Here is a 70,708-nt window from a genome sequence, read left to right as displayed (position 1 = left end):
TGTCCTTCAGTAGGTGAACACATTAGGGAACGGTGGTCCATCCAGACAAGGATATATTTTTCAGTGCTAAAAAGAAATGGGCTATCAAGCCATGAAAAGGCATGGAGGAAATTTAAACGCACATTCCTAAGTGAAAGAAGGCAATCTGAAAAGTCCACATATTGTATGATTCCAACTGCATGACATTCTGGAAAAGGCAAAACTATAGAGACAGTAAAAAGATTTGAGGTTGTCAGGGACTGGATGAGGAGGGGAGGATGAATAGGCAGAGCACAGAGGATATTTAGGGTCGTGAAAATATTGCTGAAATATTGTTCATTTTTGAACAATATGAATATAAGTTCATTTTTGCTTTTCTTTCCCTTGCTTTCAGAGACATGTCAAGTAAGAAGTTGTTGTGGCCACGGTCAAAGAGGCTGTTGCTTGTTTTCTCCTCTACGATTTTGATGGTTTCCTGTCTTACAATTTGGTCTTTCATCCATTTTGAGTTTGTTTTTGTGTATGGTGTAAGAAAGTGGTCCAGTTTAATTCTTCTGCATATTACTGTCCCAGCACCATTTGCTGTCTTTTTTCCATTGGATACTCGAAAATTAGTTGGCCATTCGTGGGTACATTTCTGGGTTTTCTATTCTATTCCATTGGTCTGTGTGTCTGTTTTTGTGCCAAAACCATACTGTCTTGATGATTGCAACTTTGTAATACAGCTTAAAGTTCGGAATTGTGATGCCTCCAGATTTGGTTTTCTTTCTTTCTTTTTTGTTTTTTTGTTTTTTTTTTAAGAAAGGCAGACTGCCACATGAAGTGCCTCATTTGGAGGTGTCTGGAGTCGTGGAAGCTTGACTACCCTACATTCTCCTACAAATGGACCTTGAGAGCTTCTTTGGAGGTTCTAGAAGGGGAGAACAGCTACTTGTATACCCTTGATGGAAGAATGGTCCTCCTCTATCAGGGAAGGTTGTCCTCTTCAACCGACATGTGCTTCGGGAGGGACGCACATGGGGCGGTGAGGGAGGAAGGAAACACCTGCCTAGCCAGCCAGATCAGCCGAATCAACCCTGGTGATCAATGACCAATGTTGCAGCCAGATCGCCCACACATCCTGGTTTTCTTCTTCAGTGTTACTTTGGCTATTTGGGGTCTTTTGTGCTTCCGTACATATTTTAGGATTGTTTATTCTAGCTCTGTGAAGAGTGCTGGCGCTATTTTGACTGGGATTGCTTTGAATGTGTAGATTTGACATTTTAACAATATCTGTCCTTCCAATCCATGAGCATGGAATGTGTTTCCATTTTTGTGTGTCTTCTTCAATTTCTTTCATAAGCTTTCTATAGATTTTTTACCTCTTTGGTTAGGTTTATTCCTAGGTCTTTTCTGGTTCTTGGTGCAAATGTAAATGGGATTGATTCCTTGCTATTTCTTTCTGTTGTTTCATTATTGGTGTATAGAAATGCTACTGATTTCTGTACATTGGTTTTATATCCTTCGATTTTACTGAATTCATGTATCAGTTCTAGCAGTTTTTTGGTGTCTTTTGGGTTTTCCATGTAGAGTATCATGTCATCTGTGAAAAGTGAAAGTTTGACTTCTTTGCCAATTTGGATGCCTTTTATTTCATTTTGTCGCCTGATTGCTGAGGCTAGGACTTCCAACACTATGTTAAACAACAGTGGCGAGAGTGGACATCCCTGTCGTGTTCCGGACCTTAAGGGGAAAGCTCTTAGAGTCTGTTTTTTAAAAACGAGATGCCATAGCTCATCTCTTGATAAATTGAAGAATGCCTTTCCCAGCTGTCCCTTCTCTGGTCACCAACCTGTCTCCTGTGAACAGTGGCCATTGAGTGGAATTACCCTGAGTGCCAGGTGTAGGGAAAGAGATGTTAAAATGAAAAGGAAGAAGAAGTGGGGGAGGCGATCGGGAGCTTATTAGCTTGAAAACACAAAGATGCTCTTCATGAATCTGGTTTGAGGGCGTCAGCAGGGGGCGCCCTCTGTAGCCCCAGCACCTACCACAGTATGCTTCCGCTGAAATAGGGGCACCAACTTATCTTTAGCAGATGGATTTGTCAATATCGCCCTGGAATGAAAGAGCCTGGATGGTGGCAGAACACCCTGCTCAGGTAAAAGGGTCAGTAATTCCAGGGCTGTGGGCTGGACAGCAAAGAGTGACACAGAGATGAGGAGGGGGCAGTGTCACAGTGGCCCCAAACAAATCCCTGTGTCTTGAAGGGGATGAAACCAGAGGGAGGGAAGGAGGCGCCTGTGACAGAGAAGGGGAGTGTCACCTCTGTCCCCCATCTTCGCTTCTGCCTTATCACTCATGGAGCTGTGTCAGGTGCTTCACATGCGTTTCTTTCTTTCTTTCTTTCTTTCTTTCTTTCTTTCTTTCTTTCTTTTCTTTCTTTCTTTCCTTTTCTTTCTTTCTTTCTTTCTTTCTTTCTTTCTTTCTTTTTTTCTTTCCTTTCTTTTCTTTTCTTTCTTTCTTTCTTTCTTTCTTTCTTTCTTTCTTTCTTTCATGTTTATTTATTTTTGAAGGAGAGAGAGACAGAGTGTGAGTGCAGAGGCGGGGGGGGGGGGGGGGGGCGGGCAGAGAGAGAGGGAGACACGGAATCTGAAGAAGGCTCCAGGCTATGAGCTGTCAGCACTGAGCTTGATGCAAGGCTGGAAACCACAAACCGGGAGATCATGACCTAAGCCGAAGTCGGACGCTCAACCGACTGAGCCACCCAGGCGCCCCTTCACATGCGTTTCTGAATCTTCGACTTAAAACCCACTCTTATGAGCTATGGGACTCTGAACCTCTCTGTTCCCATACATAAAATGGGATATTAGCACCTGCCCCGGACCACCTTCCTTCCTTTTTAATTTAATTTTATTATTTTATTTTATATTCCATAGAAAGCAGAAAAATAGTATATTCCAAAGAATGGCAGAGATAATAAATTCATCCTGAAAAAATTAGTTTGGTTTAGTTCTGTTGGGACAGACCATCGCTCTGAACATCCCCTCCTGTCAACTGCCCCCCTGGAGTCTTATTGTCTTGTGACAGTGTTTAAACTGGCTGATCCCCATGTTGGAAGTTGGCAGGAGCGACCTCAAATCCACAGATTTCAAGGCAAGAGTAATGTTATTTCTCAGAAGAATAGCACCTTCTATCTGGGAAGACTACATTTGCTTTTTATGGAGTTGGCAGAGCTTAGGTTACATAAGCACATAATTCATCAAAGTGTTAAAAAGGTGACTGGAAAAAAATGTCACACTGGGGAGTAAGGTATTCAAACGTGGCGCGAATGTTTAAGGCAGCTGCTGGCCAAAATTTAAGGCAAGTCAAGGAAGGATGTCCAAAGGCAGGCAGCCTGGCTCTGGTGGGGCAGCTGGGTATGACTCCTGACACTTGTACTTACCTGTTGCCTTTGTTCCCTCCAGGTAGCGCAGGGATGATCACAACTCTTGCCTGGGGTTTGGGGGAGAATTTAAAACACCTCAGGAGAACTTAAAGACCCACCATTTGAATGTCTGCTCTGTGCCATCCATTATACTAGAGCTCTAACACACCATCTCGTTTAACACCCAACACCTGAAGACTACATAGGAGAGATTCAATCCTCTCTTTTCACAGATGAGGAAACTGAGGATCAGAGAGGCTAGGTCCCAGAACTAGGACTCAAAAGTGGGTGCACTTTTAGGATAAGTGGTCATAGTATTACAGGCACTCAAGACTGTTGGTCCCCTGCCCCTCAGCTCACAGGGCTGCTGTAAGAACCAATGACTGGGCATTTCTAACCAAGATGAAAACTGTACTTTGTCAATGCTGGCAGCTTAAAAAGAAAAGTACCTCTATTTTTTAAGTTGGTGTTTAAAACTAAGAAAATGTCGCAAGTTTTATATTCTTGTGTACAGTCCTGTTCAGACTATGATTTCAAAAAAATGTTCACCTGCCAAAAATATTGTTACAGCTCTCCAAAATCATTCATTTACAAGCATGCTCAAATTTGTTTTTATGGTATTGATGTAGTTTCGAATGTTCAATGACAATCCACAGAAAGTCAAAATCGAGTTTTGTGGGGGAAAAAAACAACAGTAATAGGACATCATTTCACTTGTGTGAAAGGTATTCAATAGAAAATACAAAAAAACACGTTTCCCCCCCCCCGGTGGCTATCGCCTATAGCCTGTTTCTTCTGTCTCCTCAGCATTGCCTCCGCTGTGCACATCTGACCTGGTTTCTGGCTGCATTTCTTCAGTTCCTTCTTCAGTGGGCATTGGTGCTGTTAAGTTGTGCCTTCCAGAAGCTGGGGATGAAGGTCCTTTAGGATGGTGGAGAGGACTGCAGCAAGGTCCCCAGGCAGGGCCAGCTTCGTGCACATGTGACCAGTGCAGTCACATAGGATTCTGTGGCTTTTAAGGGGGCCCTTGCTCTGGGATTTATTGCTCTGCAGTTGCTGTCCTGAAATTCTTAATAATTTTGTCTTTCGCAAGTGAAGTCTCACAGGACATTGGAGTCCTTTCTCATTCCTGGTTACTCTCCTTGCCACCCTGGGGCACCTTCTTCTCTGAGCCCCAGGACTCTACTCCCTACATGGCCTGTCCCTCCCCACCCCCATCTTGCAACCATTGCTGTCCTCTGCCCAAGGTGGCTACTAGGTCACTTGAGGCCAGAATCAGGGTCCTGAGTACAGGCATGGAGAAGGTCAGGATGGGGCCCACATCTCATGACATCTTGGAATGGGTGTCAGCAGCTGTCCGCCTTCGGGGCCGGCCTAGGCAGCTTGGCCAGAACCTCCTGCCCACCCTTGCTGGAGGTGCAAGTGCTTTCTGGGGCACAGACCCAGACCCGGTCTCTGACTTGAGGTGGAAGCCAGCAGACTGTGGGAAGAGGAGCATGGTCTCCCTGACCCAACAGGGGCCTACAATTTTATTTTGCATGGAGCCCACAAATTATGTAGCAGGCCCTTCCCCTGGCTTCTCTTCTCTCTTCCTTCAGTGAGCAACGGGGTCCCAGGTTTCATGTCATTCTTTCCCTGCCTCCCGGATGCCTCCTCCCCACTATCTTCCTTCACCAGCTTGTGTCTCGTCAGAGCTCTATTTCGATGCCGCCTGCCCTCATTGGTTCTCCCTTTCTTTCTCTGCCTTCAGCACTTAATACAACTGGACTGCCACCTCTTGCTTTTGAGCTTATATTCCTTACCTCCTTGGGCCTCAGTTTCCTCTTTATAATGGGGGCAGAAAGGGTCAGTGAGCTCTTGGAGGCCCCTTCCGGCCCCGCCTTCCAGTCTGTGGTTGCACATGCGTGGGCCACCCCCTGAGGGTGTGAGCAACTTGAAGAACGGAGCCTGGACTTCTGCTCATCCGGGCGGCTGTTCCTACCCCGTGCTCAGCACATGGCAAGCATTTGATACATGTGTATGGAATTGGATCAGGGAAGTCTGCAAAACCCTCGCTTCCTTGGCCCTTTCAGACTCACCCGCAGAGGGATCTCTTCAGCTGCGTGGCCCATGCAACTTCAGGCTTTCACGTCCGTCACGTGTCTCCCAGTGCTTCCCACTGTTCCCAGTGGACTGCGCCCATCACAGTGGAAAGCCTGGCTCACCCCAGAGGTGGCCTTCCCTGGCTGTGTGTCTAGGGGAGGCCATTGCTGTCCCAGCGCAGGGGCTCTGTGTCATCTCTCCAGGCATTGCCAACGCAGGGCCCCCGTGGAGCACCAAGCAAGCGAAGCCTCCTTCCTGGCTGGAGAGACTGTAGGTAATGGGAGTCAAGCAGGTTTGCAAGATACTGGGAAAGATGCTCTTCAGTGTGGAGCTGACTCTCTGTAGATTCCATTTTCTTCAAAGAAAGCAGATTCCAGTCCTAGCTCTAACAATTCCAAGTGTGGTGACAGTGCCGGTCAGGAGATTCAGTTGCAAATGCAGCTGAGCCTTGAACAACACAGTTTGAACTGCACCGATCCACTTACACGCAGATTGTTCTCGATAAATGCAGTACTGGACTGTAAAATGTATTTTCTCTTCCTTGTGATTTTCTTAGTAACATTTTCTTTTCTCCAGCTTACTTTACTGTAAGAATACAGTATATCATACAAAACATGTGCAAATCGACTGTTATCGGTAAGGCTTCTGGTCAACAGTAGGCTATTAAGTTTTTAGGGAATCCAAAGTTATCTGTGAATTTTCAACTGTGTGAGAAGTTAACCCCCCCAACCTCATGTTGTTCAAGGGTCCACTGTAATTGAAAGGGTTCTTGGTTTTCTGAAACAGGATAAGAATTTATTGGAGGGCACAGCCAGCCAAATGATACTTGGAAGATGTCCAGATCCTAATTCCTGGACCCTGTGAATATGTCAACTCACATGGCAAAATATGCTTTGCAGATGTGTGTAAATGAAGGATCCCAAATTGGGAAGATTATTGTGGATTATCTGGGTGGGTTCTAATAGGAGGACACAAGAAGGTCAGAGTCAGAGAAAGAGATGTGACATTGGAAGGAGAGGTCAGAAACAGATTTGAAGGTGTTCTTCTTCTGGCTTTGAAGACAGGTAAAGGGGCCATGAGTCAAGGAATGCAGGAAAAGGCCTTGCCTAGGAACTGGAAAAGACAAGGGAATGGTTCTCCCCAGAGCCTCCAGGAAGATCCAGTCCTGCTGACATCTGGATTTTATTCCTGTTAGACCTGCTTCAGATTTCTGACCTCCAGAGTTGTAAGATTATGAGTTTGTGTTGTTTTAAGTCACTACACTTGTGGTAACTTGTTACAGCAGCAATAGGAACTAATACAGCAAGTAAGGGGCACCTGGGTGGCTCGGTTGGTTGAGCATCTGACTTCAGCTCAGGTCATGATCTCACAGTTTGTGGGCTTAAGTCCTGCATCAGGCTCTGTGCTGACAGTGCAGAGCCTACTTCGGATCCTCTGTCTCCCTCTCTCACTGCCCCTCTCCTGCTCTCTTTCTCTCTCTCAAAGATAAATAAAAACTAAAAAAAAAAATAAAAAGTAAAAAAATAAAATGAAAAGAAAAAGGAAACTAATATAGCAAGTGAGGAGGCAGCTCAGAGAACTGAGGGGCAGCCTGGAGAACCTGGCCCTGGTGGGCGAGGCACAGGTGAAACCTTGCCCCAGGAATGGCCTGCTTAGGACGCTGCCCCTACTGGACACTTGCCACTAGCTTTGTGGGCACCACTGCCGGGGACACGTGCTGCTGATGCCCCCTCCTGCCTCATCTCACACCTTCATCTTACCCCTTAGGATTTAGGCGGCAGCATTGACCTGGGAGGAGTGACCTCCCAGGGCTCATGAGCCCATCCCCCACCTGCCAGGACTGAGGTACAGAGCACCCAACCTCCCTCAGCTTCCAGTTTCCATGGTGCAGGGGTCCCTGCCCTGTAGCTATCTCAGGAATCTGCCCCCGCTCCAGGAAAGTATCCAGATTGCAGCTGGTCAAAACAAGAAATTCCCAATAGGTCAGCACACTTCTCTGGGCCTTAGTTTTTCACACCTTTAAGATGGAGAGTTATCATTTTTTCTAATTTCTCTTCCAGCCCTTGCATTCAATAAATATTTGTTAATCGATGAGGCAGGGCATGGCCAGGGGTGGAATGGAACCTTCCATTTACTGTCATGAGATGCTGTGGAAAGAGCCCCTCACAGTCCTGGCACAGGGCACCCACATCATTGCACTGGCCCTAACCACAGCAGGCATAGAATGCATAGGCTCTTGGTCTGCAGAAGACTGGGTCTTTACCCATGTAAACCCAAACAAAGTTGAATTTGTATGTCAAGACGTGGAGCAGCTGCTCTTGGGATGGAGGAAATAGAGGCTGCTGCTCTCTGTGGACCACAGAAAGTCCTGGACACTAGTTCCCTCCAGCTCAGCTGGGAGCAGCACATTCTATTTCCTCTTCATGGGGCCACACAGACTATAGAGGCCACAGGGCAAGGGACACACCATAACTGCACTTCTCTGACCCATGAGCTTTGGGAAACATTTGGGAAAAGGACATATGGAGCAACGACTGGGGGACCGCCAACCTGAGCATCAAGAGTTGAGCTTAGCTCCCCACTCTGTTCCCAGGCAAGGAATCAACTGGAGAGATTTAAAGACTTATGCCCAAACCCCACCGTGTGCCAGAGGGAACAGGGCTGACATAGACATATCCAAACAAAAGAGCGAATGGTAGAAAGAACCTCCATTATCCATCACCTGAGTTCAGCAACCATCTGAAATCTTCCACACTTGCTTCATTTATCCTTTTTTCCTTTTTTTTCTTTGCCAAAATATTTTAATACAAATCACCAGGACTGTGTCATTTCAGAACGTATTTCAAAAGGGAGAAATTTTCCTATGGAACTCCAATGTCACTGTCACACCTACCAAAATAAGCTATAATTCCTTGATATCCACCATCTAGCATCTAACCAGATTTAGATTTATCTAAAAACTATCTCTTTAAAAATTGTTTATTCTCATCAGGATCTAGCTACACTTTACATTAGATATCCTGTCTCTCAGTTCTCTTATTACCTAGCAGTCCATTCTCCTCCATTCTTCACTGCTATTTTTATTCCATGCTATTGACTTGCTGCAGAAATTGGGCCAATTGTCCCATAGAACAGATTGCCCTGGGTATCGGAGATTTAAAGAGGAGGGACATGCTGTTATAGAAGAAGTTTGTTCTTTGTAGTGTGTCTTGGGATCAAAGCCTGGCTCAGGGGTGTTTGTCTGGATGTCCCTGGGCTCCTCCCTATATCCATTGGGTTTGATCAGAGAGGCAGAACCTCTATGAGTGATAGAAAATAGACATTTGGGGGGATTAGACCTCATGCAATTGTGGATGTTGGTTGAGCGGTCTACGTAATGTGGCTGTTCCTGCATCCAGTGTGGGGCCCAAAGTCCCTAGGATGGACATTGGGAAGGGAGGATGGACACAGAGTGGGGAGGAAAAGGACAAACCAGATGCCACAAAGATGGATGGGGACGCTGGGAGAGAAACTGGAACTTGGATTTGTCTCGCTTTCTTTCAGTGATGCAGGTGACATGCAGGATTGGCCGGTGGCCCTCAGAGCCGCACACACAGCTGACTCGGATTTGAAGAAGCAGACGACTGCCTGGTGGGAGCAGAAGGGCAGTGGACTCAGCTGCCGCCCCACACAGAGTAGGTGAGCCAGGCCCCAGGCAGCCCACACGGTGGGGACTGATTGCACAGGGAATAAGGAGGGCCCTGATACAAATTTCCCACCCCTAGAATACATTTTTTAATTCCAACAAGAAAACATGAAAAGATCAGATAAGGAAACAAGTAAACAAATAAGACCATACTTAAATAATCCACAGATTCCATACTATTAATACTTAAGGTTTGGTGTTTTTTTCTATATTATATATACACACATATATATATGCATCTTTATTATATATAGTTTCACAACTATAATTAATGTTCATACAGTTCTGAATCCCACTTTTTTCTATTAACATGATTCTTGTATATTCCCAGTCATTAAAATTCTTGGAAAATATTACTTTTAATGGGTATCATTGTCCACCATAAAGCTATATTATAATTGATTTAGCCATTTCCTTGGTGTTGAACATTTATGATATTTTCATGGATCATTTAGGCTACTTTGTTGAACATTATGCTATCTTAAGTGGCAATGTCATGAACATCTGTGGAGCCCTTTGTTCATATGCTTGAATATGTCCTCAGGAAGATGGAATTATTGGTTAAGGAGTGCCAACATTTAAAGATTTATCCCCAAATAAACCATAACTTGAACATCTAGAAAAAAATATCGAAAGAAAGCAAGGAATTTTTTTTTCCCCACTCTTAACCCTCAAGCCAGGAATACACCTAGTTTTGCTTGTTTAGGGGTACTAGGTCAGAAATGAATAGTTGCTTAGTAATCCCCAACTCTGCTTCTTAATTAAGGCACAAACCCAGGCAGCAATGAGCTTCCAGCCCAGGGCCCCTAAGTGCTGAATTGCTCCCAGTCTCCTCTACCTTCTTGGAGAGGAGGTCCAGTGTAGAGAGGACACCTCATGGCATAGCACAGGGACTGTTCTAGATCTGGCTGCCCAACACCCTCCCTATAGGAGCTCTCCGGGAGGAATTGATGTCCCTGAGGCCAGTGCCTCTGAGGCTTCCCCTTGGCCAGAATCCAGAGCAAGAAAAGCAAAACTGCATGTGAGCCAAGGTGAGCCTGTTTGGAGGTCCTTGGCTATGGGAAGGTAGGCCTTGCAGAGGTGCAGGCCAAGTGTGCTGGTGAAGGAGAACAGGTATGCAGCATGTTGTCCTATAGAACAGATTAGCCTCACTGTCAAAGACGAAAAGACGGGCACACTGGAAGAGGGTGGGGGAGCCCTGATGGGGATGCCTGTCCAGGTATGGATCACAGGGACTTCTGGGAGACCAAGTCTCTGGAACTAAACCCCTTACTCCTCCCCCCACCATGTTTGTCCCCAGCCCACAATGCTGGCCGCTCAGTTATTCTGTAGCACTCTGGCTTTTCTTTCGGAGAAACAACTTGACAAGAACTCCAGAAAGAGAGAAAGAAGGCTTGAGACTCTACCTCATTTTTTAGGTAGACATGGTCCCCAGACAGAGGAAGGACAAGGTGCTGGCTCAGAGCTGGGGATGAGGAGAGGAGGTAAGTGGACTATTACCTGTACAGAGTGTCCTGTATCAGGGGACTTTTCATCCTACTCCTTCTTGGAAGTTCTCCAGTGAGCAGAAGAGCTGTCAGTGACCCACCTGGCTGGTGCCTGGGCCTTGGCAGATCTGCCCCAAGCTTCCCCAGGAGTTTGGCTAAGCACTCCTATTGCCCCACGATAGGCAGCCCCGGGGTTCCCTTTAAAGGCTCTGGATGGAGCCCAGTCACCTCAGATGGGACCACAGAGGACCAGCCAAACACCCGAGAGCTACTTCCCAGCCCGCCTGGGAAACATTTCATTTTCTATTTGCAGAATCACAGATGTTGACTTTTGATCTTCTCCTCTCTCCCTCTGGGCCTAAGATCAGTGATGACAGCTATTTCATTTATTTTTTCTTTTCCCTATGAAAAGAAAAAAAATCAGGAGGGCTCAGAAAGGTTGTTCAAATATTGGAAGAGTTACATACTGGCTACTGGGGCGAATAAGAAAAGATCAAGCCTCTCCATGTGAGGCCAGGGGCAAGCTTCAGAAGGAGTTGAATGGGGCATCCTTCAAGGCAGTGTTTCTTAACCTTTCACATGTTGTAAATCAATCACCCAGGAATCTTGTTAAGATTCAGATTCATATCAGTAGTTCTAGGGAACAAGCAGATGAGGTCCACGCCGCTGGTTCAGGACCACACTTAGAGAAACAGGTGCCAGGGTACTTCCTGTCCCTACCCTGCTCAAGTACTGAAGTGCTGAGATCAGTAGACCCTCTCTGCCATCTTCCTGCAGCTGGGTCTGTGCAGGGAAGGTGTTGGCCACACAAGCTTCTCTTAAAAGATCCTTGAATATAACTAAAATCCACACTTAGGTTTGTATCCCTTCTACCCCATTTAAACATAAGGACATTCAAATATACACAGATTTCAAAAGAAGGTGTCTGTGGGACAGCATCTGCCCCAATAGGTCACACAAAGACTCTTAATGAAGGGTGGAGTCTCCTTTCTCGCACTCTATTCCATCCCTTTGACTTATCTGTCTTCTTTTTTAAAAAAAGTGAAATTCAGGGGCACCTGGATGTCTCAGTCAGTTGAACGTCTGACTCTTGATTTCGGCTCAGATCATGATCCCAGAGTCATGGGATCCCTGCGTCGGGGTCCATGCTGAGTGTAGAGCTTGCTTAGGATTCTCTTGTGCATGCACACACAGGTGCGCTCTCTCTCTCTCTCAAATAAAAACAAAAACTTTTTTAAATGAAATTCAGTTCAAGCATTATGATATTATGCTGAATCTTTTGCCATGCTGTGAATGGGCAAGTCTCTGAAAGTCCAGTGAAAATTAGCTTTTCCCCTTATATGTTTCCTAGTTCCTTTTTAAAAAATTTCAAGTTCTATGTATTTTGTACACACAGGCTCAACTTTAAGAGAATGCATTACAAGATAACTCAAACATGATACAATGGATAATTATTGTGCATTAGAAAGTGATTTCTCAGTTTTATAAAAGGATTTACTGTATCATGCCTTCAGGTAGTGAGTGCTTTCTGGGTATTTAAACTATGAAAATCTTGCCCTCAAGATTCTGATTTAATTGGCCTGAGTAGAGACTAGGGCACTAATTTTTTTTTTTTTTTTAAGTTCGCAGGACAATTCTAATGCACATCCAGGTTTGAGAACTACTAGACTAAATGATGTCAACTTTCCAACTTTAAACTACTCAGATGACCTACTGGCCATTTAAATTCAACAGGCATTTTTGTGCATCTGCTTTATTCCAGGCACTCTGTGAGGCTCCAGAGACATGAGTAAATCAGTCCCAGTCCTACCTTGAAGGCATCCACCATCTAGGGGGAGATAAAACATGCAGAACTAATTTTATCTAGAGGCCCCGTAAGCAGTGAAACAGGGAAATGTTGCTGTAACATACAAATAAAAGAAGAGACAGAGATGGGGGAACCTGGTCCTCCATGGTCCTTCCTTTCTTTTCCCCTTCCTCCCAGAAGATACATAAGTAAGGTTCAATAAGAACCCAAGGAGTTATGTAGCCTTCCAGATTGGGTGATTTCTTTAAAGTTTATTTATTTATTTTGAGAGAGAGAGAGAGAGAGAGAGAGAGAGAGAGAGAGAGGCAGAGAGAGGGAGACAAAGAGAATCCCAAGCAGCCTCTGCACTGTCAGTGCAGAACCTGACGTGGGGCTCGAACTCACACACCGTGAGGTCATGGCCTGAGCCAAAACCCAGAGTCAGACGCTTAACTGACCAAGCCACCCAGCATCCCGGACTGGATGATTTCTTAATGGTTCCTGCAAGTGGCGAAGGCTGAGTATGAGATGATTTTCAGGAGCTCTGCTACCAAACTGTCAACTAACTGTAACCACCTTCTCCACTGCTCTCTTACTCCTTTTCTGAACACTTCTCCAACCTCCAGCTTTGGGAGCCCTTCTTCCCAGATGGTCTCAACTGGTCCCCCCATTGCTATACCTCCCTCACCCCATCCAGGTTTGCCTGTCCCCAGATTACCTCTCAGTGAAGGCAGTCCTGACTCCTTTGCTGTAGACACCAAGTTAGGGACTCTATACCGAGTTATGAATGGCCAAGAGACCCATGCAAGAACTTTGCTTTGTAAGATGGGAGTTTATTACTCCAAAAGCCACTCTACAGAGGGGAAATTCATGAGTGAGATATTTTACTAAAGGCAAAACCAGGTGGCCCCAAACTTAAATTAAGCCACCGAAGAGTAAAGCAAATGGACTTTGGAAGAAAATAGGTTCTAAGTCTGCCCTTTGACCTCACTTCTGGGCCTCAGCAAGTGTGGTCAAGTGAAGTTCTTACCCACAAAGGAGAGAGCACCTGCTCCCAGGCAGAGCTGGCCAGAGAAGGAATGGACTGCTTCTTGAGATGGTGACTTTCCCTGGTGGATATGAGGTAAGGTGTTGGGACAGGAGTATTTGAGCAGTGCTTGGGATGTTAACTACTTTTAAGGAGCCTTACAAAGAACTTCTGAAAGTCACTTTTTGACCTGCTTTCACTGCCTTCCAATTCTACAATTCTTTGAAATATTTGAATTGAGTTTAAGAGGTCTCCTGCAAATGCAGGACCTATGACAATCCTGCAAAACAATGAATATGAGCAAATAATAACCGGGACTTTCCTTGAGCCCTGCTCTGTGACACTGATATGTCCCATGGCTCAACCCTCCTGATGCCTCCAAGATGTAGATAGTATTCCCACTTTACAAATAATGAAACTGAGGCTCAAAGATTTGCCCAGTATCCCACAAAGACAAGTGGTTTGAGTCCAGGTTTCCTGACTTTTTATCTGTGGCTCATAGTATGATATCCTGATTTGTATTCTGTTCAGACACAGTAAAAACTGAAAAATTCCCCAGAGTATGTATCTTCAAGAAAGAAAATGATCTCAAAGAAAAAGAAAAGGTATTTGGTGAAATTCGACAATGGGTTAGCAATGCTCGTGAATCACCAGGAGGCGGCAGAAGCCTGCCATCTTCCATGCTTACATCCTTTAAAACCCAGGCGGGCCTGGGAGTCCATACAGTCAGACCTTTTCACTGAGAGCCCTAAAGAAAGAGCAGGAACGCACCAGTGTGGACTGCGGGAAAGGCCAATCTCAGGCAGTGTGCATTGGAGGGCCAGAGGCATGGAAAAAAGAGCCCTCCCATCTGGCAGGAGGATGCCCCCAGGAGACGTGCAGCAGCACAAGACTCTAGAACCCGCACAGGATTTGAAGACGAACAATCCAAACCTCGGGTCGTCAGCCTGCCGTTTTCTAGCTTGAGTCATCGTTCCCCTCTGTGCCTGCTTCCGCATCCACGAAAAGATCATAACAACTGCCTCATAGGATGAGGGGAATAATCAGGGCAACAGCACTTTGCAAACTCTAAAGGGTACTTGCAGGTTGCACACAGGTTGGTTCATGTGAGTTCACAGGCTGCTCCCCTGACATCGTCTCTCACTGGCACGTGAGCTACTGACAAGGTGGTCATGTGGACATGGGTGCTGGAGGGCTGGGGGAGAGGCGGTGGCTGGCCTTGAGGTGATAAATAGAGGGAGAAGGGGATGCCCCTTCCCACATTCTCTGGCAGGGCTTGCCCTGCCTTCAGGACACTCCATCCCAGTGTGGTGTGCTGCAAATGGGCTGTCGGTCCCCGGGGATCCTATGTCCCCAGAGGAAAGCCCTGAGCCTCCCCAGGTAGCAGCTAAGAAAAACTGAGGGTCAGCAATGTGACCCAGTTCCCTCCACCCCAGGGACTGTGGGCAAAGTCCCTCCAGGCCGGATAGCTCAGCACTGAAACACCAGAGAGAGACCACACACCCGGAAGCCCTCTGATGGCTCACAACTCTCTATGCTTCTGTCCAGGGGCACAACCTCAGGTCACATCCATGATTTTATTCATCAGGCCAACAATCCTGAGAGGCAGATAGGCCAGAATATACCTTTAACCCCATTTTTTAAGATGAAGAATCTGTCAAGCTTAACTGATTTGCCTAAAGTCATACAATGGTTAAAAAACAAACTCAGGACCTGGTCTTATGGCCCTAAAGACATCACCTTGCACTAATGTTACCACCAACAGAGACCTTCCATCCCTCTCCATCTGATCTTTCTCTCTTTTTAAATTTCTGGTATAGAGGGGCGCCTGGGTGGCTCAGTCGGTTAAGCGTCCGACTTCAGCTCAGGTCACGATCTCGCGGTCCGTGAGTTTGAGCCCCGTGTCGGGCTCTGGGCTGATGGCTTGGAGCCTGGAGCCTGCTTCCGATTCTGTGTCTCCCTCTCTCTCTGCCCCTCCTCCGTTCATGCTCTGTCTCTCTCTGTCCCAAAAATAAATAAACGTTAAAAAAATTAAAAAAAAATAAATTTCTGGTATAGAAATCTAAGCACACTATTCTCGACTTATTATCACCATTATCAAGCTGTGCAAAGACCCTTTCTTGTTTGGTTTAATTTCATTGTATTCCACTCCTCCACACCCCTTCTTAGCCCCCAAACTGGCACTCCCTCCAATTTGGTTGGTGGGATGGCAAGTCCATTTGTTCTTTCATTCATTCATTCATTCATTCATTCATTCATTCATTTGGATGCTTGAGCCAGATACATTTCTGACCACCACTGTGCTTGTGATGCTTTTAATAAGTGTTTCTTTTTTGGTATTATTGTTTCAGCCCTAACCTCTGGTCCTTCTTCTGCTTCATTCCCGGTGATTCTTCATTCCCCACTCCTGCCATCCTAAAATATATAACTTGCTACTTGTACCTATTTCATTTGTTTTATTCTTACTGGCTTCTGATTTGTTTTATATTACTCTGGACTGGAATTCTCGGCTTGGAGGTGTTTCCCTGCTCATTTTGTATTATTTGTTTATTTACTGTATATACATGCTTTTGACTCCTGCATCCAAGGCAGTGACGATGATGTTCAGAATCAGTCACTTTAGGTCAGTCCTCAACCGTCACCTAAAGGTCCAAGTTAACTCCTTGTAAGGCTGACAGTAAATCATTGATACTCTTGCCTTGATCTTGATCCTCTGTAACAGTTTTACGTATTTTAATAGTTGAATGACAGAGCAGTGGTGTCCAATGGAACATTCCATGCTAATGGAAATGTTCTATATTTTTGTGCTTTTCAATATGGTAGCCACTAGTGACATGAGGCTATCGAGCAGTTGCAATGTGGCTTATGTGGCGGAGGAGCTAAATTTTAGTTTTAATTAATTTCAGTGAAAACTTAAATAGCCTCATGGGACTAGTGGTTGCCTATTGGACAGTGTAGATCTACTGTATTGCTACCCAGGATGTGGTCCCCAGACCAACAGGATTGCCATCCCCTGGGAGCCTGTTAGAAGTGCAGAATATCAGATACATCTAGTTCTACTGAATTAGATCTACATTTTAATAAGATCTCCAGGTGATTTTTATGCACACTCAAGTTTTATCCCCCAGATGTATTGAGATATAACTGACATAATAACATTGTGTAAGTTTAAGGTATACAGGAGTGTTGATTTTTATACTTCTATGTTGTAAAATGATTACCACCGTAGAGTTAGCTAACAGCTCCATCACATCACATAATTACCATCTCTTTTTTGTGGCGAAAACAGTTAAGTTTTCCTCTCTTAGCAATTTTCAAGTATATAATACAGTATTATTAACTATAATCACTATGCTGTGCATTATATCCCCTAGAACTTACTCATCTTGTAACTGGAAGTTTATACTCTTTGACCAACATTTACCCATTTCCCCCACCCTCCATCCCCAGTAAACATTTTAGTCTATTTTCATGAGTTCACCTTTTTTAGATTTCACATGTAAGTTATACACAGTGTTTGCCCTCTAACTCATGTCACTTAGCATAATGTGCTCAAGGCCCATCTATGTTGTCACAAATGGCAGGATGTCCTTTCTCATGGCTGAATAATATTCCTGTGTGTGTGTGTACATGTTTACATATATATACCACATCTTTATCTGTTGATGGACACTTAGGTTGTTTCTAATTTTGGCTATAGTGAATAATGCTGCAGTGAACATGGAATGTATATTTCTTTTCAAGATCCTATTTTCATTTATTTTAAGTGTATAACCAGAAGTGGGATTTCAGGATCCTATGGTAGTTCTTTTTTTTTTTTTTTAAGTTTATTTATTTATTTTGAGAGTGAGAGAGAAAGAGAGTGTGCATGAGCAGGGGAGGGGCAGAGAGAGAGGGAGAAAGAATCTCAAGCAGGCTTCATGCCATCCACACCAAGCCTAACCTGGGACTCAAACTCACGAACTGTGAGATTACGACCTGAGCCAAAATCAACAGTCAGGACGCTTAATTGACTGAGTCACCCAGGTGCCCCTATGTTCAGTTTTCCGTGCAGCCGGTCATACTTCTCCCTCCTTCCTATAGCTCTTATGTGTTGTTCTGATTGTATCGTTTAGCCAAGCCTCTAGTACTCTGCTCATCCACGGGAGGGATAGAAAGTACCTGTGCTGGCAGGGATGCATCTAAACTTTCTCCATGTACTATATTTGCTGTAGGTAGTCAATAACTAGCCTTCATCAAGTTGAGAAAATATACGATTTAAAATTCCAAGGTGTTTATCAAATGCTTTAAATGCACAAAATGCATGACATTTTTCTTTAATGGTAAAAATGACCTTAATAGTTTCTCTTCTTCATATTACAGTTTCCTATAGTCTAGAATCAATTTTGCTTGGTCATAACTCTTTAAATACATTGTGGGGTACAGTTAGCTAATATTTTATTTATAACTTTCATATCTATAATCAAATATGGAATAGCCTGATAGTTTTTTGTTTGTTTTTACAATCCTTATCTGACTTTGTAATAAAGCTTACACCAGTCTTACAACAAAAGAGAAACCAGTTTTTAGTTTCTGGAACAATTTATGTATCTTATGTGATTATCTCCTTCTTATAGGTGGCTAGAACTTTTCTGTAAAACCATCTGAGCCTAGGGCTTTTCAGGAAGAGGGAGGTCTTTGATTGTATTGTAATTCTTAGTTGAATACTTATAACTCAGTGTGCTATTTATTCTTGTTCTAATTTTGGAATTTCACATTTTGCCAAAATTATATCAATTTTATTGTCTCCTAATTACAAGTCTTCATAATATTGTTAGTCTAAAACTTTCTGCTATGTTTGTGGTTTCTTTCAGTATTTATTACAGGTTTATGTCTTCTCTTTCTTTCCCCCATTAGTTTTGTCATGTATTTGTCATGTCAAATATTTGTATATTTTATAATCTTTTTCACAACACCAGCTTATTTAATGTCTTATTGTTGCTATGTTCTATTTCTCTGATTTTTGACCTTAGGTATATGTTTTGTTTCCTTCCTCCCTCTCTCCCTTTTTCCTTCCTTCCTTCCTCTCCTCCTCCTCCTCCTCCTCCCCCTTCATCTTCTTTTTCTTCAGGATTATTCTGGAAGTTTTTTTTTTTTTTTTTTCTAGCTTCCTTCCTACACTAAAAAATTAGCTCCAAGAATGTTTCAAAAAGGGGTTTGGGGACAGGCTATCTGGAGTCTTATATACCTGATACTATTTTTATTTTACTTATATATATATTTTTAAAATTTTTTAATGTTTATTTCTGAGACAGAGAGAGACAGAGCATGTGTGGGGGAGGGGCAGAGAGAGGGGGACACAGAATCTGAAGCAGGCTCCAGGCTCTGAGCTATCAGCACAGAGCCTGATGCAGGGCTTGAACTCACAGACTGCGAGATCATGACCCGAGCTGAAGCCAGATGCTCAACTGACTGAGCCACCCAGGCGCCCCTATTTTACTTATATTTAAATGGTATTTTAGCTGGATATAAAATTCTAGGTTTGAATTATTTTTCCATCAACACTTTAAAATATTACTTCATTGTCTTGTGTATAGTTCTGTTATTGAGGGTTTGTGTCATTCTTTTTCCTTTTTAGTTGATCTATTTTTTTCTTTATAGATGTTTTGAGAAATTTCCCTCCATCATTAATGTTCTTAAATTTCACTACAATGTATCTAAGTGTGAATTCCTTTTTTATCTATCTTGTTTAATACTGTATCCTTTCAATCTGAAGTTATCCACTTTCATTATTTCTAAGAAATTCTTGGTTATGATACCTTTAAATATATCCTCTCTCCATAGTTTATTTTCCCATCTGTCTCCAAAGTCTATGATCCTAATCACTACACGATCCTTCCTCTCTGAAAAGAGAGTTAACATTTTGTTGCCCTTGTCTGTTTAGGTACTGCCTTGCTCCATCACACTCTGAAAGGCAATGATAGGGTCTAATTTTCCATCTGTATTCCTAGTGCATCAATGCCCACTGTGTGTTGAATGAATGAATGAATGAATGAAGTTAAGAGAATGGAGGAGTATGAGAGTCCATAGGGCTGGAGCAGGAGGTACTATGGTGTCAGGGCAGCAACCAAGCTTCATGCACCTATAACCTCTAACAGGGTGGCAGCCCCTTTAGCAGATCCCTCCCTGTGTGAATAACCACCTGGGCCAGCCAGCCTAGCTCAGCCATGCTCTGAGACAATGACTGCCATATCTCAACCAATTCTGGCCTCAAGCTATACTCTGACAGTAGTGGGGATCCTGAAGTGAAGCTGATCTGACTTTTTCCTGTCCAGCTGTGGGACCTATGGCAAGTTGTCCTGCTTTTTGACCCTTAGTTTCCTTTTCTATAATGTGAGGATAATGACACTGCCTCATCCAGCTTGTAAGGGTATAAAGAGCAGCAAAAGAGATGTTTAAGTGCTTTGTAAGTGTGAAGAGCTGCACGTAACCAGGTGTTGCTATCATCAGGGACATATCACAATGCACATAAGAGCTTCTAGCCCTCAGGTCTGAGTTCTGAAGGGAGAATCTCCATGGTAATATGGAGTCCTGGATTTAATCCTGCTTCCTTGGAGGGGGTCAAGACTCCCTACAGGTCTGTGGCTTTCCACATCATTGGGAAGAAACTTCTGGGAGTAAGAGCCAGCTTCCATCCAGATGGAGCAGAAACTCCAGGCTCATCACTCTCCCCTCCTACATGCTTAGCCCCAAAGTTCTGCTGTATTTCTCCACCCCATCCCCCACCCCTCCTGCTCCCCTCCTCTGGTCTCATTGAGTTTCCAGTCTGGCATCCATTGTTTGTAAGAGGACCCCACATACCTTCCCCTCTGCCCAGCAGAACTTCCTTCGCTATATCTACATCTTATGACCCTGCTCACAGCTAGGCCTGTGCTGAGGAATTCAATCTAAGGGTCTCCTAGATGATCTAAGTTTACTCCTCATGGGTTACTTATATAGACAGCCAAAGTCCTAACCAAAGAGAGCACCAGTGGTGGAAATGTCAGGTCTCCTGGCAGCCTGGTGGTCAGGAGGGAGAAGGACATATTCCAAACCCCTCAAATAGCCCACATACGTAGTAATGTAGAATCTGGACAAATACTCCCTTGGTTTCCAACATACAGATATTTTTCTGGATAAGACTCTCTTTCCTGGACCTAGGCTACCAGCTCTTAGAAACACCCTCTCTTTTGGCTTCTCTTAATGGCCACTCCCAGCAACCTTTGAAATTTTATTGAGTCATGTGATTTCCTACCATCTCCTTTTTATTTTTAAAATAAGTTTGATGTCCTTTCAATATTCGTGCCTTTCTGATCTTCTTTCATAACAGTCTTCCTTTTGTATAGCTTTATTTTAAGAGGCTTTAAGCATGGGTGGGACATTGGATTGGGTTATCTTGGGTACCACCCAACTCTGAACTCATTGATTCTGTGAAATTTACAACATAGTTAACACTAAACTAGCAGCCACTGTGGATCACTAATGATTAAACCTTCAATTATGTGGATGGTGCCCTTCTGCTTACTAAGAGCAACTTCTTTGTTCAGTGTTAAGATTAGTGAGTTACTCTGACATTGTCTAATTTGAAAATTCAAACTAGCCATATTCCCGATGTGCTTTGGAAATCCTATCTTAGTAATGACAATAATAGATAAAACACAATATACCAGGCACTATCCCAAGTACTTTAAATATGTTAACTTGTTTATTTCTCATAATAATATTATGAGATAATTAATATTTTTACTCCTACATTACAGAAGGGAGAACTAAGGCATAGAGATACTAAGTAATTTGCCCAAGATCAGAGTCAGTAAATGATAGAGCTCGGATTCAAACTTAGCAGTCTGGCCTCTTAACTACTACCCATGCTACCTCATAAAGCTCAGAAAAGATTATTGTGTACCCCCTCATATGTAATTATGCTGTCATATCTCCTCCCAGGATACTATGAGAACCCTCTCCTTTACCCCCTTATCATTATAATGCATGTCTGGGGTTTACCTATTACACACTGAAAAAAGAATTAGGAAACCTTTGAAAGAGGTGAGTACTAGAAATAAAGATACTGAAGCTATAGTAAGAAACAGGAAGTAAGTGATGTTTGAGTCAAACTCAGAAGGGTTGGAGGGGGGAGTGGAGGAGGAAAGGAGGGTCTTATCAAGGGCTGTGAAATCGTAAGTGGGTACCATACAAAGGAAGATGAATAGGAACACTCAAAATCATAAAGGTGTCATATTCACCAGTAGAATTTTATTTGAAGTCTAACAGGTGTTTTGTGTTGTTTTGTTTGGAACTAGACAATCTGATTTGGAAGAAATTGATTTCTCAAAATGGATCTGGAAGAGCAAAAGGTCCAAGAATAACTGAGAAGCAATTCTGAAAAAGTAGAGCATGGAACAACTTGCCCTACCAGGTATCAAGATTTATTATCAAAATATTTCGTAATGAGGACAACAGAGTTTGGGCAAAAGGATAAACCAATGGAACAGAACAGAAAGCCTAGCCACTGGCCCACCCATGTTTGGAAACAATACCAGTTACAGATGGTGTTACAAATCCATGTGGAAAGGGTGGTCTATTTAATAAATGAATCCTAGGAACAACTTTTGTCCATATGGAAAATACAAAATTAGATTTCTCCCTTAAATCAACCCTATATAAAGAACTAAAAACAAAGGAAAAATTTTAAAGCATAAGATGAAAATGTAGAAAAATTCTTTATGACCTTAAGAATAAGGAGCAATTTCTCTTTAAAAAAAATAGAAAACATGAAAATTTGAAAATTTTGACTACATTAAAATTAACTTCTGCATAAGAAAAGGCCACTATAACAAAGTGAAAAACAAGCCATAGCTTGGGAGAAGGTACTTGCAGTGAGTGTAATGTATAAAGAAACCTCTCAAATTAATTGGAAAAAGATATATAGCATTGGAGAGAAATGGGAAAAGAATATAAACTATTGATTTGTAGAAGAGGAACCCCAGAAGGTCAATAGAAATACAAAAAGATTCTTGCTTCCACTATTAAGCAAAGAAATACAAATCAAAACATTGATAAAATACCATTTACACCTACCAGATCAGCAAAAATTTATGTCGGCCAACGCCAAGTGTTGGCAGAGCTGTTAAATCACGGAAACTCGGGGCACCTGGGTTGCGCAGTCGGTTAAGCGTCTGACTTCAGCCAGGTCACGATCTTGCGGTCCGTGAGTTCGAGCCCCGCGTCAGGCTCTGGGCTGATGGCTCAGAGCCTGGAGCCTGTTTCCGATTCTGTGTCTCCCTCTCTCTCTGCCCCTCCTCCGTTCATGCTCTGTCTCTCTCTGTCCCAAAAATAAATAAACGTTGAAAAAAAATTAAAAAAAAAAAATCACGGAAACTCATTCCCTGCTAGTGGGATTGTAAGTTGGTACAAGTACTTTGGAAAGTTGTAGGTGGTCATGTCCAGAAATTCTTCTCCTGGGCATCTAGTCCTGTATGTGAGCACAAAGAGACATGTATTAAGATGCTTGCTATAGCATGGAGATCAATAAGAGAATGGATAAGTAAATCATATTACAGTTATACAATGCAATATAGTCTAGCATGTGTCAACATAGATAAAAATCTCACAATTGGAATGCGAATCTCACATTTCTAAGGGAGAAATGAACGCTGCAGAAGATTATGATATTGTATATATACACATACATAGTTTAAAAGCTGGAAGCGAATAATAATACTTTATAATGTTTTTGGATACATAAAAATGCAATAAAAATAGTAAAAAACGTAAAAACACACATGAGGATGATTAACACTGAATTCAAAACAGTGCTTAGGGGCACCTGGGTGGCTCAGTCAGTTGAGCATCTTACTCTCAATTTCAGCTCAGGTCATGATTGTATGGCCTTGAGATGGAGCCCCGTGTCGGGATTGTCTCTCTCCCTCTCTGTCCCTCCCCCACTCTCACAAGCTCTCTCTCGCTCTCTCTCAAAATAAATAAGTAAACTTAAAAAATAAAACAGTGCTTAGCTCTGGGAAATGAGGGAGGAGACGGGCTGGGGACGAGTCCAGAGGGGAACTCCATTGTATCTCTAATATTTGCTGTCTTTGAAGTAGAAAGACAGGAAGCAAATAAGGCAATATGCTGATATTGGCTAAAGCTGATGTGGCCATCATTAGCTCTGCCCACCGAATATCTCCGGCTCTCTGCCTTCCTTGCAATGGTAGGATTGCATGTCCCGTCCCCTCTGAGGTTAGGCGTGGCCTGGAGACTTACTTTGGCCAATCAGCTGGAGTGGATGTGACTTATGTTTCTGGCCTCAGGGGCCAGTGCATGAAAGTTTTGGCCAACATAGCAGCACGGAGTCAAAGCTTCTCTCTTCCCCAGTCCTTGAGCGGACATGATATCCTCAGACAACCCATGGAGGACAGGTGGATGAGTAAGAAATGAACCTTTATTGCTCTCAGCTACTGAGATTTGGGGATGTTTGTTAGGACAGCATAACCATGTCTGTTCTGATACAGCTAGGAAGTTTATCCACAGGGGTTCACTGTATTGGTCTCTGATTTTATCTACATGTTGAAAAATTACGAATAAAAATTTTATAGTTCTTAAATTAGGCTGGATTAATCATAGTTCTCAGGCCATAGCTCACTATCTTTACAGGTCTGTGCAAGGCCCCTCTCTTATTGTCTTAATAAGTGCCTCAGACTCTGGCTGGAAGCAATGTGAACCTACAGGAGATGTTGATAAAGGGGACGAGTGATGCGCTCGCCCTCCCAGCCTGAGTCCAGGTTCCCTCCAGTGCTGTGTGCTAGCCTGCAGCATCTCTCAGCAGCTAGTAGGAACCAGAAACCCAGTTGGAAAATCTTAGCTCTTCTCCAGAGAAGTGTAAACAAGAATGGTGATGAATGCAGTGGCCCCCAACTGGTGCTCTTTGTGTGGCTTTTGGAAAAATTGTTTTGCTCTTGATTCCCAACTCTCTGATGTGTCTGAAGGGAGTAGCCTTGCCCCCAGGCAGTCCCCTTTCCTGCCCCTTGGAGCCAACACCTGGCCTGCATCCCCACCAACCAGCCACTGTGTCCTCAGATACAGGTCACCTCGGCAAGATATGCTAGGAAAATTTTCTCACCCACGTCTTGGCTTTCAGGTTCCTTTCAAGAGCTGCCTGCAAGACCCACAGGGAGTGAAAGCCCCGGAAAGAGGTAGGGAGGAGGGGGCACAGTGCCGTGGAGAAGGAAGAGAAACTCAGGCTCCCGGCCAGTTCTGTTCCATACTATGCAGCAAAACACAAGTGGCCTGAAAGTCACCGTGAAATGCAATGCCTTTGAGAAGTTCCGTGGAAAGAATGATATCATGGCCAACCACTCCCTGCACCCCCCCCCCAACCTTTTTTCCAGTGGGAGTGAGAAATAAATAGACTGACACATTTTCCAGTCAGGGAGCAATTCTGGAGAGCAAGTTTACCTTGGCACAGGCACTCAGGTGGGGCTGTGAGAAACCTTATCTGTGCTTGCCCAGTATATGAGGAGCTCTCATCTCCCCGGAGCCTTGGCCACCTCGCAGGTGACCGCAGAAGGCAGGTGAGCATGGTGAACAGCAGGCTGGCCAGAGCCACCGCAGAGTCAGACTGGCCCCAGGAGCGGGCTGTGTTAGGTAAATATTGCCTGCATTTGATTGATGGGCTCATTACTGACTTTGTTGGTTGCCAAGAGAAATGCCATCCAATCCACCGGATTCAATGGTAAAATTGACGTTCCTTAACTCGATGATTCTCAAACTGTAATGTGCATATGGTCACCTGGGGATCTCGTTAAGTTGCAGCTTCTGATTCAGCAGGTTGGGGCAGGGCTGAGGAATCACATTTCTAACAAGCTGCCGGGCCAGTCTACAGACCACACTGAGAGCTAACAAAGTCTTAGGGTGCAGATGACTGTGTGCATTTTACACAGTCGAAATAGTTACTATTTAAGGAGCTCCATCTTGACTCTGTGACAGGTGCTGGGCCAGGTGGTTTCTGGCCTCTAGCTCTTGTCCTCTTCGTGCCAGCTCCGTGAGGGAGGTGTTATTATCCCCACCCCTCCTTGACAGGCGAGGAAATAGAGGCTAAGAGAGGTTAATTCGTGCTATATACGTGTCATTTCCAAGAGATTTCATTACCTTCCCTCCCTTCCCAGTGATCTGAAATAACCCGAAGACAAAGGATAATAAACACCCTGTAGTCGGGCTGGGTGATTCTGCCCGTGGTGATTTGCCCTCTTGATACCCGAGAATGAGTAATTCCTTTTGTACAGAATTGTGAGAGCCAAGCACAGGAGTGCAGGAACCCTAGAATTAATATCTGGCCTAGCAAGTCCTGGCCTCCATAGAGACAGCAAGTCAGAAGGGTGGACAAGCCTTGTTTTAAATCCCTCTAGTGCTCATGTGTTCACCCCTACGACATGCCGTTTGAGACTCTTAATACCTGGAGCAGATGCTTTGATGTGTCAGCTTGGAAAGAATGCCTCTTTGCCTCTTAGGACCAGTCAGGATTGCGAGAGGAAAAAAAAAAAAAAAACTGCCCCAGCCTGTGGGAACACCAAAGTGATGGCAATTATAATTGGACTGACTAACTGACCTGGAGACATTAAATATCTCGAAGCACTGTGATGTGCGCTTACAAAAGCCAGACAGCCTCCAGGTATGAACTTGCATCCTGTCCAGATCTTAAGGAGCAAGGCAGCCCTCCTGGCTGGTCCTGGCCAGGCACTATGCATAGCAAAGCGGGGACAATGAGAGACTCCCCTGCAGACAGTCGGAAGACCTGATTTTTGGTGGCCACTCAACAGGTCAGACTCCCCCAGGACGCCACTAGCATTTGAACCTCACCCACGGCAGTTTGGAGATGTGACCATGATTTGCACTGTAGGGTAGGGAAGGCCAAGTTCAGGCCCTCCCAGAGACCGATCACCACTCCATCCTGGGGAGTTGTTACACAGAAGAAAACACTCAGAAAACGCATTGGAGGCCTCCAAAGAAGTCAGATATACTATTGTTGTTTACGTATTACATCATTCTAGAGAGCATTTGAGGGAGTTTACAGACACCACGTAAAATAGAACAAAGTTGAAAGCAAAATAAGAGAGATTATGGGGGGAAACAGAGGTAAAAGGGAAAAAGCCTGATGTGGTTAATACCTCCTCAAATACCGTGAGGTCCTGTGTCCTTGGACTAAGGCTTCCTCACATCAGGCTCCAACTCCCTAACCTATAGAGTGAAAGTGCAAAGAAAAGCACCCACGGAACTGATGACGTGCAAAAAAGCAGCAGGACCTTCAGAGAGGTGCATCCATTCCTGGCGCTGAGGGTCCCCAGGGGGAGAATCGGAAGACACAGTAGAACGTCATGAAGTGTGGCCTCGACGCCAGCTCTGTGTTGCTTCGTGGGGATGTTTCCTAGAACACCCCAGTGCAGGCTCATGGACACGACAGTGCGTGGTCCACAAAGAGCAATTATGGAAGAATTCAGAATTGCCCCTGCTGAGCTGGCTTACTTCCACAATAAGAACCTGAAGAGCTGACTTCTGAGGCCCCCTGGGCCCTTCCCCTCTGGAAATCTAAAGTCAGTCTTTTCACCAGGTCAGGTGTCGCCTTCACTCCATGCTTTGGGGAGTGAGCCCCTCGATGTCCCAGCAAACCTGCAGATGGTGGTGGGCAAGTTGAGGGGCACCACAGCCCCATCCCCAGGCTGGGAGCAGTGGTGTCCCCACCATGATCTGCTGGGCACAGAGCAGTCTCCTTTCTGAGAACGAGCACAGGCCAAGGAGCCAGAGGCCCAGACGAAGTGCTGGTCCTGAGCTCACCACTCACTGACTGTCACAGCTGAGGCAAGGCAACTCCTCTCTCTGGGCTTTAGTTCTGTCAACCGCAAATGGAGATGAACTAGCATTTCGTCTGTGCCCTCCCTGAGGACTCCCTGAGCCCGCAGGCCTCTGCGATGCATGCATGGCAAACTGAAGTGAGGCCATAAGTGGAGTTGCAAGCTTTGGGATCTGTGGTAGAAATAGAAATGTGCCACCTGGATCCCCAGCCAGAGGAGGGCCCAGGGCCCAGCTGTGGTGAGTGGGGTCAGCAGACGGCCTCCAGCTGTCAGCTCTTTAAGGTTGGCACCAGCCAAAGACAGCCATCTCTCTCAAGGTCATGCCCTTCCCCGGGACAGCCCACACTGTGGACCCAACAAGGCAGAGGAAAGAAGGCACTGGAATTTTGTCTCAATGCTGGGCATTCTGACAGGTAAGATTTGCTCCGAAGCTCCCCATAGGATTGGCCGAGATTTGTGGAGTCTGCATTTCTGTTAGACTTCCTTCTGGAAGCCTGCTTCTTCCCCTGCCTCTCCTGGGTGTTGGTCCCAAACCCTGTCTCCACATCTGCCTCTGAAGAACCCATCCACAACAGCATCCAAGCACCCACAGCGCCCAGACTGGCCAGGCACCAGGCCTTCAGAACAGAAGCTTGGGCTTCCATGGACCCAAGAGTGAAAGAGAGAACTGGTGTGGAATGTGTGTTAGCATGTAGCCATTGCTACAGCTCAGGGGAGGTCATCTCCTAGGAACCCCACCCACCTGAAAGGCCGGACCCCCTTCTCCCCAGACCAGCCCCTTCTGCACTTCTGCTTTTTCAGCAGGTGCTGCCAGCTTTGCAATGGCTCAGGCTCAAGAAACCCGTCTTCTCCAATTCTCTTTCTCTTCTGCTCCCGCATCCAAACAAGTACTGAAACCTCCACCTTTGCATTGCCTCTGCCATCACCTGCCCCTCCCGCGAGCGCCAGCTCCCCCTGGGCCCATTGCAGTAGCCTCCTGCAGAACCCCCTCTCGAACTCACCCCTCCTTTCTGTCCGATGGCTAGCACCCCGCCCCTTGTGGGCTCCTATCACTGAGAGGCCTCCCCTGCTCCCCAGCGTGGCTCTGTAGGAGGAAGAGAGTGTTGGGTGTGTTGAAATCACACCAGTCCCTCACACCTGTTTCCCCCGAAGTCACTGGGAAGTGTTTGTTGCTGTTTGTCACAAATACCCCCACACAAACAAAGGTGGTAAAACAATGTGAGGTGGATGAGACGTCTCTGTTTCTATCTGGATTCAGGTCAGTGTGATTTCCCTACCTCGGACCCAGAAGACGGCACTTGTCAGCTTCTGAGGTGTCGCTGGCACATAAGTGCGTGTGCTTGCGTGGACATGTGGAGCCCCGACGACAAAAGGAGAGCCGGGTGATTCATTGGCACTGGATACCAGGGTATTGAGAAATACCCTGTAATACAAATGGCTTTAAAATGGCCACATCGTCGTGTGTAGACCGGCAGGCTGTGCGTGTGGGAGACCGTATACCTGCCGGTGAGGGCTAGTATAACCTCCCTGGACTGCCACGGTGGCTCACGAGCCAGGATGCTTCTAGCCAGGGTGACGGCAAGTACGAGAGCCAGGGCAAATGCTCCAAGAAAGTGCTGGAAAGAGGGAGAGATGGGATATCAACCATCAGACTTAGCGTCCTTCTCTTCTAAGAGAACTGGCTTGGCCTCACTTTCCCAGAAACCCAGAGAGGGCTGCTGCCCTTGTTTTCCTGTTAACAAGCAATACAATGAAGTAATTAATGTGAGTTTCACTTTCCCTTCTCTATACTCTTCCTCTTCGAGCAGATCCAATGGAGGATGATTTAATATCTCACCTTTCTGCTGAGGAAGCCGAGAACTCGCCACTAGTACGTCCTTACTGTGCAGTGAGCCGAGGGCAGGAAACGTCAGGCCCATTTTACGGAGAGTAGACTGAGGCCAAGTGACGAGGCCTGTTCATTCTCTTGTTGAGAATGCCAGACAACATCATAATTTGTAGTGATTATGAGTCTTTGTAGTTTCTTCTTGTTATTTTTTTTTTATTAGTGAAAAACATTTTATTGTTGTTAGAAAACATTGTTTGGAGATGTTACCCAATATACAACTGGAAATCAAAGCCATGAATAAGAAATATGTGCGAAATAAAATGCAAGTCACTATTAATCTGCTTGCTATAGAGAACACTTAAATAAAACAAAATACATACACATTATGCCACATTAACTCTGATGTTGTAGGACCTATTTCTATCATTAAGATGAGCTTTTTGTAAATTTGAAAACATACTCTGAGGTATAGAGGGAGAACATTCTCCCCCTCTGCCAGGGATGTTGGTATCTATTTTTTTAAATTTTTAAAAATTTTATGTTTTTAATTTATATCCGTATAGTTTCTTCTTTTTAAATTGAGGAATTATTAAGCATTGTGGAAGGTTGGGGTCCTGCAGATGAAAGCAATGAAACGAGAATGACCCCTGTGTAGGGGACCCTCTAGGGGGAAACTGGAAGCAAGGTGAGTCAAGGCTCTCACTGGTGCCTCTCCAAGCACTCTGCAATTCAAAAGAGCAGGTGGCTGCGAGTGAGGAATGCCCCCCCCCCCCCCCCCCCCCCCCCGCCAAACTCCAGAGAGACTCAAGCACACATAATGCCCTCTTTAGCTGTTTTCAATAGTAACATCCGGGGCATTTAAGCACACATCTAGCTAGAAAACAGTCTTGGGTGAATCTCCTTGCATCTTTCCATTTGTTTCCCAAGAGAAGGCCTGGATGAAAAGGAATGAGGTAGGGCAGGTGGGGAGTGCAAGGCTGGGTTGCTGCAGCGGTGCAGTCTTCAGAAGTGGGGATGGAGGGTGCCCAGCTGCCCCACCGTCCCCAGTAGCTGACACGGCTCCTGCCTGAACCCATACTGTACCAATCCACATGCTCACGAGGCTAAGAAGCCCTGTGTGGGAGCCTCTGCTGCCCCGAGGGCCTCATTAAGCATGTGAAAAGGCATATGGCCTTTCTCACTGTCAAGGCTTGTCGTCGGCTTTGCTCAGGCTGCTGCAGGACTGCTCCGCTGGTGCACACCTGGGCTGCCTGGCCTGGTTTGGGCCTGGGCAGGTGCACTGGGTGCCTGGGGCCCACTCAGAGGAGTCCCCGTCAGTCCGAAGCTCTGTACCTTCTTGGCAAAAAGGGAGAGGGAGACCATTTCCCCCCTCGCATTGATCACTGGGTTTAATCCACTGGAGTGCTGTTGCCAGATGACAGCTGGGGGCAAGGATTCCAGTCAGATCCCTCCAGAAGGAAAGCCCCCTGGCTGCACCCACCCCCACCCTTTGAGTTGTTCGCTTCTTGCTCTGTCTTACCCTGGCATGGTTTCCCCGCAGACTTCTGCCATCAACCATCACCAGTCTCTGTGACCATGGAACTCCCTCCTCTCACCCATTTACCCTGCCCGAAATGCCATTGTTCCACGGAGGCCCTGGAAGCATTGTAGGTGTCTCTCTCTCACTATAGTGTGAATTTATGTGTCAGGTCAAGTGCGCTTACCTCGCAGCTGCCTGGATTAGGGATTGGAAAGACAGGTACTCGTGTAGGAAAGAAAAGCACGTTTTTGGAGCTTGCAAGGCTATTATGAAGGGAGCATGGGTGTCTGGGGATCAGTGGGCGCTTGGGACGGGTCAGAGAGAGGTGTGAAATGAGAGGGAGTGGAAAGGGGAAGTCTCAGAAGACACGGTTCACATAAACTCAATTTGACCTACTTAACACTTCTGCCTGGGCCGCCACCTAACTGGAAAAGAAATGCCGATGTTAACTCAGTGTAGAGGTGAGGGACATTTTCCTGCTAGAAATTCTGTGCACAGTCCATTCTGCAGAGTGCAAGGACCTTTACTAGCCAATAGGTTTTCCATTCAGCGTGCACATTTGGAGTGGTGGGGGGCTCCAGTGCTCCCTCCCAAGACAAAGATTCTTCTGCTCACTCCTAGCTCCCAGCACACCCCTGGCACTTTTTCACCCCCGGGCCTTTATTTTTGCTGTTCTTGTAGATAGGATTGCCCTTCTCTGGCTTCTACCCATCCTTTGAGGCTGGCTCAAGGGCATCCTTTCTCTTTAGCTTTTCCTGATACCATTCATTCATTCATTCATTCATTCAACAAACATGTCTTGAGTACCTACTATATGCAAGGCACTCTTCTAGGTGATGACGTCGAGCAGTTAACAAAACAGACTCAGTCCTTACCCTTTCAGAGCTCATATTCTGGTGGTCAGCACCCCTCTTCCCAAGAGGAAAGGAATCACAGCCCCCACCATGGTCACTTGTCTCTACTGCAGTGGTTATCTTATGGTCTCAGAGGGGGTGACGTCTGGTCCTCCTAGTCTCCCCAGTGATGGACCCCATGCCAAGCACCAGAGGCAGCCCTCGATTTCTTTATATTATATAAGGAGCTCAAGGGGAACAAATCTGGTGGGATAGGCAGAGGCGAGGGGGCTTATATGCAAACTCATATGCAAAACTTACATGCATGTGTGCCATTTTTCCTCAGCCTTATGATTGTGTAAGGTATAACTAAAGTAATTTAAGGAATTTGTCTTAAAGCTGTGTCGGCCTGGCAGATACACAGTTATCACGTAGAGCGTGTTTATTTGGGTGGCTTTGAGGGGTGATGGATTTAGGAGAACCCAAATTCCCCTAAGCGATTCCTTGGAGCCGCCAGCAGCTGGCACACGGTAGGTGCCTAAGGCCTGGTTGAATTGCTGCTGAAAAAGGGCAGGAAAGTGTAACATGGACTCAGCTATCTGATCCCGAGGCTGGGCACTCTGTGGGTGTGAAACACACCTAGGGCTCCAGCGAGCTGGTGTGAGCTCGGGTTACAGTTGGCACAGGAGGTCTGAAGGAGCTCTTCGCTGGTGCATAATTCACTGCTCCTCCACAGAGGGGCCACGGGTGTGAAGCCAGGAGGGACGCCGCTGCCCCTGGAGGAAGCAGGGTGACATCCTGTCTACTTGAAAAGAAAACCGAAAGTCCTGTCCTTCACGAGAAACTATTGTGTTTTCCTAACCCACAGGTATGCCAGAGTTTCTCTGGTCCAGAGTTGTGGGTGACATAGGGGGAGCTGGGGGGAGGGGCAGACAGGGGTGTGTGAAGGGAGTTTGGATGGTTCCATGGTCTGTGCTCTTTGTCTAATTCAGGGAAGGTAGCAGCCTGCTGGAGCCCACCCCAAGGATCCCTGTGCTATATGATACATGTCCTGGTGAGAGGTACCTCTTTTCTGGCTGTTAAAGTGCATTCCTGTGTAGATGTGGAAAGAGAGAAAGCACGCTAGAGCCAGAGCTAGGATCGGAATGTGAGCATTTCCTTAATTGGACACGAGTGCCTTGAACTAGCTCCAGTTTTAGTGTTTTCTTTCAAGAGCCTGGACCCTAAAGATTCCATAGAGTTTTCTTTCTCTAAAAATCCCCTTGGTTCAAAGGCCCCTTGATAGAAATAAAGAAAACACCAGGGCTGAATCTCTTTGATATGTGGGAAGGCAAAAGCTTGTAGGCTGGCAGATCCCAGCCTTCTTTTGGGGGGTGGAGGTGGGGTGAAGGGATTCTGGGTGGAAAGAAGGAGGCCCCCCCCCAAGATAGCACAGTGCAAGAGTACCCACACGCTTTACGTCGGGCCTCAGAGCCCTGATGATAGCATGCAAAGCCCTTTCCCCTGAGCATTTATAGAGCAATTTCTCTTTGCCTTATTAGTGTCCTGAGAGCTAAAAAGATTCCTGTTGCCTGCTTTATTGCTTTAGGAGTCCTGGACTCCTAACAGAGCAGTCATGCAATGTGCCTGAGAACGGACAGCAAAGTGAGTCAAAGGCTAGAGGATTTGGTCTGGTGGGCTTGGGTTGTTTGTGCATGGACTGATTCCCTGACGGCTGAGGTGGGAAGCATGCCCACACACAGGCCTTGCTCACTCGTCATGTGTCCAGAACAGAGCTGGACATGTGCTGCGGAGCACCGAAGACTGGAGGAACTCTTGGGGGGGTGAGGGGTGACGTGGGGACACTGGGGCCACCACAACACCCACCGGCCAGAGCTTCACTGCTTGCCTCCATTGTCTGTCCCACCCGGAGCTGGAAGCTTCAGTCAAGGGACTCCAGGGGAAAATGGGGCAGTCCGTGGTTGAACTGAGTGAAAAACCAAAGCAGATGCAATCAACTCTGCTGAACCCCATATTTCCCCCCAAGCACCTTAAAAACAAGCCCTGTATCTGCTCAGTGCTTTCCAGCTTACCAAGTGTTTTCGTAACTCTATCTCGTTTCATCCTTACATCAACCCACACACATTCTTGCCTTTCAGATTTCTTATGTACTCAAACGAGTTTCACTGAAAAAATTGGCTAGAAACTCCCCTTCTCCTACTCACTTTTTTTTTTTAACCCCACGCCTTTGACATATCTTTAAGAAGCTCCCAGATTCCCAGGGTGGGTGGGAAATGTTTTTATTCCACCAGCCCTACCTCACTGGATGGACTCCAGTAGTCCTGGTCTTTGCCATTGGAACTAACATTGTAATATTCAGTTTGTAGTTTCTCTGTTAAAACAAATCAATGAAGCCACAAGGGCCAGGATGAATGTGGGATTGTGGGGAAAACATAGGCTTTAGAACCAACAAGACCCAGAGTCAAATTCTGGTTCAGCCATTTGCGAGCTGTGTGGCCATGGCCCGCTTAATCTCTCAGAGCCTCTCGTCCTTCATCTGACAAATGGAATGGTGCCTATGTCTTAAAGTCATTGCGAGGCACAAATGTGCATCTGAGTGTACTTAGCTGCTTCATGAAGTCCCTTACGGCTAACCAGAGGCACCACTGCTAGGCAGATTACATACAATACTGTCTTTTTGCAAGGCAGGGGGAGGATAAAGCATGGAACCAGATTGCTAAATGAATTTAGATGGAGACTTTTTAACTTAATGACTAATTAGCTACGTGGCCTGCATACCTGGCACAGTGGTGCCAGAGGGAACTCTAACAATATATAAAGGAATTTTTATTTTAGGCATGAGAGAGAAAGAGCTGGGAAACTGGATGTATGCGATGTTGGAAAGCAAGGCAGGGCTGATCACACTTGGATTTCTATTGAAGCAGAATTGCACTGGGACCCATGAGTTCCCAGGGACAAAGGTGGAAGACGGAGGGAGTGCAGAAGGATGTTTAGTTCACTGGGCTGCACATAATAGAAGCTCAGTGAATGTCAGTTGTGGGCTGATGTGGTTTGGGGAGTCCAGGTCCTGTGTTTCACTTCTGCTGCTGACTTCTCGGCAGAGGCAGCGCAAGACATAGAGTGGTAGTGGAAAAAACATTGGCCCAGTGGTCTGCAGGCCTGCGTTCAGGTTCCATCTACACCATTCAATAGCCTGGTGACCTTGGACATGCCATTTAATCTCTTAGGTGTCTTCTCACCTGTAAAATGAGGAGACTGGACTCGGTGATTTGGAAGGTCTCTTAGCTCTAAGGTTCTGGGGCTCTATGCTAACGTCATTCACTGGTGTTTCTGTTTATTTATTCGAAGGCAGTAGGGACAGAAGGAAGATATCCTATCTCACAGGATATTGGGAAGCATGTTCAAATACCCTGTGTCTTTACAGAGCTGATCCAGAGCAAAGTAGCGGAGTAGCTGTGTGATCTTTGGCAAGTGCCGTAATTTATTCCAGTCTCCGTTTGCACACTGTAAGCTAGGGACTGTATGTAGTGCTGTGGTAATCTTCTTACATTCTTCCGAAAGCCGAGATCATGAAAATGCTTTGAAAAACTGCAAGGCGCTACAAAAAGTATTACGATCGAGAAATGCCATAGTTGTTATGCCGAAGTTTAGCCCCTGCCTCCCATATTTTCATGTGAATGAATGCACCGCTGTGGCTCCAGTGGGGAAACAGAAAGTGTAGATTTGGGGTTCTAACCCAAGGCTTGCTTTCCATTCCAACTTACTGACAAGAGGTAAAGTTAGTTAAAATGGCATAATACAAAGTTTCCTCAAGAGCAGGCATCAGGTAGTTAGTTACCTGAAGGTTCTCCAATGTAGGAAATTTGCAGGAGGCCAGACATCTGCTGGCAGAGGCCTTACTTCCCAACCTCTTCAAAATGACGCCATTTTGACACTTTAAGGGTGTGTGTGTGTGTGTGTGTGTGTGTGTTGCAGGGGTCGGGGGTAGCTTTCTGAGTAAAGAAAACCTCACAAGCAATAATCACAAACATGTAACGTGGCACTGTTGGTATGTAAAAGTGGTGAGTCAGTCTTTCATCCCAGGTCTTGCCAGGGATTGCTTCCGGGGAGAAATGGCAGAGGGCATTGGTTCTGCTCTCCCAGGGCTTACCTCAGGCCTTGTCAAGTTTCAACCTGGAAACCAGCTCTCCAAGCATTGGCTTCTCCTTTGGCTGCGGAGATGACAACATGTCATACCCAGCCTTCCAGAAACTTCTCCACCTTACGCAAAAGGCACAAACGCCCCCCCCCCCGCCCCCCCACCCAGCTGTTAGCAGTAACCCCATACTGGAGCATCTCCGCTTAGCACATGTCCATAGAAGCATCGACCTCCATCAGGACACTACCTGGAGAGGAGCAGCATGAAGGTGGTACTGGGCAGCATAAATCAATTTGTGATTTATCTTACCGGGTGGAGTTGGGGTGGGGAGAAGCTCCTGAATTTCTCTGGCTGAAAGGAACAGCTTGTGGGGAGGGGCTTGAAGCTGTGTTTTCATAGGAAGTACACTGTTTATAACTTAGGTTGTATATATATGACTGACTAAAAATAGCAAAGTTATTTTTATTTAATTCTTATCCTTATTTTTATTTGGGCTTCCTCATGGTCCTGCCACTGTTAAACCCTCACCATCAATCCTACCATCCTTTACCTGAGATAAGTGTATGTATTTCCACTTTTAAGCACATATCTATGGATTTAATACGTCCACTACCTTTCAAGGAGCTGACTTCAAAAGCACGTTCAATTTTGCCAAGTTTTTGATAGCTCCCCCTTCCTCTTCTTCATACACACACTTCCTCAAATTCCCTGTACACATATAGATCAGGGTTCTAAAGCCATTTTACAGGAGTTTTTGAAGCAGAGGTGTGAAGCAACGCGCTCCAGCCACAGAGGGGCAGACTCCCATCCTGGCTGTGGGGACAGCGAAGCCTGACCACCTGGACAGACCCCTGGAGTTGTAATTCTTGCGCAGCATGGGAGGGGTTTGGCTGAAGCTCTTTGTTTCTGCTCTTTGCAGCAGATCTGGCAGCCAAGGATGGTGGGGTGGGCTTGCGCAGTGCCCACCTGCACCCCATGCCCCGCGCCACGGTGTGTGTAGGTGTCCAGTGGAAAAACCCTACGACGACACCACATCCTTTCTCACACAAATAAAACCCTCCACGGATCTACAGGCTGCAAATCAGCCCCTCGCAAGCTAACTCTTCTCCCCAGCTTCTCGTCCCCTCCCACCTTCCCACCGCCTCTTTTTCAGCGGTGCTCTAATCTCCACGCAGCTTGCCAGAGATGGAAGGGACGCGCCTCCCGCGCAGGGATCGAGGTGTAGCGGGAGAGGCCTAGTTTGGGGGCTGAACGCCGGAAGAGGAGTCCCGAGTTCTGGGTTGGGGATGAGGAGAGGGTGCAAAGGAGGGCGCTGGAGCCAGGCATCCAGGGTCGAAGGATGGCGCCCTCCTACCGCGCAGCGCGGCCGCCGAGCGGTCACGTCCGGAACCCGCCCAGCGCCCTCCTCTAGCCCACAGTCCTCCTCCCGGAGCGCCCAGGGGACTGTGCAAGGAGGGGGGCGCGGAGAGGGGCGCGGACGCCGGCGGGTTCGTCGGCGGGAAGCGGCGTTGACATTGAACTCCCACCCTGGTGCGTGCGTGTGTGCGCGCGCGCGTGTACACGCGCGTGTGTGCGTGTGTGAGTCGTGGGGAGGCCGGCTAGAAGCAAACCACGGCCTTCGGGGGAAGCTGAGCCTGAGCGCGCCCCCGAGCCGCCGCCCGCGGGAGCTGCGAGAGCTGAAGCCATTCATGATTTTGGTGACGTTATTCCAGGAGTGGGTGAGAGGGGGCGGGGTCTCCCGGGGCCGAGCCACGCCCCCCGCCCCTATAAATACGGCTTCCCGGGCTCTTTGTGGGGCCGCGAGCTCGGTGGAGAACCGAGAGCTCCGTGTGCTCTGCGGACGCCGCTGGCAGCGGGGCTGTCTCCGGAAGGCGGACCCGCGAACGCCTAGTGCTTGCACTCGGCCGCCGGCCGCGCCTGTCTGCGCCCCTGACACCCTTACTCGGGACGCAGTGACCGTTTTTAAGTCACAAGGGCGTGGGTCAGCCTCCCCTAGGACTTCATGTCTGTATATTTCCCCATTCACTGGTGAGTATCCTGCGCCCTCGGCGGGCATCCGTCTCGCGGCCATGGCTGCGGGGCCCGGGCTCCTGCTCCTGCGGGCTCGGGTGCGAGGGCAGCAGGCGGCGCGGACGCCCGCACTCGCCCGCCTCCCAACCCGTGCAGGAGTCAACGTCAAGGTTGCAAAGGTGGGGGTGGGGGGAGGGGGTGCCGAGAGCATCCAGACAAAGGGAGTGAACTCGAAGCCGTCACTTAAGTGACGGCTGCGAGGGTGTGTATGTGCTGGCGGTGGGGTGGGGGTGGGGGACCAGGAATAAAGCTTGAACCCCGCTAATAAAACCCTAATGCAGAGGGCTGCAGGAGGCACGCGCCCGGGCCGGCGCAGGGGGCTCCAGCTGTCCCCGGGCCCCTCCCCTTTTTCTTTTTGTTTGCATGCAAGTCTCGGCGTCGAGGCCGGCGGCCGCGGGGCCGAGCTGGTGCAGCGCGGGCGGCTTTTGCAGAGCTTCGAGGGGTGGGGAAAATTGCTCTCCCCACACGGAACCCGGTTAAAGCCACAAGCAGCAGTACAAGTACACGCTGCACCCTCCCGGTCTCATTCCTCTCCATAACCCGTAAAAAGCGATGCGGCTTTGTGGGGGCCGGGACTGGGGCTGGGGAGCCGCCCTCGCCGGATGGGCTGGAAGAATCCGGGGCCGGGCAGGGGACGGAGGAGGTTCGCAAGGACCGGGGATCTGGGCCGGGAGGGATGCGCCGCGGGCGCCGTGCTGGTTGCGGAGCGAGGCCCCCAGCCGCGCCGGCTGCCGCTTCCTTCCTGCCTCGGGGAAGAGGAGGAGCGGCCAGGGGTCGAGCACTGGCGGCTTCGGAGCTCGCCTTCAGGTGCGGGCGCCGCTGACCGGCTCCGCGGGCTCCGGCTCGGCGCGGTCCTGCTCAGCCCAGAAACCGGAAAGTTCATGCTTCTCGCTTCAACTTTTCGGGCCCGCGCCACAGCCCGGAGCGAGGAGCGAGCGCCGCTACACCAGGCGAGGGGCTGGGTGGGCGCTCTTCGGGCCCGTTTCCTTGGGGGTCGGCGGCAGCCTTTCCACGACCCCGGATGAATCTGCCTTTGGAGTCCCCACTTTTGACCCTAACCCTTGCCCGAAGCCCAGCATCTTCTGTCTCTCCTCCCCCACGCTGGCTCTGTTTAGGGACATGAACTCTCCAAACAAAGTAAAAATTCCCCCACCCGTGAGGCTTGCGTACCCCCCTCCTGATGCGCGCCCCTTCCCTCCCACCTCCGTGCTGTGTGAGCAGCAGGTGCCATGTGGGTGAGACTTCCAAGGCAACTGGAGGCTTTGTGCCCCTGACCGCCCCAAACTTGCCAAGGTGGGTGTCAGGGCCCATCAGGGTTATTATCCCCTGAGAAATGAAGGGAAATAAAATAATTGGGAATTATTTCATAGTAGATTAGCACTTCATAGTTTGCAATGGTTTTTCTCCCCCCAGAGATTAGCCATTTAGCATAACTGTGGGTTATGCATTATTAGCATCATGGTAAGAAACAGAGCACCTGTGGCTCAGAGAGGTTAGATTACTTGTTCAAGATCACACAGCTTTTGAGTGACAGAGCTTGGACCAGACTTCCTGCTTCTGTTCACAAATCCAGCGCTATTTCTACTCTATGTAGTCATCATAAAATGAAGAAGAATCTAAGGAAACCCTGCTTCCTTAGATGCAGTCGGTCTTAAAGCCTTGCCTGCTTTCTTTTTTTCTAACAATGTGTAAAGACATGATGGTGAAAATATTGGGTGTTGTGTAGGGCGTACACTGACTTTGGTATGTACTATTTGGCACTGTGCACTCGGGACCCCGTAGGTGCCCGTGGCTTGTGTGGGGATAATGGAACATTTGTATCCTGCTTACAGAGTACAAAGCACTTTCACATGTCAGCCATTGGTGGGCCAGCTTGGCCCCTCTGGAAATTTCCTTTGCAATCAGAGTCTGGGCATCTTTAAGGCTTTTAATCCAGGGGATGTTTTTCAAGCTGTGAGCTTGCAGCTGCTGTCGTTGGGCTAGGGAAGGGGATTGGATGGCAGATGTGACGCTTGCAGGAAGCTGACCCCTTGGGGCTTTAAGTGGGATATTTTGCAAAAAGGAACACCAGAGAGAGAGAGAGAGAGAGAGAGAGAGAGAGTGTGAAATTTAGCAAGGCAGCATTATTGGACTTGGTTTCCCTGAGGTTGACCTGTTATCATTATGTAATAATAATATGCAGTTCTCCTAGACACGGGTTGAATTGGTTTTAATAGAGACAAATGGACTCAGATACCTACTGGTATGGTTTTTTCTGTTCTGTCACTTAAAAGAAAATCCAGAGTTGCTCTGTGCCAGTGGGGACTTGTACAGGAGAGGAGGGAAGAGAGGTTTGCCAGAGAGGTTTCCAGGCAGTTTCGGGGCTTTGTTGGTTGAGACTGAGAGCCGTGCTGCCCTGGGCTTGTACGGCACTTCCTCAGGGTGTGAGCTTGTTTTTCTGTGAGGTCTGTTTTGAACACCTCTCATCCTGCCTCCAGACAGTCCCCTGATCTGACAGCAGAACGCACCAAGGATAGGAACATGAAAGTGCGTGTGTTTGTTGACTTTTGGTCTGGGTTTCTTGGCAGCCCTGACTACCTGAGATCTGCCGAGATGACTGAGGTGATGATGAACACCCCATCCATGGAGGAGATTGGCCTCAACCCCCGAAAGGATGGCCTTTCCTATCAGGTGAGTTCAGTACTGGGTTCATTCTGGCTCTTCAGAGCCTGGCAACTTCTGCTGGGGCTGGAGCAGACGTGGTTCTGCATCCCAGTGCCACTTGGAACTGCTATGTGACCTTGGGAAAGTCCCCTAATGCCAGTAAGCCTCAGTTTCTTCACCTGTAAAAAGGGGCAACAATAGTCCTTACTGTGGAAAATGGTGGTAAAGATCCAACTTGATGAGGTGGTGTGGAGAAAGCATTCATAGTGCCTGGGACACACAGTAAGGGTTCAGCGAGCATGAACTGACGTCATTGGTTAGTCATGCTGGCTGCTGTGGACCCTCCCATTCACAGCAGCAAAGGGAAGACGTGATTTGTGCAGTCAGTTCAGACCAGAACTTCCCTTCCCAGCCAGGCCTTGGGCAATAGAAACATCACTGTTGAAGGGTAGCTTATGGGCAAAGGTGATCTGGTGGAAGAATATCTGTGTCACATGCTGCTTTCTTCCTCAGATTGATGGTTGACCCGCTGATGCTAACAGAGTTAATGTTCAAAGTACTTAGTATTGAGGAGAACTGTCCCCAAAGGCAAGCTATCTCAGGGATGTGACTGCTGGCATGTAGATTAGAGTTCATCCTGTGTGATGGATCCAGAATACACAAGGACTCAAAAAGTGGCCCAAGTAACACCTTCAGATTCTTAGCACAGTGCTCTTCCTCGCCTGCCATGCCCTTGTGCGCTGGCCTGGCCGGCTACACAGCATCTTCAGATACCTCTGGGACAGTAGACTGTTTCCATATTTCCAAGGGGAGTTCCTAGGTTATTGCACGTGGGAGAGGAAGGAGTCTGTTTTTAAGGGAAGACCTTGGTGCTGGGAGCATTGGCGCGGGGAAGATGAATAGGGTGTGATGGGCCGGCCCATTCAGCAAATACTAACAATGTCTGCTGTGAGCCGTGCACTTTGCAAATTTACTCGTTTACTCTTGACCGTAGCTCTGAGGTGGGAGTTCTTGCTCCGTTTAACAGGTAAAGAGACAGGCTCAGACTGAGTAGACCCGCACTCCAAAGCCTTGCTCTTCTGACATGTCGTGTGCCTGTGCCTGGAGCTGGTCTTGGTTAGAATCTGGACTTGCTCTGGCTAGTCATTCTGTAGAACCATTCCAGGGCATTTGTTTTGTAGAGGAAGAAACAAATAGAAAGCTGCGGGCGTGTGATAGTGATGGGGGGTGGGGTTGTTGATCGAAGAGCTGAGATGAAAGCTAAGTCTGGGTAAGGTAACTTGGTAGGCGACACACTGGGAGGTTCAAGAAGGCCCCTTTGTTTTGTGTCAGTCTGGCCAAGCCCCTTTCATTGGCTGGAAATAAGTATTCATGTGGCCTGAGGAGATGAGGGAAGGAGGGGGAATACCCTCTCCTGGTTGGTTTTATACCCTCCACCCCCAGAGAGGGTCTGAAAGAGACAAAGGCCCCACAGCCTGTGGGAGGGTAGAAGTTTCCTGGCCCACCAGCCAGGGTGTTTTTGGATACCAGTTTCCAAGCCACTGAATCAGACCGAATCTCTCTGTGGTTACAGGTGAGACCTTCTTTCAGTTTTGGGTTTTAGATTTCCATCACAGAACGTTTCCAAACACAGTCAGGATGTCTTGTGTGTGCCTTTTATATTCTCCTTCTGAACATGTCCCAGGGTGAAGGGCCACTTCCCAGAGGGCTGTTGTCTCCACCTTCAGGCCATTCTGCTGGATCTAAGGGACAGGTAAAGATGGCAGAAGGGGCTGAGCTCTGGGTGAGGAAGGCCAAGCTGAGATTGCAATGGCAGGGGGAAAATAACAAAATTGCCTCTGGGCTCCCAAAATGTCATGATGCGGCCTGAGAAAAGGGCCCGAGGTCTTGTCTTGTGGTGCTGGCCTGAGGGCCCAGTTCTCACGACCACTCAGGAAATCTGTTCCTGCTACCTGGGTGGGGGCGACTGTCCAGTTCCAAGATCTCTTACCTGGAACTTCAAAGCACTCTTGTCACAAGATTTCAGAAAGGTCCTCTTGTTGCCTGATGAAGAGAAGTGGGGGGGAGGGTGTAATCTTTAACCAGGCCACATTTACTGGGCATTGGCTGTGTGCAGTGCGCTGTGGGCGGGCGCTGCGCCGAGGGAAACCAGCATGTGCACCATAACTGGAACATAGGCAGTCTGGTAAAGCAATGCAAAGCCATGGTCAGTCCAGGTGTGGATGGCAACGAGAAGGCTTGGAACGTCCGACTTGGGGCTGGGCCTTGAAAGAAAATTAGGACTGCAAGAGAGCACCTCCACCTCTAACCTAACTTTGTTGTGTGTCCCAATACCCCTTTGGTTTGTCCCTGTTTATGCCACGTGCGGGGCTCTACAGCGAGCTGATCTGACAATTGTCATATGACCGATATCCTCTGGGTCCCCTCAAAGCCAATGTCACCCAATGAAACGCATTCCCACCAGAGCTCTGGGGATTGGCTGGGACTGCGCTGGCTGGATAGCTCATCCTCTGGGCTCAGATCTGGGGCGGGACATCTCAGAACTCTGTTCTTGGCATTCTTCCCGAGGGTAATAATAGTACATGGCTTTTACCAAGACCTGCTTTTCCAAGGAACTGAAAGTGGGAAGGAGACATCAATCCCGACTTGGCAGATGAAATAGAATCTCAGGCTTGTGATTCGACCTTGAAACAAGGTCAGAAAATAAATAGGCACACTGGACTTTGTCAGTCATTCCCCCACCTTCCAGACCTACCCAGAATGAAGCTTTCCTAATCTCTGCCCCAGATGGGACCTCTTTCTTCTTTCAACACCTCTGGCTGGTGTGCTTTGAAACGATGCTTCCCTAGGCTTTGAGGATGCAGGTCCTGCCTGACCTTCTCCCTGCCCCGGTCTCTGAGGGCAGGGGATGCCTTGTTTCCCTCTCTGTGCCCATCAGCCATCACCTCCCCAACCCAAGGTGCCTGTTGGCTCCATGCTTTCACAGAGCAGGTGCAAAGTGGCTGGTGGTTGTTCTGGTGAAGTTGAGTCTTCTGATCCTAAAGCTGGCCGTCTTCACCTCTACTTTAAGGTTTTTAAAAGGGCTGCCTCAGCTCATGCCTGTCAAGGCTTCAGATAAATGCCTTTTTATCCTCTGAAAAGTTCAGGTAAAGCCCTACCTCTCGTGCCTAGGATGACAGTGTCATTTTGTGAGCCTGTATACAAATCTGCGGAGCCAGTGCCTTGGTGCATCTTAACTTTATTTAGAGAGTCCGTTCCGTATGTGAAGTCCATGTCTGTGCACCCACTTGGCATGAACCAGGACACCTGGCTGGGTGGGTGAGTAAATGGTTACCCGAAAGTCTGAGTACCTGTTGGGCAGGCTGCGGGTAGCAGTCCGTTCACTGGGGCTGAGCGGGAGGGTCCCCGGGAGGACATTTAGGTCCGAAATTGCTGCAGCTGCCTCCCTGTACTGTGGCTGCGGACCCCCTGTTCTCTGACCCACCCGTGGGACAGGAATGTCTGCTGCCTATACCTTCTTACTTTCCCCAGTTCAAGGAAGCAGGTCAGCGGCTGCCTGGCGGGGCCCTCCCTGGGCTCTGGGGGCTCTAAGGATGTAGCATTTTGGAATGCCTCTCTGGCTGGGCCTCCTTTCATGCTGCACCTGAATCGGCCCAGGTCCTGTGTGGGGAAGGGTCCTGAGAGTTTGCCTATAGACACTGCCACTGCCACGACCCAAGGGCTGTGGGCATTCTGGCCTTGCTGCCTGACTTGCCCCCCAGCACAGTGCTGAGACTTCTGCGATTGCATTGCCCTCACTAAGTTCTAGACAGAGGTATGGCTCCTTGGTTTTCTCCGAAAACTGCCCCTTCTAAAGCATCCGGACTGAGATCTGATAACTCTGTCCTTCCCTAAGCTTTTTAAATTCCTCTGTGATCGGCATGCGTGTCTCTCACTGGCTGTCCTTCGTATCCCTGTTGCTGTTCTTGGTCACGTACTCCTACCATTTGACATCCATCCGCCAGTCCGCTAGGCAGCGGGCTCTCCTCGGGGAAGCCGGGAGGATGTGCCGTAAATCAGAAGGAGCTAGCTCTTCACACACCACAGCGTTCTGCGTCCTGTGCTTTCCCTTTGATCCCCTGAGCTCAGGGCTTCCCTGCATCTTCCCCGTTGCTTCCTAAGACAGGAGGGAGGGATATCCTGGGTTTGGCACCATAGCGAGGAGGGAGAGTGGGGGGCTGACCTCTCGCCACGGTTCTGTCCTTTGCTTCTTGCAGTCTGAGAGCCTGAGAGCCTGAGTGTTAGCTCTCTTCTATCTGCAAGGCCCAATGACAGCCGACTCCCCCTGCCCGCCCCCCTACCCACACCCTGCACCTACCACTTCCCTTTATCAGAAGCAGCAGCTCCTGTCTCAGCCAACAGGCTTGGGTTAATCTCTGAAGTCAAGCAGCAGTTCAGAAACACCTTCTATGCAGAGCCTTTCTTTATGAAGACCCCTGAGCCTGGCTCTCCCTGGGTGTCCCCCGCTGTGCAAACGCACCCGGTGCAGCAAGTGACTGGTTGAGCTTCCTCCCCAGGCTCAGCCCTCAGAGAGGCTGGAGCTGTGAGTCCCTGTCTCTGCTTCCCACAAGCCTCTGCTCAGGAGGCCATGCCTGGTGACTCCTTCACAAGCTCGGTCTCTTCCTCCTCATGCCCCTGTATCCCTTCCCAGTTGTGGTCCCCCACCATGTTCTCAAGGGTTTTGGAAGCCCTGCTGAGTGGCCTCACGGAAGTCCCATGGTCACTAGGAAATCATCATCTTAAAAAGCCCTCGATTGTCCCTGGAGAGAAATAAAGCTAAAATTGCAAAGCATTTGGCCGGAGATATCCAGCCATGGACACGACATGTTGCCGGAATCACAGCAAGTTTTCCTTTTTCTATCCCCACCCCCTCCACTCCGCTCCCTCTTAGTACAAATCTTAATAATGTGATGCCAAACAGCCAGTTAGGGCCACAGGGTGTAGCAGGAAGGCTTTGTTTCCGAGTGGGTTTGTGTCTGCACACGCCATCTCTCTTGGAGTCAGTGCCCACCCTGTTCATATCAACTCTAGGTTGTATGAGGGATCCAGCACCTTCCTTTTTATGCCCAAAGCCTTGACACACACGTCATGTTTACAGTCTGGAATGCCCCCCTTCCCCCCCCCCCCCCGGGGTTGAGGCCTGCAGAAGGCTGGAATTGGTCCCCTGGGGGATTCCCCCGCCCTCGCCTCCCCCAACACACGCGATGTGGTCACAACGGTGAGTCTGTAGCACGGCCAGGGAGAGAACGGGCTTTCTTTGCTTTCCTGGCCAACGTGTTACATGCTAGAACCAAGCAACCAGCCTTCTGTCAAAGGGCCTGTGTCAGGCCTGACGCCTCTCAGGTGGTGACATGTTCATCGCTGTGCAGCGTGGGGGGCTGTGTCTTAGACTGCTCTGTTCCTATGGCGCGGGCCACAGTGTCCTGCGAACAGCTGCACAGTGAGTGCTGAAGGATCGATCGGACCTTCCTCTCTCCCTTTCCCTTTACCTCGGCTGTCCCACGGCATAGATTTTTATAGGATCAGCACCTTCCTGACATGGGCACAGTCTTCCAAGTTGAATAGAAAGGAGGATTGTACCCTTAGGGAAAGGGGTGAGTTTGGGTGGCGAATCTTGCCTCTGGAGCCAAGAGCTATTCCTGGGTGTCTAGTGAATGTCCTGAAATGATCTTTCAGGCCCGAGTCCTGAAATAATCCTCAGAGGATATGAAAACAGGCCCTCATTCACATTCAGAGTTGTCAGGGTCTTACTTCTTTCCAGTCTCTTAGATGCTGGACCCTTCTGCTACCTCTCACCGCCCCGCTTGCCCTTCCCCTGTCCCTGAGCCCACCCCGGGAGGGTTCTTTATCGGCAAATCAAATCCTGCTTCTGCTGCTTCCCCCCTTGGCTGGGGGAGGGCTCTTTCCTGCGCAGACCTGGGGTGGAAAAAATTAAAAGTTGCCAGAAGTTTCTCCAGACTGTTGTTCAGCTAGCATTTTGAATTTAAGGGAAGTTTGGGCTCCTTTGCCCACCCCCCACCCCAACTAGAATCCATTGCCTTGCTGGCACTGTCGGAAGGTCCTTTCTTAGGTAAACTGTAGAGAAGAGGCACCCAAGCATTTAGCCAGGGCAGCACTGACTGCTTGCTGCTCAGCCATGAATTTTATTGGAGCCAATAGGAAGGAAGGTTCTGGATCTCTCACCCAGAGTAGAAATGGCCTGAGCCAGGGGGGCCTTCACAAATCTCAGTTCAGAGGTGTTAGATTTCTAGGTCTGACTTTATCCTAACTTGAATCTGAAGGTGGTTCCCAGACAGAATTAATAGTATACCTTGAATTCACCTTCTGCCTTTGCTTTGTAGAACACTCATCCACCCTGCATTTGAGAGGCATCCCTGCTTTTCCAAATTCCTAAATGTTTTCTCCGGACATGGCCCTGTGTACAAGCTCTAATTTAATAGATCACCATTATTAGCCCAAGGGGTGTGGGCAGCACCGAGCTCAGCCACTGATCTCTGTGGACTGACCCCGAGGTGCCTGCTGAGACTCATATACTCATACATGTGTGCACGTGCACACACACACACACACACACACTCGCAGACACTCACATGAACACGTGCGCACGCGCGCACACAAACACACACTCACACGCACTCCCTCATGACCAAAAGGGCAGACGGTGGAATGTTAATAGTGGTTGTTTTAGATTGGAGTGTTGAGATTATAGGAAAATTTTCTCTTCCTTTTCCCTCTTCCCAGTTAGTTTATATTTTCACCGATAAAGTACGTATTTTATTGTTCTTTCGCTTACTCCTCAAATTTTGAAAGTAACCTCTGCCCGTGATGGAATTTTAACTTTCTTTAACCTTTTTGTTTTCTAAATCATCATAACCCCACCATGCCTGAGTCACAGCTGTTTACATTGTAGCACCTTTTCCCTTCTTTTCCAGTGCACTTGTATTTTCACGTAGCCAAAATCACAGTTGTGTTGTGCCTTTTTTACTTCACAGTGTGTAAGTCATCAGCATCACATCATTACAACTTGTCTTAAAAAGGCTTTAAAGCCAGCAGTTTTAATAACTGAACGATGTCATGTCCCACAGTTACAACATGATTCTTTTTACCATTCTGCAGTTGTTGAAAACTTTTAGATTGTATAAGTTTTTCCTCCTATCAATAATGTGACAATTTATATATAACTTTATATATAAATCTTTGTCCATAGTTAATACTATTTTCCTCAGAGTAGAGTCTTAGGACAGAGTTTTAAAGTCAAAAGATGCTCTGTGTGTGTGTGTGTGTGTGTGTGTGTGTTGTAATTAAAAAGGTTTTATTCCTTTTAGAAATTTAGAAAAATTTAAAATACAGAAAAATCCACCATATTTCTATCACTGAAATATTTTGGTATGTTTGCTTCTAGTATTTTTGTATGTCTTTATGTTAAAAAGACAAAATTGGGGCGCCTGGGTGGCGCAGTCGGTTAAGCGTCCGACTTCAGCCAGGTCACGATCTCGCGGTCCGTGAGTTCGAGCCCCGCGTCGGGCTCTGGGCTGATGGCTCAGAGCCTGGAGCCTGTTTCCGATTCTGTGTCTCCCTCTCTCTCTGCCCCTCCCCCGTTCATGCTCTGTCTCTCTCTGTCCCAAAAATAAATAAATGTTGAAAAAAAATTTAAAAAAAAAAGACAAAATTGAGACAAATATGTATATTTATTATATACATATAATACAGAGAGAGCGTATACATACGCTCTAGTGAGTCTTTTTTTCACTTACTATAATTTGTGACTGTGTCCATTTGTTTTTCTTTGTAAAACGGTGTTTCATTTCGTGATGTGCCACTTCTTACTGCTGAATCTTTGGTTGTGGCGTATTTTGTTCCTACAGAGAATGCTGCTCTGAACATTATTTTACATAAATCTCTGCACAGGCCTGATTTCTTTCCTTGGAATAATTCTTGGAAGTACAGCTACTGATTCAAAGAGATTCATTGAGAATTCAAAGAGATTCAACATCATTAAGCCTCTTGATTATATATGACCTTAAAAAACAAAACAAATAGAAGTTGTTTATCAAAATATAAGCTTCTTGTCTGGAAAGCTCTAGCACACAGAATTTCAGGGGTGTAAAATCTGTAGAGTTGGGATCATGGAGGAACTTTGTGGGTAGAGTCAGAAAGGTGTTTGGTTATTTCAGAGTGTTTAGATGTTGTACATCTTCCTTTAGTTCGTTAATTGCTTATTTTGAGCAGAGATGATAACAATTAATGATGCTTAGGCTGTATTTAGCCTGGTGATTATATTTTTGTCCCATTGTGGGTAGATTGACACACTCTGGATTATAGATGTAAATGGGTCAGTGATTGTTCTCCTTGTCTCCTTTATTCTATTAATGACATTGGAGCACCACGTGACCTTGAGGAAGACTAGTGAAGTCGCCTCTGCCTGGAGACCCATGAGATTTGGATGGACATTCAGGTAGTCCCTTAGGCCATCTTGGTTTTCTGGGGCTCCAGGTCTGGCTCATGGAATGGTCATGGTTTAGAAATATTGCTTCGGAATTCAGGAGGGACTGTGCTCTTAGGAGTAGATCTGAATATAATGGAAGTTTTGGGCGCAGTGCTCAGGGACTTTTTACCCAACAACTGTGCAAGCCTCAGCTTCTTGGCAACAAGTAAACAGCCTAAGCCGATGTTCCAGTAAGATTCACAGACTAGTCAATTTAGGTGTTACTTGGACAAACTTCACAAATGTTAGTGTATTTTCATGGTTACCGCCTATGACAAGCAGTACTAGTTTTCCATCTGTGTGGTGATACTGTTTCATTTTTTTAAAATATTTTTTAAACAAGCGAGTAAGGAAAAAATATAATTGAGCCATAATGTGTAAGTGGACATGGAGGGATAAATAATTTCAGTGGTGTCCAACTTCCCAAGGCTGGCATCACTATTGTTATCATGAAGGAATTTCTTTTCTTCAACCGTTGTATCCTCTTAGATGAAAGCATTCTTAAAGATCAGCTAACACTCCATTATGATTTCCGTATTTCTTTGGTCATTTGCCCCCTCAGATGTGACAGTTGGAGCATTAGGATCCTTCCTGGCTATTTTCCTTGGCACCCTAATATTAGAGGTTTTCATGCCAAATGACTTCTTAATGATGTTCTATGTATGTACTACTTGATGTTTTAACAAAGTGTTAACACCAGAGGACAGCTGCCCTGGGGTTCACAGGAACTTTACAAGGGATGTGACAGCGGAGAGCATTTTCGGGAAACCTATTTCCACATCTTCAGCTTCCTTCTGTTGCTTTTCTAACATTGCATTTCCTGAAGACGGGCTTCTCCGGTTTTCTTTCCCTACCTTTCCTGTCAAGATTGCCTTCCACCCGTTTTATTTTTTAATTATATTTTTAATGTTTGTTTTTGAGAGAGAGAGAGAGAGCACAAAAAGGGGTGGGGCAGAGAGAGAGGGAGACACAGAATCTGAAGCAGGCTCCAGGCTCTGAGCTGTCAACACAGAGCCTGATGTGGGGCTTGAACTCACAAACCGCGAGATCATGACTCAAGCCGAAGTCTGACTAACCAACTGAGCCACCCAGGTGCTCTTTTCCTCCTCTTTTATAAGAGAAGGACTTGTGTCTTGCCCTCCTGAATCTTTTAAGGTACTTTCCCCAGGGTGTTGAAGCCCTGAGGGAACCAAACAAATGGGCCATTCAAAATGTTACTGACTGGGAAGCTCCATAAATCCCACCTATCTATCACATTAAGAAACCAATAAAAAAAGATTACTTTTTGTATGTAACAATTATTTGTGGTATTTTATTGATCAGTTACATACTAATAGCTGCAATGAGCCAATCCAGATTTTTTTTTTTCCCCTAACAGGCCTTAGGGTCATTTGATATACAAATATTAACTATCAATTTATATCCATAAATATATTTCTTTACTGCAGAGAAGTATGAGAAAACCTCATGACTAAAAGCTTCTATTAAGTTAAAATTCTATAGAACAGCAGAATGGAGAAACATTTTCAAGCAGAGAAAAGGATAAAATTTAAGAGCTTGTTTATGAGTTTTTTAATGGGTGAGGGTTGACACCAAGTTGCTTTGGTGTTTATAAGGCATTGTGTACAGGGGTGCCTGAATGGCTCAGTCGGTTGAGCGTCTGACTTTGGCTCAGGTCATGATCTCTCAGTTCGTGAGTTCAAGCCCCTCGTCTGGCTTTGTTCTGTGCTGACAGCTCAGAGCCTGGAGCCTGCTTCAGATTCTATGTCTCCCTCTCTCTCTGCCCCTCCCACTCACACTCTATCTCTCTCTCTCTCAAAAATAAAGATTAAAAAAAATTTTTTTAAATGCTTATACAAGGCATTGGGTACATTTAAAAGAATGGTATAAACATTTTATTTTAAAACGTTGATGTTTATGATATATCAGAAGTTTTAGGTGTCGATTTAAAAATGAGTGAAATGACAGAATTTTTCAAAATTCTTTTAGAGAGTATACAAACAAAAAGTGGAATCCAACTGTGACACTCTAGCATCTCAGACGTGGGAGCGCATGCAACAGTGGCATGACGTTGGGTCACTTGGGTGCTCTTTGGACACAGCTGGTGACGTGGATTTCAGAACCTCTCAGAGCTGTAAGATTATGGACTACAAATCTGGATAACTGGTTTCTAATCTTGGCTTGGCTTCTGTCTGTGTCGCCTAAGGAAACTCACATCACCTCTTTTGGCCTTGATTTCCCCATCTCTAGGGGAGAGGGCCGATGCTATTACTTCTGTTAGACTGTTGTATGATGAGGTGAGATCCTCCACCCTGATCCTAGATCGATCCACCCTCTGGAATTAAAAAATCTGCTCTCTTTTCTTCATGTCTGCCTTCTGGCTGTTTGAAGGCAGCTTTATGCTCCTCTCAAATCTTTTCAGTCTGAAAACATACTGTCCTTCAACCTTGACTTATGTGGTCATCTTCCCGAGGGTGCTTTTTCTTTCTCTAGGTCAGCAGTTCTCGAATGTTTTGATCTCAGTCCCTTTTCCATTCTTAACAATTATTTAGGACCCCCGGAGGTATTTGTTTATGTGGATCATATCTTTTGATATTAAAACAGAATGTGTAAAAATTTTCTGTATTAACTCCTTTATAATAACAGTAAAACCAAGGTGCCTGGGTGCTCAGTTGGTTGGGTGTCAGACTCTTGATTTTGGTTCAAGTCATGATCTCATGGTTCATGAGTTCAAGCCCTGTGTCAGGCTCTGTGCTGGCAGTGCAGATCTTACTTGGGATTCTCTCTGTCTCTCTCTCTCTCTGCCCCTCCCCCACTTGCTTTCATACACACGCTCTGTCTCTAAATAAATAAATAAGTAAATGAAATTCTTTAAAAAAAACAGTAAAACCAAGTGCCTAGTTGGTTGGGCTTCCAACTTCAGTTCAGATCATGATCTCACAGTTCATGAGTTTGAGACCAGCGTCGGGCTCTGTGCTGACAGCTCAGAGCCTGGAACCTGCTTCAGATTCTGTGTCTCTCTCTGCCCCTACCCCACTCAAGCACTGTCTCCCTCTCTCTCTCTCTCTTTCAAATATAATTAGAAAATATTTAAAAAACCCTATTTTAAAATAACTGTAAAACCATTGCATGTTAATATAAATAACAGTTCTTAATAAAGACAAATATGTTTTCAAAACCAAACTAACATAAAAAAAAGTTTAGTGAGAAGAAAGGCATTGTTTTACATTTTGGCAAACCTGTTTAATATTTGGCTTAACAGAAAATGGCTAGCCTCTCATGTCTGCTTCTGCATTCAATTTGTTACAATAAGTGTTGGTTGGAGTAAATAAAGAAAATCGGGCCTATGCAGATATATTAGAAAAGCTAAGAAAAGGAAGAAATATCTTAATAGCCTTATTCAGATATTTTTCTTTGGTATTTCACCAAAACTCAGCAAGTGGTAGTTTCTTAAAGGTTAGTAGCAACATGGAATCTGAAATCTCATCAACAAAGTAGTTGTACTCTTACATTAAAACCCAGTAGTCTGTCTTACACTTTGAATGAGTCTTTTACCCACGTTTGGTTTTGTGATGTGGTGCATCGGTCATTTGGAAGACACGTTCACTGAACAAGACAGGTCTTCCAAATGTTGACACGTGTCATTATAAAATGTCAAAAAGTCACATTTGTTCATGTCTTTACTGGTCTCATCAGAAAGTCTTCAAGTAATTAAGAAGCTGACAAGGTTATGGTGGCTGATATGATTTATGCTTGAAAGTTTGATTTTTATCATTGGTAACAAATATTAGTCATTTTCCATGAAGTGACATGCTTGTTTTGTTCACTTTTGAGGACATGTCCCCCAGATACCCAAGTCAAAATAACCATGGTTTGTTGGGCGGTCATTTTTTTCAAGTAACCATGGGGTTCCGTGGAAATAGTGGCTAGTTCAGCTGGCAACTCCTTTGCACGCGTGCTCTTCCTTGAGATGTGCTCTGAAGTACAGCAGCAGCGAGCTGTCTGCGGCTTTCTATTTCATCACATAGAATACTAAACCAACATGTACCTAAGAGTCAATATTTAGGAGCACCTGGGTGGCTCAGTCAGCTGAGCGACTGACTTCGGCTCAGGTCATGATCTCAAGGTTCATGAGTTCAAGCCCCGCGTCAGGGTTTGCGCTGTCAGTGCGGAGCCTGCTTTGGACCCTCCATCTCCGTCTCTCTCTCTGTCCCTCCCCCACTCTCTCTCTCTCTCTCTCTCTCTCTCTCTCTCTCTCTCAAAAATAAATAAACATTAAAAAAATTAAGAGTCAATGTTTAATAAAAGTTAAGTTTTACAGCTTTGTCAAGGATACTAAGTCTTTTTTTTTATTGTGTGTTGTGGTAAAGAAAATAATACCTGTAAGTACAGTTTGCTGCTACACCATTCATTCTTGCCAGGGTGCCATCAGTTTCACCCACCAGTGTTCCTTATGCCATTAGTGCAGGTGTCAACACAGAGAGAAAGGCAAATAACATCTTTGTATTAAGAAAATATTTTAACCCCATGTACACTCCTTCCATGAAAAGACCTTGGGATATGAGCTTTGAGAATGGCTGCTCTTGATTAAACAGAAAGACTATGTCTGATCAGAGGACAGCAGGGCCATCGCCTCCCTGTTAGTGTAGACAGCCTCTAGGAATACAGTCCTGTTTGTATCCATGTTGTGGCATCAATACTGCAGCTCTGACCAACTAAAATCTCCAGCAGGTCTTTTATAGGACCTGCTATCAAGCAAAACTTCCTATTTGGGAAGAAAAAATAATGTTTTTAACTCAAAGAAAGATAGGTATATTAGCTGATGACCCCACTTTGTGACAAGGTGAGTTGGAGATGATGGGTGTCATCCAAATGGAGATGTTTCACAGAAGTTGGGAAAGTGGAAGTGCAGCTGTAGGTTGGGGAATCCTCCTTCTCTGATGGACAGGAGAAGCCAGGAAGCTGAGTCTGAAGAAAAGCCTAGGATGATGTCTAGAGCAGGGGCGTAAGAATCAGGAGACACTGTGAAGCCGAAAGCCAAATGACCTGGTAGTGTGACACAGAGGTGGTGGTTTTGCATGACGGCCGAGCTAAAGCATGGGGCAGGGCTGTAAGGGAATCCTCAGAGACTTGAGAGACTTGTTTCCATGCAGGGATGTCTTTGGGAGCCATGTGGTAGGGGTTCGGAAGGGGACTCCACACAAGGGTGGGATGGCTGTGGGACTAGGCCAAATATTCAAGACTTTTGTCTCCAAAATGGAAAATGAGGGAATGGTTGGCCGCCTCAGTCTAGGCTTTTTGAGAGAGAGTAGGTGTGGCTCTGGGACATTTGGCTGTACCAATGGAGAGGGATGAAAAAAAGCTATCTGTCATCCCTAGAGGCCCAGAGATGACCAGGAGGCAAGTCTTCTTTCTAAAGGGCAATACTAATATAGTCCTTAGGATGGTAGGATGTGGGGATTTGAAATCATCTATGCCAGATAACTGCAGTCTCTTTCTCACTGCCCTGAAGAACTTTGAGAGAAGTGTTCTTTAACATTCCAAAAGCCCTGTCAACTCACTGGGCCCAGAGTTATCAGCAGCAATTAGTGCTAATTAATTGGAATTTGGAACTCTTGACCTGCAGGATGGGTGTGTGTTTGAGAGATGTTTATGAAGGATGGTGTTTATCTAGAGGATTTCCTTTTCTTTTAAGTTTCGGGGCTGGAGGCTTAAGCATCTTTAATCCAAAGGAAGGAGATCCAACAGTTGTTACAAAGCCTTAAATCTCTCAAGTCTCCCATAGGATTAGAGACACCGGAGAAGGGTAGGAGAGGGTGAGGTGGATATTCTGTAGTCCCAGGCCATGGGGATTTGAGCATAGTGAAAGTGTCACGGATGGAGAGAAGGAGGTGACTAGCATCCCAATGGAGATAAGACTTTTCTTCCTCCCTGAATCCAGTTAGGAACCACTCTGTCCCTTTGCTATAATTCTTTCTGTTCTTACCAGCCACGTTTCACTTTGAAAAGTCATTAAAATGCAAATAACGATGATGATGATGATGATGATGATGATGATGGCGGCAGCTGTGGTGGTGGTGGTACAATAGCAGGAGGCAAATGCTTCAAAGAACATACATATTTCTTGCCTTTGCATATTGTTAGGGGTCAAAAAGCAGGGTGACTTTTCATTTGGATTAGCTGCTGCTCATTCGTTCAGCCCTTGGCAGAGCAGGATGCTGGTAGAGATCTGCCCATTGTTATAAACCAGCCCCTCCTAGGAAGGAATAAACACACAAGGCCAATCCATTGTTTTTCTCCAAGAAAAAGAAGAAACCCGGACTTAGGGAAGCTGAGAGGCAGCAGGCCCCTAGAAAGGTCTGTGGGGGTGGGGTGGTGCACGATGGGAAGATCACTAGCTACAGGGAATCCACTGAAGACTAGACTAGGTCCTGGACCAAGGCAGTGGCTTTCGTTCCAGCTGGCCCAACCCAAACCCTGGGAAAACAGAAGCATTGGGAGGGAAGTGATAAAGTCAAAATCCTTTCTCCGTAGAACCTGGCCTAGAATTGTGAGTGCACACTCAGGAGTTCTGCTCACTTGTGCCCGTCCCAAGCAATTGGGACTATTGACTTTTCAGTCCCTCACTCTAAGCGCTCCTTGGGGACCGCAGTTTTACCTGATAAGAACCATTATTAGGAATTCCAAGTTTACAGAACATGTTCACACATACCGGTATTTGATTCTCTCCAAAGCACTATAAGATGGGAATGAACATTAATCCCAATCTATAGATGAAGAGTTCGGGAATCAGCCACCACAGCTTTGAGCCCCTTGGGTACCATGCTGGTTCTCAACATGGAGCTGCATGTAATCATGCCAACGATACTATAAAGCAGAAATTCCTTCCTCCTTTTACTCTGGCAACTGAAGCTCAGAGAAGTTAAAATGACTTGAGCAAGGTCACAGAACTAATAAGATATGGGGGACAAAGTAAAAGCCAAGTCTTAACAGACTCCTGGCCTACCACCTGTGGGAATGGCGATTTTCCATTGCAGGTTTGAGGTTGATTATCCCTGCTCTGGAACCCGAGAGGGGAGAGGCTCACTGGTTTTGTGTTCGGAGGCAGATCCCTCCCAGCGCCTTGGGGACTGCCAGGTTATTCACCTCAGGGCCTCTGCCCTCCCTCCCCTCTCTGCCCCACCCCATCCCTCTGTGACAGCCCAGCACAGAGAAGCAGGATGCCCAGGCCCCTGAGGTCTCAGCTTGCAGAGCTGGTAATTAGCCCTTTGTATCCATTTAGCCACCTTTCATCTCCTGCATTGGCTGGTGTCCGCTTTCCCTGTTAGCATCTCTCAGCTCTTTGCCGAGCCCTCCGCCCTCTTTGTGGCCAGCTCTTGTGAGTCGTTTGTCAGGAATGATGGCTGAGGGACGCGTGCACTCAGGGGAGGGGCTGTTCCCACCAGAATTGCTCACATTTTCCATCCCAGGTGCCAGACATCTCTCTTCTCTCCCCACTGCAGAGGCAGCCAGGTTTAGGTCACCTGGCTTAGAGGCAGACAGTTGATAGCTAGGCCCCCAAATTTCAGGCCTTTGGAGATTTGATATTACCTCTCAGTTCCCCTCCATGGGTGAAATGGGAGCCGACTGACCAGCAGTTCTTACATTCAAGTGAAAAGCCTTCTAATTCCTCACCCCCAACCCCAGACTACTCTGCTGTGAGGCTGCCCATGTTGGTCCATCAACCAAACATCCTGACAGTTTTCCTGGACCAGCCTGTTTTCCTGGTCCTCGTATTTATTTATGTTTGCGTTGCCCAGTGCAGTAGCCACTAGCCACTAGCCACATGCAGCTATTTAAATTTAAATTTATATTTACATAGATAAGTCTATATTGATAAAAGTTAAAGAAAATTTAACAATTTAGCCTCATCTCAAGTGCTCAATAGCCAATGTGGCTACTGGCTACTGTTAGTACAGAGACAGAACATTTCCATTATCACAGAAAGTCCTAATGGACAGCTCTCATCCATACAGCCAGAAATTCCAGTATATTGGCACCCAAACTACATCTCACAGACCATTTCTTCCTCCTGGAGGGTTCTAAAGCTCCCTTGACCTTTCAAGTGAACCCATTTGAGTTCCCAAAATGTCAGGGCTTGTTGGGATTAGAGGCCACCTGGAGAAGTATCCTCTATAAAATTCACTCGTGCCAAGTTTGAACGCCTGCTGTTTCCCACACCGTGGGACACACAGGATCCGGCTGGGATGCTGTGTGTGCACTTCAACACTTCACTCCATTTGCAAAGGAAGGAACTTAGTGTCTGTTAGTTTCATCCAAGTCATCAGCTCCGGCAGCCAAGCGTGACAGTGGGATAGCTGGATGTGGAATCCAATGTCGGCAGAGGGAGGGAGGGACAGGGCTGAGAGACTCACAGCTGGGGATGGATACTTCTAGATCTGCCCTGCCCTATGCAGGGGGGTTATGGTGGCAAAGGCTTCTCAGAGCCTCCCATCTTCCTTTCTGGACCTCTTGAAGATGAGTCTTTGCTGCAGAGAGAAGAGAAAAGGATTTTTTTTTTTTCCCCTTCCCTAGTCCAGAGACAAGGGGCACATTGGGGTAAGAGGTTGAACCAGAAGCAGTTTCTTTTTGGAACAGGGGCCGTTCTTTTTTCCCTGCCAGTTCCTGCAGGCAAACAGCATGCCAGGCTGGCCTGCCGCCCCGGCCTTACCTGTCATGTGCTTGGCAAGTCTGACTTTAGTCCTTTTTTCCACTGCCTTCCCTACCCCGTCAAATTGCAGTTGCAACCTCTCATTTTTCTGCTGCCTAGATGATTAAAAAGCATGACTTAGTGGAAAAATCTCGACCTCCTTAGGGTCAGCCTCTTAAGCAGCTGTCGGAGATAAGATTGTGCTGGCAAAATGCTCAGCAACACTTTGCAAGGCTTTCTGTCTGCATGCGAGGAAATGAGAAACTGGTCTGGGCTCATGTTTGTCTTTGGAGACAGCTACAATTTTCAGAGGCATAAATTGGCATTATTTGATAATAAAATAAAACCTTTGATGGAAAGGTATGATTATTATAGTGATTTTTTTTTTAATGCAATTAACAGGCTTTGTAAAGGAAAAAAAAAATTTTAATGGCGCCTCCTTTGAGCCATTCAGGGAGCAAAGTTCTCTGGCATCTGAACAGTATCAGAAGTTCAGTGCTCAGACTTCCCCCAAGGACTTAAAAGACTTAATTGTGCAGCTCCTGGTATGAAAGGCATTGTTTGGAGTTATTTTAATTACCATGTGAGTATTGCCGCCTCTTGCTTGGAGATTGAATACTTACTGTAGTCTTGTTGAAACGACTCCAAAGAGGACATTCCAGTTTGAATTCAGCATATGTCCTCAAAGCATTTTATTATCTGTGTGTTTGCCAAGAAGTTGTACACATCTAGTGAGATGTGAAGGTCGCTTCGCTTCTCAAAAGGAGAAACTGAGTCACTGGCAGTCGAGAGGACCCGATTGGGGTTATAGAAGTAATGTCATGGACGTAGAGAGAATTTGCGGTCTGTGGCTCTACACAATGTGTTATCAAATTTGAGGTTCTACAGGTCTGAGTTCAGGTCCCCATTCAGCCACTTCCTAGCTGTGTGGCCTTAAGTAAGTCCCTTGCCTTCTCTGGGCTTCAGTTTCCTCATCTATAAAATAGGGATCACTACTTCATAGGATTGTAAAGGATGAGATTCTGCCCACCAAATGTGCCTGGCTTATCTTCTATTACCATCATCATCATTTTAACAATCCCCCCCACCCTAATTTTAAAGACCTATTCCCATCCTGAAACGAAATGACATGCTCTCCATTCTCACTGTCCTCCTCCTCCTTCAGCTGGCCTTGCTACGTCTTGTCCCTTTCGCTCTTACTTGGCTCGGGTGATCATAATTAGAATCCAGTTGCTGGGATGTCACAGGTAGGCCCAGCCCTGGGCTTGAGGTCAGAGGGAAGAGGCCCAGGTCCGTGCTGAGCCAGGCGGCCATCTCCTTTTGATATGTCATAGCTCTGTCTCAGGTCCTGAAGATTTAGACCAACTGTCCAGACTGGGAAGCTCATCTTCTAGACCTAGCTGCCCAAAGGTCATCCTTGCTCCTAAGCTGGAGTGTCTAGCAGCAGAATGGGTGGTTAAGGCCCGGAGTCTTGCCCACTCTCCCTGGTCAGTTTTCTATGTGTGAAACGGGCATCCGTTCACTTTTCAAAAGGCACAGGCACTGAAAACAGCAGATCTCGGTTTGAATCCTAGCCGTTCCATGGGTCCCACAGAGCCCGGGGTCTCTCTGCACCTCCATGAGGGGATGTCTGAAAGAGCTTTGAAAACTGTGGCGTGCATTCCACTCGCCAGGCTTCCCCTTGCTCAGTCCCAAAGGTCATTCACAGAAGGCACCTGTGCTTCACCCCCATGGACAGACTCCAGCTCCATTCGAGAAGTGAGGAGGGGCCCAACTGGGCCCCTCGACCCTCTCCCTGCTCAGCACATCAGGTCTGTGTGCACAGCACAGCCCAAGGGCAGAACTGCAGGGCTGGCCCCATCAGGGAGAGAAAACCTAGAGTGTGGGTCCACTGTCCCCATGCCTCCTTTCGCCCCAACTAGTCTAACGCCGCCTCTGGCTTGTTTTCCTCCTGGCTGCCATTACGATACTTTTTATGAGCCTGTTAAGTCTTTAATGATGCCTGGTTGTGCAGCTGGCTTAAGGCTTAATCCCCAGCAATAGGGCTTTATTGGATAAATGGTTAATAATCACTTGTCTGCAGGGATTGGGGAGGTTTTGTTGAGGCCCGTGATTCTCGGAAGCCCCACGTGGCCTATGACGTGGCCTGCGACATGGTCTGTGACTGAGACGGCAGTGCTCAGGGCTGGGGTGCTATAAGATTGGGCATCACAAAAGCTGGGAAGGCCTTGAGTTTGTAGGAGAGCATTTCTGCTACCTCCTGAAAAGAGAGGACCCTTGTTTGCTGACATGGGCCTATCTTGATCTGCGCCCGGCTCGGGCAGTCTCCAGGCTCTCTTCAAATGTGTGTCTCCACCCACTCCGATTTTGCTTTCCTTTCTCTTGCCATTAACAAGGTGTGTGACCTTGAGCAAGTCTCTGGGCCCCTCTGAGCCTTGGTTTCCTCATCTACCAAATGGAGAGACTGGAAGAGGTGGCTCTGAAGGCACCACATGGCTCTCAACATCGGTGTTCTGTAAGCCTCAGTGTCCCAGACGGAGGCGCCTCTCTCCCGCTCTCGGGTGTGTCACCGAAGGCTGTGGATGGCAAGGGACCAGCAGCCCATCAGATTAAGTATTTAAGCTGCTGGGCAGAGAATTGGGTCAGCTGTAGTCATAGGGCAGTGAGTACAGAGGGAATCTGCAGAGCCCCGCGTGGCCCTCGTTTTTATCCCCTGGGTTGGGATTTCTTCCAGCTCTAGGCAGGACACACAATAGGCATTTAAAAAAGAAGCCTCATTGGCGGGACTCTGAAAAGACTCTTCCAGGTGTAGAACCATCAAGGAGCCGGGAGTTACTCACAGGTGAAAACTGTGAGAACAGAATTCTTCCTGGCTTGCCTGTGACTGGGACCTGTCATGCCCTCAACCCTGATTTGGCCCTGACTTTATAGTTGCAGCGAGATCAGGACTCATCTGTTTGAGGGGCAGGGTGTTCTGGGGGCCTGGGCACGTGGGTCAGACGGACCTGGGCTGGAATCCCATTCCACAACCACTCATTTCCAGGCCGAATGGTTGGGGCAGCCTCCTTCTTCAAACCTGAGATTCTTTAAGGTAGTATCAGAAACCCCTATTTTTCCAGCACAACTGTATTAGTTCCAAACTATATATGTAAAGCACCTGGGAGCTGGCTTCTACTACGTGCTGATCGTTACTCTGGGAGGAATTCACTGTTAAGGTACCTGTGACATGCTTTAGACTGCGGGGGTAACGTGCTGGCTGCAGACAGGTGTGGCTTACTCTGGGTGACATGATTTTGAATTATTTTATCTGGAAATAAAAGACAAGAAAAGGCACGAACAGAGTGGCACCACAAATTTGGTGGCACTGCCCTGAAAATTTGCAGCTTCGGGATTAATGTCTGCTGAGACACAATTTTCTGTGTTGGCCCCAGAAGCCTCTCTCTGACTCCCGCCTTAGGGCTCCCTTCCGGGATCCTGAGAGCCTGGCACGGTGGAGGGCCCTCCGGAGGGGCTCCGTTCTGCATGTGTATGTGAAATGAAGGAACAGGATTTCTCTTTTCCGGTACTATGCGTGACCCGACACCTGCTCTGTTTTTCTTCCAGATCTTCCCCGACCCGTCGGACTTTGACCGCTCCTGCAAAGTGAAGGACCGCCTGCCCTCCATCGTGGTAGAGCCCACGGAGGGCGAGGTGGAGAGCGGGGAGCTCCGGTGGCCCCCCGAGGAGTTCGTGGTCCAGGAGGACGAGCAGGACAACTGTGAAGACACAGAGAAAGACAACAAGGAGCAATAGAGTCCCCGCCGCCTCCCTGGGGGCCATACCAGACGGCATCTGTCCCTGAACTGTGTTCTTTCCCATGGAAGAAGGGAGTGAGCCACAGCAGTTCTGAAAATGTCAAATGATGGCTTCCGTTTTGCACCTGCAAATCACTGAGTTGGTTTTCTTTTCTTTCCTTTTCTTTTTTTGAGATGCTGGGCAGTGGAGCCCTCTGCGACAATTTGCAAGGCCTTCTGAGAAAGGAAGCTGCGTAGAGCACGGGTGGGGGGGGTGGGGTGCGGGGAAGTGGTGCATCTTTGAGATCGGTATCTGAACCCGGAGCAGGCTAGAGGCAGCAGTGGGATTCCAGTGCGCTCCGGGGGTGGGGGGAGGGATGGGGTATGTGCACCGCGAGCGAGGAACATTTGGGGTAAGAGAGCAAACAGGAGAGGAAGAGAAAATACACGTTTGAAAGAAAGCATCCAGCAGAGGAGTGCAGCCAGAAAGTTCCCCGCCAGCAGCACTGGGGCATCAGAAAACAACGTGTTCATCTCTCTCTCTCTCTCTCTAGTTCTGCCCACCACCAGCCTTTGCTTTTATTTTGACTGTGTTGGTCTGTTAACGGGAGGCAGAAAAGAAAAGCAGTAGAAACCGGCTGCCTGCAAAGCCGGCCGGAGGTGAGGCGTGGGCAGAAAGGACTCCCGGCTCCTCCTCCACCTTCGCTCCAACCTTGGTGTGGCCGGCTCACATACCCGCTGTAATCTGGAAGTTTCTTAAGAGGCAGCGCTCTTGAGCTTTTCCCTTTTGCGCACGCCCCTACCCCCCACTGCCGGCCCAGCCCTTTGGGACTAGAGGGAGCGCGTCCCACCCTTGTGGAAGGACCGGGGTGGACTCTTGGACGCGAAGGTCCCTGCCCCCTGCTCCCCCAGGCCTGCTCCGTTCTGAGAGAGGCACAGAGCTGCGGGACCAGGCCGGCCCTCCTTCTCCTTGACCCCCACCCCTCCCCAGCCCCTGGGCATAGCAGTCAGGCAGAGGTGGTTCCCAATCTCAGCCAGCCTGACCAGCAGAGGTACCCACTCCCATGTGGGCTCCTGGCCTGGTTTTTTTTGTTTTTTTTGTTTTTTTGTTTTTTTGTTTTTGTTTTTTTTGGTGGGAGCGAGTGGAGAGCAGGAGAGGCTCCTTCTGTTTCCTGTTGGGGAGATGAACTTGAATGGAGATTCCAAATCTGAGACTTAGCCGATGGGGGTAACAGGGCTCTCTTGCAGCAGTTTGAAACTGAAGGTGTCATGAGATCCCTGGCTTGTCCTCGTGATGTTCCAGATGCCGGTGGGTGGATGGCACGATGATGATGATGAGGGAGCACTAGGCATTGGCCCTCATCCCTCCCACCTCTCCCCTGTCCCCTGCAAGGGCACAGTTGTGCGAGAAAGCTAGCCTTGGACTTAGAGCTTCTTATGGTTAAGAACCATCTGGAGCAGCAGGCTGCAGGGCACACTCTTCAAACCTCCTGTAGCTGACAGCATGAGTGTGCAGCCAAGAGGTGAGCTCGAAATCCTCCTGGAGGCCAAACTGGGCAGGCAGAGGCACCCTGCAGCTCTCCAGTGGGTCTGGGTGGACCGCAGTTTGGGACTTGTATATAGAGCTGTATTTAATACCTCAAGGCTAGCGTGGTTCCGGGGAGCGGGTGCAGGGGGATGAGGGTGTGCGGTTAACACCTCAGCAGGATTCGGTTCTGGGAAGCCGACGCCCAGCCCCCAGCCCCCGCCCCCCGCGCCCTGCCCCCTGTGTTTTCTGCTTGTGTCACACACACCGATGGCAATAACTTCTTCCAGCTCCTCGGGAATGGGCGAGGCCTGCAGCCCGCACTGCCAGGGCATCATCCCTCATGCTCCCACTGGTCCTGTTCTGGCTGCAGAGAGTCCTCCCTCCCTCATCCCGCACCTGCCTCCCTTTGTGGATGGGGCCTTGCCTTTTAAAATCCTGTGTTTCTGTGTCCCTTTCATCTGCTCCTTTCTCTCATCTGTCCTGGTCTTGCCATGTGCTAGGAACGTGCTTGTAAACTGCATAACAAATCTACTTTGTGTATATGTGTGTTTATGGGGGTGTCTTATTATTTTGCTGGTCGCTAGATGCCTTTGTACGACCATTTGGAGTCTGAGCAGGCCAGGGGCTGACAACTAAAGTCAGGGCCTGCCGCGGCGAGCCTGTTGGAGGGACCCAGCCACTCTTAGACAAGTGGCTGAGCTCCTATCTGGCCTCCTGTTGTTTTGTTTTTTGTTTTTGGTTTGTTTTTTTTTTTTTTTTGTTAAGTAACTTGTGTGTATTTCTAACTGATCGTATTAAAAAAAAAAAACCCTAGTATTTCAGTAAAAATGCCTGTTGTAAGATGAACCTCCTGTAACTTCTATCTGTTCTTTTTTGAGGCTCAGGGAGAAACTAGCATTTTTTTTTTTCCAAACTACTTTTTGTCACTGTGACAGTTGTAAATAAAGTTTGAAAATGCTTTCCACTCTGGTCTGGTTTCCTTCTTTCTTCCATTGGAACGGGCAGAGCACGGCACCAGCATGCAACTCTTGTGAGAGGCTGAGTTCAGAGGAGCTCCACTGGGGTCCCTTCCGTATCTTGCCCACTGGCCCTTCCGGGGTGAACCCACCCATGGTTCTTGTCACCTGGCTGAATGAAAGCAGCCTTTCCTTCTGTGCCCGTGGTCCTCAACTTTGGATGCACATCAGAATCACCAGGAAAGCTTTTTAAAAGTACAACTACCTGGGTTCTACCCCCAGAGACTTGGATTTCAGTGGCTAGGACAAGGTCCGAGCATTCGTTTTGCTTAGAATCATGGGGAGCTTTTAACACACAGCCCCAGTTTTATGCCACCTTTCTAAGGAAAGAGAAACACCCAGGGCACCTTGTAAGGTCATCCACAAAGACTGGGGGTGAAGGATGGACATCTATGCCGCTAAAAGCTCTGGTAGTCAGTCATTCAAAACATGCATCGAGTGCCTATGATTGACAAGCATCGTTAAGAGATTGGAGTAAACACAAGGGCAGCATTCTCAGCCCTCACTGCCCTGCTTTAGTGTAAAATGGTAAGTGGGTGAGTTCAAGGGCGGGAAAACACGATGCCCTGAGAGTATCTGTTGGGAGGGCCAAGATGGACACCTGAAGAAGGGGGTGAGGTGCACGGAGAGAGTGCTTCCATCAGACAGAAGGCTGGGAATGAGCTTAACTAGTGGGAGCAGGGAAATAGTTCCAGGAAGGCTGTTAACACCTGGGGAAAGAGGTTGGATTTTCTTCTCTGTACAGGGCATAGAATGGTATCATTTACATTTTTACACAGTCTGGCTCTTTGGAGATGGGGTTGGAGGGGACAGGATGGAAGGCCCAGAGATCAGGAAGGAGGATTCATGGAGGTGGCAGTGAGGGGAGGTGCGCTTTGTGGGAAGGGTTTTCTGACACTTTTCCAACAAAAAGCTGGATATTTTTGCCTTCACTCGGCCCACAACTGGGCTGATAACCATGGGGACTATAGATAATCAAGTGATCTATGCTGAGAGTGTCCGCCAGTATTGATAGACTATGGATCCGTTTTAGCACTAGCCTAAATAAAACCATGAGATTTGTGCATCTGCTGTCCTGAGAATAACTTGCAGCCCTCTATCATCTTCATCCTGGATTGTCCCTCTATTTCCTCCTAATAGCCTGAGATGCAATGTATTAGAACACAGCCTCCTTGAAGGTAGCCCCTCATAAAATGGTTTAATTCACAGATAACATCATTTACATAGAAAAATCTTATTAAATCTACGCCCCCCCCCCAAAAGAAACCTACTAGAACTGACATGTGAGTTCATCATGCTTGCAGGATCTAAGATCAATTTACAAAACTCAACTATACTTCAAGATACTAGCAATGAACAATTAGAAATTGAAATTTAAAGTACACTCACATTAGCATAAAAATATAAAGTATAGGAATACATTTGACAAAAGATGTGCAAAAGCTGTTCAAAGAAAACTACAAAACGCTGCTGAGAAAGATTAAATTAGACCTCCATCAACAGAGAGGTATACCATGTTCCATGGATCTGAGGATTCTATGTTAAGACGGCAGTTGTCTCCAAATTGTTCTATAAATTCAACTCAGTCAAAATACAGCAAGCTTTATTTGCAGAAATCCACAATCTGAATTCTGAAATTCATATGGAAATGCAAAGCCAAAACAACTTTGAAAAAGAAGCAAGTTAGATGATCCAAATCTCAACTTCAAACCTTACTACAAAGCTACAGTAATCAAAACAGTGTAGTATTAGCATCAAGATAGACAAATAGATCCATAGAACAGACTAGGGAGTCCAGAAACAGACACAAGTATAGTCGATTAATTTTTGACAAAGGTGCTGAGACAGCTCAGTGGAGAAGGGAGCCTTTTCTACAAGTGGTGCTAAAACAATTGTGTATCCATATGCAAATATCCCTTAGGGACAGAAACAAAGGCTTCACTTCTGTTTCCCATTGTCTCCTTGTGAGTTTCTAAATACAATAATTACTCATTCAGGAAAAAAAAAAAGTTTTTTTTCCTGTGGTTGGCCAATTGCTTCAATATTGTCCCCCCCTTATCCCAGTTCACCTCCTCTCTCCCTAAAGGAAGAGCAACTTTCCTGTGTTACTCAGGCGGGCTTGTGTTCAAGTCCTACTCAGCCCCTCTATATGTAATTCGGGGCCAGGGTTCTTGGGTGGCTCAAGCGGTTAAGTGTCCAACTTCGGCTCAGGTCATGATCTCACAGTTCGTGGGTTTGATCCCCGTGTCGGGCTCTGTGCTGACAGCTCAGAGCCTGGAGCCTGCTTCAGATCTGTGTCTCTCTCTCTCTCTGCCCCTCCCTGGCTCACACTCTGTCTCTCTCTCTCTCAAAATATAATAAATAAACATTAAAAAAAATGTAATTCTGGGTCAATTTCTTAATATCCAGTATCCACAGTGTTCTTTTCTAGTACATCTTGCACAGAGATGTGAAGACTGAGTACTCGGCAGGTGCCCCGTAAGTCAAGACTTTTTTCTCTCTTCCCCTTAAAGAGCTGGCAGTTAAGAAACTAGCCCCTGGCTTCTGTCCCCTGCTTTTTGTTCTGGGTCATTTGTACACTGCAGAGCCAAGGGGAACCTCAATGTGAAGACACCTCCCTACCTACAAATATAACTCCCTTAGTCTGCCCCTTTTGTTCACCACCATGAAGGGGGAAAGCAGGGAAAAGAAGAAAATTTTAATGTCTTTTTTCCAACAAAATATTGGAGAGGAGAGGGGAGACCCACCAAGGTGGGCCTGATGCGTGGCTCCTTTTTGATCCTTGGTCAGAGACCTGTTTGAAGTGATGGTTGAGTCTTGTGTAGACTGGAAAGAGATTCCAGGTGGGATGCTAGCAAGTGCAAAGGCCCTGTGGTAGAAATTGACTTGTTTTTGTTGTTGTTGTTGTTATTGTTTTTGTTTTTGTGGTTTTTTGTTTTGGTTTGGTTTGGTTTTTTTTTTTGAGGAATGTCTGTGAAGCTACAATGGCTGAAGTGGAGAGAAAGAGAAGTAGCTGAGGTCAGATACCACAGAGCAGAGTTTAGAATCACTATTGGCCATTGTGAGAGGCCCACTGGGTAAGGAAGCAGACTTGTCAAACATCTTAGCCCCTGGAAATCCACTGGTCAGCCCATCCAAAACTGTTCAACCAGCGGCAAAGTACAGTCAGTATTAATTGACCTGAGGCACTATCACATCCCATAAGGGCGCCTGGATCACCAAATGAGGATTAAATTAAGTAGCATTTGATTTGTACATCTGTCCTTCAGTGGCTAAAAGGTGGTTATAGCTTAAGAAAATGGGCTCTGAGACCAGACTCCTGAATCTGTACCTCAGCCCTGCCTCTTACTAGCTGTGTAGCCTGGGCAATTTACTTTCCCTCTCTGTGCCTCACTTTCCTCATCTATGAAATGGATACCTACTTCTTAGAGTTATGGCAAAATGTAAATGCATTTTTATAAGTAACATGCTTAGAACCGTACCAGGTACGTAGTAAGTACTCAAAATATGAAATGTTGTGGTGGGCAGAATAAAGATGATCACGTCCCAATCTCAGGAACCTGTGAATATGCTAGGTTCCGTGGGAAAAGTGGCAATTAGGGCTGTAGATGGAACTGAGGCTGCTAATCAGCTGACTGGCTTGGGAGACCCTGGATGACCCAGGTGAGCCCAATCTAATCACAAGGGTCCTTATAATGAAACGAGGAAGCAGAAAAGTGAGTGCCAGAGAGAAGTCCATAGGTGAAATGCTGCCGGCTTTGAGGAGGAGGGTCTACTCACCAAGAAATGCAGGGGCCCCTAGAGAATGGAAAAGGCCAGGAAACGGTTCTCCCTGAAACCTCCGGAAGGTACATGGCCCTGCCAACATCTTGATTTTAGCCCAGTGACACCTATTTCAGACCTCTGACTTCTAAAGCGGTAAGATAATACATTTGTGTTAAGTCATACAATTTGTAGTAATTTGTGACAGCCACCGTGGGAAACTGATAGAGCAGTTATTATAAATATGATGAGGATGACGATACAGACTCCTGTGTGGCCCTGGGAGAGCAGGGTGGCCACAAATGGGAGAGAGTTCCAGACAGGCCAAGGCCGCTGTCAGATAGAGGGGCACCATTGTGCCGGACTGAATAAATGTGAGGCTGTAAGCCTTTATTCTAGAATTTTGAAAATTAGTGACTAATGTAGGCTATGTGTGTCACTATAGTTTATGCACCAGAATATTTGTCAAAATACTCCCTTCTACCTGCAAAGAAGGTCCTGCTTTGAAATGCAATTCATTTGCAATACTTCCTTTGCTATTTCCAATTAGAAAAACGTGGATTGCCTCTTGTCGAACATTGGCTGCCATTTACAGAGCACCGGGCTATAGATGTACCTTCATTTCTTCTAATTCTCAACAGTTTTGCAAAGCATGAGTTTTTATACAGAGATTTTTTTTTTTTTTTTTGTATGCAAACTCCATTTAGCAGTGATGGAAATTACCCAAGACGGTGGAGTTTGGGACCTCACGTCAAATCCATCACAGAGGCAGATAATTATTTGCATTTTTGTTCCCTTCCAGTCACTGTCCCTCTTACCAGAATGTACTCCGGGAATATAATTTTTCCCATGAAGTGGGCATTTTTAATGTTATTTACAGATGAGGAAGCTGAGGTCAGCAGGCTTTGAAATAACACTGACTTTGGAACCAGAAAGAACAGGGTTGGAATCAAGGGTGCACTGGTAAATGTGTAAGAGCTGGCTTCCTGAGGGGTGGGGGGAAGTCCTGGTTTGTAACATTTGCCATGTTCCCCGGTGGCTGATTTGTGGGCAAGCTACTCAGGCTGGTGGAGCCTTGGCTTCCTTTTCTGCAAAATGAATAGAACTCCAAACCAGGACGGTGCCTAGTTCAGAAGACCTCTTTACACTCCAGGGCCCTCCCTTCGTTCAGAAAAGAGCACTAGCTCCAGAAAGCGCGATCTGCTACAGCATTTTTCAAACGGAATCATGAATCCTTACTGGGTTGTGAAATCGATTTATTTGGGGGTTGCAACCAGAATCCTAACTAGGAAAACCCAGAACAGTACGGGGGGGGGGGGAGTGGGTAAAAACCAGAGTGCAGCAGACATAGAAGGTTGTTATTCTCTGAAAACTTTCATTTCTACATAGCTACGATGTGTGTACCAGGTCATGAAAAATCTTTTTCTTGCTGTAAGTCACAGTTAAAACATTCTGAGAGCCACTGACTTGGAGAACCTGGCTTGCTAGAAAGCAGTGCTTTTATCTTCTAGAGCTTTGGAGTGTGAGAGAGATAACTGGAAGTAACAGCTTTACCCCCTTCTCTGTAGAGGCAGTGGGGCTTCGGGGGAAGAGCCAGGGCAGGCTACAGGGCCCTTGGCAGCCTCCAAGGCCAGGGTTAGGCTCCAAGGAGCCCTCAGGTTGCCAGAGAGCCTTGGTGGAGGGAGGGAGCCTCTCGAGAGGGAGGAGGAGGAAGCTGCACAGGAAACCCTTGCTGCAAGCTCACGGCTGCTGGAACCCACCACAGCAGCTACTCAATGACCAACAATAGCAGCATTAGATAAAAATAACCCATGGGGTCTGCAGCCCCACCGTGCAGGGCAGGGGCATGCTGTCTACAGGGTGGAAATGTCACCAGGCTGTGGCTGGGGTCATGCTGCTTGGCGCTGTGCTTTGCCTTGATTTCCTGATTGCTAATTAGAAGGCAGTTTTCCAGCTGGCACTTGGGCCGGTGCCAGGAGTGGGACTGCTTGCCCCCCCCCCCCCGACCCCGGGTCTCTGGTCCCCTGCACTCTTGCACAGGGTGATATAAAAAAAAAAAATCACTCCTGCTAAGACCTTGAGGTCTGAATGTACCACCTCCCTCGAGGTGGACTTTTGCCCCAAAAGAGAAGGGTTTACCTGAAGCTTGTCTTCCTCAGGGGGGTGTTCAGGGAACTGTAAGGGATGGACAAGACCTTCCCAGCAGCCCTCAAAGCCTCTGCCTTAGTCAGGCGGTGGTCTGACACCCAAAGCACCTCCCGCTGTTCCCCAAAGGCCTCTCTCCAGGCTGCAGAGACTGGCTCTACCAGCCCTGTGTCCTCCCACAGCCTGGGGAATGGAGGGAGGTGGCCAGGGTCTCCCCAAATGTTATTTTACTACCACAAAGCTTACTGAGAGCCTGCAGCCAGCTCTGAGCTGCGGAGACTAGGCTCCCCTGTTTGCTTTTGGCCTCAAAGTTTGCCAGCTAATCAGCGGGCTTTAGCCTGCTTCTCCACCTCCCCTGCCCATCCCAGAAGCACCCACGTCCCTCAAGCACTAGCAACATTCAAGGGGCACTGCACTCCACAGTTTACATCTGACTTGCCTTCACTCACCCAGTACTTCTTAACCTGAAGTCTATGGGTAGAACTCAGGGGCACACGTGGATTTGGATGGGGCAAAAATATACCCCTGTATTTTCATTAACTGCTAAGTGAAACCGGGGTTCCCTCTAGTAGGAATGTAGGCGGCAACCCGCAGCCGGGCCAGCGGCACCTCGGATGGGCACCAGTGGAAATCCCGTGTCTTCTCCCCTCCAGGGCCCAGGGGCGGCAGGGATCCCGCAACACCATCTGTAGTCATGGCTTCTCGACATCACACCTGCCTCTGGGTTCTGTTTGAGCATTACTGAAGGACGACGGTTAAGACTGGATCACGAAGGCACCTAAAGAAATCTGTTGATAGCAGTTATCTCCGAATAATAGATTTGTGACCCTCCCCATCTTATTTTATGCATTGGAAGCATTCTTCTGAGGATTAAAACTTCTTCAAAGCTTCGGGGAGGATCCGTGGCACAAAAAGATTAAAAGCTCCCCCCA

General features: G+C 47.1%; 1 protein-coding gene and 2 long non-coding RNA genes across 5 annotated transcripts; all 3 read left to right on the top strand.

Moving 5' to 3' along the window:
* The first annotated feature begins 21,401 nt into the window (after positions 1 to 21,401).
* LOC122497292 lies at positions 21,402 to 29,522 on the top strand. Of its 2 annotated transcripts, XR_006301075.1 has the most exons (3): positions 21,402 to 21,513; positions 21,768 to 21,883; positions 29,117 to 29,522. It is a non-coding gene; the product is annotated as an uncharacterized LOC122497292 (long non-coding RNA). The 2 variants fall into 2 exon arrangements; XR_006301074.1 differs by lacking the exon at positions 29,117 to 29,522 and having other exon boundaries at positions 21,768 to 22,073.
* Positions 29,523 to 37,408: 7,886 nt separating this feature from the next.
* Positions 37,409 to 63,817, top strand: LBH (LBH regulator of WNT signaling pathway). Of its 2 annotated transcripts, none has more exons than XM_043604211.1 (3): positions 37,409 to 37,654; positions 40,264 to 40,366; positions 61,156 to 63,817. In XM_043604211.1, the coding sequence occupies exons 1-3, from the start codon at positions 37,629 to 37,631 to the stop codon at positions 61,342 to 61,344; spliced, it is 318 nt and encodes a 105-aa protein (XP_043460146.1). In that variant the 5' UTR covers positions 37,409 to 37,628; the 3' UTR covers positions 61,345 to 63,817. The 2 variants fall into 2 exon arrangements, with proteins under 2 accessions (XP_043460146.1, XP_043460147.1); XM_043604212.1 differs by lacking the exon at positions 37,409 to 37,654 and adding an exon at positions 39,904 to 39,938.
* LOC122497290 lies at positions 48,060 to 52,528 on the top strand. The gene is made up of 2 exons (XR_006301073.1): positions 48,060 to 48,833; positions 50,853 to 52,528. It is a non-coding gene; the product is annotated as an uncharacterized LOC122497290 (long non-coding RNA).
* Positions 63,818 to 70,708: the final 6,891 nt, after the last annotated feature.

Source organism: Prionailurus bengalensis, chromosome A3 (genome assembly GCF_016509475.1).
Source record: "Prionailurus bengalensis isolate Pbe53 chromosome A3, Fcat_Pben_1.1_paternal_pri, whole genome shotgun sequence".
NCBI classification, from domain to species: Eukaryota; Metazoa; Chordata; class Mammalia; order Carnivora; family Felidae; genus Prionailurus; species Prionailurus bengalensis.
Note: the sequence above shows the minus strand (reverse complement) of the source record. Positions and strands in the feature narration are given on the sequence as shown.

Excerpts from the sequence above, each read along its gene's own strand:
- LBH (XM_043604211.1), top strand. The coding sequence starts at position 37,629 with ATGTCTGTATATTTCCCCATTCACTG. Across the intron at positions 37,655-40,263 it reads GTATATTTCCCCATTCACTG|CCCTGACTACCTGAGATCTG; the intron begins GTGAGTATCCTG and ends GTTTCTTGGCAG. Across the intron at positions 40,367-61,155 it reads AGGATGGCCTTTCCTATCAG|ATCTTCCCCGACCCGTCGGA; the intron begins GTGAGTTCAGTA and ends TTTTTCTTCCAG.